Source organism: Ptychodera flava, chromosome 11 (genome assembly GCF_041260155.1).
Source record: "Ptychodera flava strain L36383 chromosome 11, AS_Pfla_20210202, whole genome shotgun sequence".
NCBI classification, from domain to species: domain Eukaryota; kingdom Metazoa; phylum Hemichordata; class Enteropneusta; family Ptychoderidae; genus Ptychodera; species Ptychodera flava.
This window is the reverse complement of record NC_091938.1, coordinates 28687644-28759732: the sequence shown is the minus strand read 5'-3', so window position 1 is coordinate 28759732 and position 72089 is coordinate 28687644. Positions and strand designations below refer to the sequence as shown.

Here is a 72089-nt window from a genome sequence, read left to right as displayed (position 1 = left end):
AATTCAAACAAACAAAACAAGCAAACAGTATAATATCAACAAACATAATTAAATCCAAAAATACAATATGCACAGAAAGGACCCTAAGAATAAAAATATTTGGACACAAACGTCTTAAAAGCAGTGCCAGGTAAAAAAAATCTACAGAAATGTTGTAACATAGTGTAATAGACCTTGGGATAAAAGCATATTTTCTAACATTCAACCTACAATGTGGAACTTGAAATAAAGACGGGGCCCTGAGGCTTCTTAGTGGTGCATAAAATTGCAATTGATATAAATGATAAGGACAAGACAATCTCCCTGAAACTATTCCGTTTAAAATAGTTCAGATCTAAAACCTTCCGCCGAAGCGAGAGAGAGGGGAGATTAAAATGCATACAGGACTGTTTGTAATCACTATTATAGCATCCAATAAACTTCAGACACATATATTTCAGAAAGCCTTTTTGAACTTTCTCAACATGGTCACACAAATATTGACAGTTTGGACTACAGACCACAGAGCAGTACTCTAATCTGCTTCTTACTAAAGATGTCAGAGCTCTCTGAAAAGAAAATGTATTGCAGGATCTCTTTATCTAACCGAGCACTTTGAAAGCTCGTATATACATTTCTTCAATATGCCTTTTAAATGATAGATCAGAAACTAATACACTGTATAACACTCAAGTCTCCGTTCTCAGACACTCTCTTTAACAGACAACCATCAATAGAATAATCGTACAAAATAACATTTCTCCACACTACTAAATGCTTTACACCACAGTTAGATATCTGTCGGATCAGTATCTGCAGCAGATTTCACCAAATTTGGTGCAGTTATTTCGGAGTTATAAGATTAATTACAAAATTTCATAAAATATGCAAATGAACTGTTTATTTACTTGACACTGCCAAATGCTTGTCAGGACACTCGGATATATCAGATCAATATTTGTTGCATGTATCATCAAATTTGGTGCAGGAATTTCAGATTTATGTCACTAAATAAAAAAGTTCATTAAATATGCAAAAGAGAAGATAATTGACATGACACTCAAAGTATCATCAAAATGTTCTGAGATTGTCATCTGTGAAAAGTTTCATGAAATTTTGTGCGGTATTTCTTGATATATGTCGATACTGTCATTACTGTCTCCAGAAAGAGGTTATTATATGAAAAAAATTATATTGCATAACTTCATTATTATGCAAGCCACACTAACAAAAATCTAATCAGTACTTGCAATTAGTATACGGTACCTGTCTATCAAATCTGACTTGAATCTGTTCAGGTGTTTTTGAGTTATCGTGTAAAAAGACAGACAGACACACACACAAATACACACACACTCACAAACACACACAAACAGTCACACAGACAGACATCACTATAACATTAGCTTACTTGCGTGAACACGTGAGCTAATGATATGTCACAACTTCATCAACATGCAAGCCACACTGACCAAAATCTAACCAGTTCTTTGAAGTAGCATATGTTACCTGTCTACCAAATGTGACTTGAATCTGTTCAGGCGTTTTTGAGTATCGTGTAACAGACAGACAGACAGACAGACAGACAGACAGACAGACAGACAGACACACACTCACACACAGTTTTCGCCCAGTTTAAGCGATATATTAATTGCTTCGCTTCGATAAAGTTTGTAAGTGCGATGTGCGATAGTGAGCCGACGAGCGTGCAAGTGAGTGTCTCACAAACTCTAAAGCGTGTGGAGGGGTCGCAGTCAGATAAATTGTGACAACTTAGCTCGATTATTGAACCAATCTTTTTTGAGATTGGGGATTTGGCCGAGCGGTTTTGTCTGTGGTTTCTCCTCTAGGTGACAGGGTACCGTACGTTGTGAGTTCGAAACCGATTGAAAGCACCATATATATAAACACGCACATGGACAGACAGACAGACATCGCTATGACATTAGCTCATCACGTGTGTGAACATATGAGCTAAAAATGAACACATTACAATAATAAAGTACGCCTTATTATTAACATAAATTTCAAGTAACTGGATGTTTAGTCACCGTCTATGATACACAAATGTATCAAACTGAAAAAAAACCAAAACAACAAAGTCCAATGCGCAACATCGCGATTGTTGCAAGAAGAGGCATTTCACTACGTACTTCAGTATGTATTCGATTTACAATGGAATGTTTTATGTTAGATAGACTTGACTGAAACTTGGTTTTTGATCTTGTAGTGCAAATGGCTAACTTCTTCTCAGGAAATGTTGTTCGTTGAAACAGAATCAGGCAACAAACGCGCTTCAGGTAACACAAATATTCCATGTTTGAAACTGTGTGTGACGTTATTTACTATTGATAGCTGAATATTCAATTAATCGATGCTGTTTAACACACAACAACCGAAAATGCGGATATCTCCAGTTCCCACTGCTTTCACTGCACTAAGTTTCAATGGCACAGCCGTATACGGCTGTTAAAAACGGATGTGTTTGAGGCAAAATATGCTTAATGTACAAGTTGAGGTATCTGATTAACACAATTTTCAAGCATAAAACGTCATTTTATCAAGCTAGTTGCCCGTTTTGAAGTGGCCGAATATCAATCAATAAGTTTACTTGATTTAACAATTCGAAGTACAGCGTTGGTTAACTGACAAAACGAAAGACCTGCATACCATACTAAAGCACTGTAAAGTGCAACAATTCTTGCTACCATAATAAGATACTGTATCCGCGAAACCGTTTAAAGGGATCTAATATAGTCAGTAAATTACTTGTCAAACAGTGCACATCAACAAATAAAAAAATCAACAAAATTCTGGAAATTAATATTAAGTCAAGTATCAATATTGTCTAAAGTAATTGACAAACATTTATTTGGCATTTTTCCATACAACTTTTACAGAGTGAGGAACCCTTTAACAAGGTTTTACAAAGGACAGATTTGCAACCAAACAAGTGAGACAAAAAAAATCAAGAAACCTACCATGATCTGATGTTGACGGAAAGACCGAGATCAACTTCAAGTAGTACAAAGTCCATAAGAAATATATCATATTGCCTGTTCGTCCAAGCAGTGCATCTGACCAGCCCCGGTAAAGTATTGAACTATGCAATAGTGGCGCAAGATGTTTTCATTTAAAATGTAATCAATTTAAGTACACATCCTAATACAAAGACATCTATGCAAAGGCGCTTCACCATGCAAAAATGGAGAATAGGAACGTATGTATAATGCATATGAAAGACGTAAACAGTTTCGATCACCCATATCCTAAAGAAGAGTTATTATGGTTGAATTCTATGGACGTATTTATTTTTCATCACATTAAATTACTTGACGAAAGTAATTCATATTTTGTACACGAAGCTTAGCTTTTGACTAAGCTTTGGCACTCAATTTGACGTTCCCTCGAGTGTTTGCTGAACTACTTAGTAAATAGTCGGAAGGTGGCACCAAAGCTGAATTTTCCCGCTCCTGTTGCTACTCAGTTTTGTTGCTGGGGCGATGTAGCTTTTGCCATGAAATGAATGTCAGGTAATATAGGTGTCATATGCACCTGGATTATTCAATATTTAGCCACACGATTTGATCGTTGACTAGACTCAACCTGCGAAAGGTTACTTTACAGTTTTCAATGAGGAATGTTGAGGCGTGCTTGTCTGTTTAAAAAGGTCACATACTCTGGATACATTCGAATAGGTGAATGCAATATAAAGCCCAAAAAACATTGTGCTGTTCCGAAAACATGGTTTTGAAAAATAGGGTAGGTAGCTATAGGTCGGCAGGAATTTTTTGCAGACTTTTTATTTTTAAATATGCATTTAGGGCGGTCAAACACTGGCCACAACATTTTCAGAAATATGTATACATATGTACAAATATGTAAATATGCCGAGCTGCGAATGCATGATTTTAGGGGTTTTCTTTCTTTTTTCTACTTCCGTGTTTACGTAGCTCTAACAAGTTTTGGGGCGGCAGGTAAAAAATAGGGTAGGTCGGATTATCGGAACAGCACAATTTTTGTTCGACCTAAGCGATCATGCCATGTCGGTATGAGTACGATTTAGCAGGGATCATCTTTCGGGTACTGTCTGTAAAACCTATGTGTTCTTTATATTATGCTATTTTGTCAATTATGTGTGTATAACAGTTGGCTATCTGAGCTATTTAATGTTTTCTGTATATTTATTTTCAATTGAATACTAACCGCACCAAATAATTGATTAATCACCAAATGTGGCTAAAGTGATCACACCTAGCAGATACCGTGAACCCTGACTAAAATCAACAAGTAGGGTTTCCGTGCTGAAACGTCGCCGGCTACATTTAATTCCAATGCTGGATCCTATTGATAGAGTAACAATTTTGAACCCGATTTCCTCATTTAGACACGAGATATTGGTTACGTGCATAAACATATTTGTGGTGGAAGATTTTGCATCTATCAAAACACTTCAACTTAGTTCGAGTCATAAGGCTACTCGTGAAGGAAAAATAATGAAGCTTCAGCAAGAGATATTCCTCTTTTCAAAATTACAAAACGAGCTTTATTAATTATTCATGGGCCGTCTCCAAATCCATACTGAAGTACTGAATAAAATGATGACAATACATGGCATTTGATAGACTGTCGTCATATTGAGCAAATGAATTAAGTCAATATCTAATTAAGTAAAGTGTTGGGTCTCATACTCTCAATATGTTTAGCCTGAACTATTATTGTAATTGTGTCCAAATTAATGACTAATTAAGTAAAAGTTTATATTTCATTCTTTAAAAATGTAAAACATGTACTATTATCGTAATTATCTCCCAATTAATGACTAACACACAAGTTGTGTTGCTATCATTACATTGTAAAATTACTTTCTTGATTAAAGTTATTATTCTGACCATGTGCGTATTACCAAAACTCTCCATTCAAAAACCAATACACTCAAAGTGAAAGATAAAAACCTGACGCTTTTTTAATATGACAGCAACGACTTGTTTCACCCATACTCATACGGATCAAAATTGTGGTACTTTTAATTCGATATTACCATTTTTTCTCTTGTTTCAGAGGACAAACAAAAAATAGAAATATTTATGGCATCTAAAATTGACATAAAACATTAAGTAATCCAGTCCCAGTGGACAGCAGCATGGTAAATTTGCTAAATAAATTCGACTTTGTATAGTCGATAATGATATTTTACTGTTGTAATCTCGTGTTAAGTCAGCTTATATGATAAACACTAAGGTAACAGAAATTCTATAATAATGTGTTTTGTGGAAAGAGTATTATTCAGTTTAAAAGCATAGGTTGTAAATTTCCACGTGGCCCTCATCCTATGGTTTCACAGCAGTATGTCACTTTGTTTATCCCTCACGTGGTTGACAAAGCCATCCTATTTTGTTATCTTATTAAATTGATGGAATCTAATATGTAAACCTTAAAGCTGCTCTATGATTACGGGGACAATATCACACGTGATGTTGCAGCAGTCATAACGTCACAAAGCACCGTTGCCAGGTTGCACAGCTTTATATAAATTGTTCAATAGGAGAAAGGATGCCACTTTTCTTCACATAAGTTTCTATGTTGCCGGGTGCCTTGTCAAATGGAGTATACAGTCACATCATACAAGCACTTTGATGCCATTAAGTCATGTTGTATTCCGTTGTTAATCTGTTAATAAATCTGATAACTATGTTATGTTTTTTTTTATTTTCAGCATTACACTTGGACACCTCGATCCATCAATGAAAATGTTCTTTTGTACTAAGCACACTGTTTACATATTTATGCAGAAATTGTTCCAGTAATTGATCCCTCATGTGACTGATTATTTCACGTGAGAGTGGTGGGAACAATGAGCCTGAAAGAGAACAGAAACATTTATTGAGAACTTCAAGCTATCATTTCACTGATAAAGACAAATCAGAGAAGTTTCATTTGCTTAAACGAGAGAAAAATTGCAATGGATTAAAATTATTGTCCTTACTTCATGTATCTGGAACACAAGTGCACGATTCGTTTGCTCAATAGACGACACCAAGCCACTGAGTCTTCACGAAATATGATTAACATTTAGCATTAACTGCATGAGGATAACATTCTCAAAACGTCCCCATTTTGTGCATAAACATGGTTTAACTTCTTATATTGTTCTCGGTTTCATTCACGCAAACGAATTATCTTACGAATTAACGGTAATTTGATATCATTACTGTATAGTGCGTACGTTGCAATATATTAGTTACTGTATACTTACAGCTTGAAGCATATGTTGAATTTTGCGGGATTTTTCTTCTCTCTCCTGTTGTCTTTGTCTTATCTCTTGAATACCTTCTCTCTGAACGTCCACTGACGCCAAGTCTGTGTCACCGCATATGCGAATTCGCATGGCAACCAAAACCTGGAATTACGTCGATAAAAATATTTGACATGGTTTTCACACTACATTTACATAAACAAATACTCAAAGCTACGATTCACTTCACAGATACTCCTGGTGAATCATTCGCAACTTTGTAAATATAGTCTTTTTATAAAACGATAGCTGCTGGTATATACACGCCACGTTTGTAACAATAACACAAGCCAATTTGAAAGTTGATTCTTGATAAAGGAAACTCGGCTTGCTCACATGCGGATGGAGTACATTGTATATTGATACACGATGCACTCGGCCACAGATTGAATTAAAATTATTCTATGGCGGATTATATTTTTCGAGACATGCAACACGCAAGTACCACCAGAACTTGCAAAATATACTACACGCCTTCTTAATTACCTCATGTTTGGTTGCAATAAAAGCGAGGAAAATGAGCGACCCCTGAAAAATAATTCAAAAACATTTTATATAACAAGTATATAAGAAGTTCACGCGAAATATGTCGTGGTGATTCGAAATGTATGACACAAAACACAATTAAGTTAACAGGACTGACTCATGAAACATTTTCAGTTGTATATACTTTTTGAAATATGAACATAAAACTTAAATAATTAAATTGTTCTCTCTACCTAATATGTACTCTATTAAGCTGGAGAAGAACATACAGGATTTTTTGAAAAGTTTGCAAGCAAAAGGAACATATTTTCATTGATATAATTAAGAATTAATTTGTCACTTACCTCGAAGATTATCGCCAATGCGAAAAAGTAGCTACCGTAGAGAGACCTTGGTGAGAGTTGCTGCATAGCCGATGACACGACCGAAGACAACTGTACCATATAGGAACATCAGGGAAAAGATATTCTCCCTGTAAGAGCAATGTGCTTATATGCTGAATAGGTAACCATACCCTACTAGCTTTTTACAACCTTCAAAATTGAACCAACGGACTTCCGTGTAATCCGGCAAATTTCTAATTTACAGTTCTGAGTAAAACCAGGAGAACATTCATGATCTTTTAAGAAACGGAGTGCCATACTTCGATACACTTTATCTATCATAGAAAGTCTACAGTGATCTAATCATTCCACTTTCAAAGAATCTTTTCCTAACAAGGTTGTATGCTAATAAGCTGTGTTTCACTCGAAGGTCTTCATATTAGATATAAGCTGTGCCGTAAGGGACGATCAGAATTTACTTCCGGGGGGGGGGGGGTTTGGAGGATTTTCATGGGGGGGGCCACCCATTTTTCCCAAGAAAATTTAGGGGGGGCAGACAAAAATACCACAATCTTTTAGGGGGGGCCAAGGAAAAAAAACATCAATTCAATATTTGCCCAGAATTCTGATCTCTACAAAAGAGCACCATAGACGCTACCTAGGTGACAGATAAACTCAACATGTTTAGTTAAACTCCTTTAGCTGCCAAATTCGGTAATATTCACAGTGGTTTGTTTTATGCATCTACTGCAGTATCTTGTTCTCCTCCCTGAAGCGTTATGAAATGTCCAGTATTTAGCATGTCAATACAAACCATACAGTGAACAGTCAGGGTTGTTTTGTTGAAAAGAGATCTCAAGTCCAGACTAGAATTCATTTATCAACAATAACAATGGTCATTTATGTTCACACTGGTATGTATAGTTAATTGCACGAGTAGGTGTGCTGTTACAGTTGTAATCACCACACTTATGGTCAGGAACTTGTAAACATCACTCGGCCTTCGGCCTCGTGATGTTTACAAGTTCCTGACCATAAGTGTGGTGATTACAACTGTAACAGCACACCTACGAGGTGCGATTAACGACTTATACCACGAAAAACAGGCCAATCTTCTCTAAAATTTGAAAATTACTGTCAATAAATCGTCTACTTTTGATTTGAATACCCACAATGGAATGGAGTGACCCATTGTACGTCGAAAGGTTCACAGAGGTCATCATGCACCTGGCATGCGAGTCCGGGGAGAATGACCTATCCCAGACAAGTAGGACAAGGGCTCTGGACAACTGCAAATCTGCATTTGAATAAGGGTTACAGAGTGGTATAATGCACCTGTGGAGAAGGAAACTGTTTTAGTCTGATTGGTTAAATAAAATGGCTTGCCTTACTCTATCTTGTTGGCTATTGGCTAGCGAGAAGGAATTCAATCTGTAGATGCATGTGATTGCCTCGTGGATGCATCAGGCTTTCAATACCATTTTCGTGTTTTCGACTGGTCAAGATGGACCTTGTCAACTTGTCTGATCTGATGACCCAAGAGACTCCCCAGAGTTCCATGGACGGCCATGTAAAAACAACCAAAGTGGATTTTACACGGGCAAACTGCCCTATAAGAGCAGCCGCTACTACGGAGCGCATAAAATCCACGATGTGTACTTCAACTTATAAAAAAGTACTTGGCGATGATAACACCGGACGGGATTGTACTTTCGATGACCCTTGCCAAGGGATAATCAAGTCTCCTGCCAGGAAATATACGTCTTTACACAAAGCACATGTACAAGATGGCTTGGCCAGACTGAGAGCACACTGGATATTCTGGCAAGGTAATTTATTCTTTTACTAAAATATTTATACACAAAACGAATTCTGTAAAGTTATAAAATTAAATTCATTGACCAAAACAATTTGTTGTGTGTGCGGCAGTATCACAGAATTTCTTTCACCTATTCCACAAACGTTACAAAAAGGCTGTACTTATTTCCATGATATTTGTCACATATGTCTTTTGTTTGATAATTTCAGGTGAATGCGGCAACATCTCTGTACCATCAGGGATTCGATGAGCAGCTTATCAAAGAACAAACAGGTCACAGATCAGATGACGGTGTACGCGCCTCAAATGTATGTCTACTGCACAACAAAAGCATGTGTCGAATATATTACCACCACCTCCATCTAGTGTTTAATCAGAGGTATCTGTAAGTAAACCAGTTTCTCAAGTTACGACAAAACAATGTAACAAAACAGACAAGATTGGTCCAACCCAAGAAGACGCCGAATCTAAAGATGGACATTCTTCATCAACAAATCATGTTGCTTACATTGAGCATGGTTCAAAGAAAGTTAAAATTGAATTATAAAATGTGATGCTATAACATATCAGTTGAACAAATTGTCTTCATTTTGTTATTGAATGTGTGTGAATGCTTTAGAAATCTCGACTTGACCTATTGTTCTCTTGCAAATTAGTAATCAGTCATACTTTTTTTCATATTTAAATAAGTAATCACTACACTTTTATTGATATGATAATGATTTTCTTTCATTAAAGTGTGGTGATTACTTATTTACATATGAATAAAAGTATGACTGATTACTTATTTTGCATAAGAACAATAGGTGTCAGTCGTGTTTTCAGGAATAAATGGATGGCAAGAACAATAGGTCACATGACCTGGAGTGGTATAAGTTGCTAAATACAGCATTGGGTGTTCTATGTAGTGATAGAATAACAAACAAATGCTGATACACAGAGATGAACATTGAACAAATGCTAAAAATTACAGCAAATGTCTTTTTAAGGTTGGGTTTACCTTGTAGCTTGTAAAGCAGTTGAAAGTTGCATGATAAAGAAGTGTTAATTTATGCAAATGTATGCAAATCACCTGATTTCTTGGCTTCTTTTGCCTCCCAATTTCAATATTTCCGACGAATTTAACTCCACTCCGGCTGGGTCAAATTTTCTGAAATTTCACATTATGTTTTTTAAATGCTATATAACACAACAACTATCAATTGGTTTTGTTTGGCAATAAAGCTCTTACTTTTAATATGAGGCATTTTGAATAGGAGGCATTTTAATTTTGCTGATCATGATTTTAATCAATTATTAGAGTGTCAGTCTTTAAACCCCTACAATTATGAAGATGGATAATGCCAAATAAAATAGTTGTTTTTTTCTACATGAATACTTTCCTTTCAAGTGAAATATTACATTTCAGAAAATACTGTCTAGTTTTCGACTTAAATTAATTTTTATCATTAATACAAAAATTGAGGTTTTTTACCCCAAATATACACCCATTTCATCCTTTGAGTAAACTACTGCTACTGCTACTCTTCTTTTCTGCTCCTTTTTTCTATGTTTCATTCTCATCAATTTTACCCTTTCTAAATTTTTTAAATGTTCTACATAACTTTTTACAGTGCTTACATCTACTATAAACTTTTTTGAAAATAAATTTATGGCCGTCTCATCTTCAAGGTGCTTTTCAGCGAATAGGTTTTAATGTTGAAAATAAAAATATTATGTATTACTGTCAAAAATATATGGTGAAAAATTTACAAAAGGGTTGATTTTCCAATAATCCTGTATGTGCATCCAGAAGATCATGTGGCACTGCACCAATGCTATGGTGTCGGATTGTTGAAATGTTGTGTACACAAGTAATTTGCTGTAGTCCAAGAAGTGATCTCAGTGTGTATGAGGCTAGGAGAAATGTGGATAGGCTTACACATTGTGTATTGATGCTAATACTTTTGTGTCCCATTCATTCTGATATGTATAATCAAAGATTTCACAGTGGCGGCTGGCAGAAAAGGCAAAAAAACAAATTAACATGTATTGTTTCGTGTCATCTGAAAACATGCGCATCATGACTATTTTAAAATTAAAGTTTGTTAAAAAAATTTGAAATATGAATGCTCTGTCAATTTTGAAAAATACTGCTGACAAAATGTGAATTTTGACTTACACAGGGTTATCTGCATTTTAATATGAACATTGGATTGTGAATGGAATGAGCAGAATAACATGTGAATTCATGTTTTGGATAAGGTGTTTTGTTCAAGAAATGTTCTAAATATTCCTCAGCGTTGTTGCTTTCAGTGGCAGCTACTTGGTTTTATGACAACCAAATTAGAAAAAAAGAGAAAATTAAAAACAAGTTGGCTTTCACCAATTTTAATTCCTAATGTTTAAAACTTTCACCGTGAGTCTGCAAATATTCAGCATCATCAAATGAAAATGTATGCTGAACGCGTGTGCATGTAATGTACATCTCACTTTCCAGAAATATCTGGATATCTGCAAATGAGATGTACCATTAAACGTCAAGATATATATCACTTTGCCAATTATCTGCTCCTCTGATTTTCTGTTCACCATTTCTAACTGACATCTTTGCTTGTCTTTGTGTGCATCATATGTATCAGTGAGACATAACGAAAAAAGTATTCATATTTAGTAATTAACTTTTCTTCAGAAATTTACAACCAGATATGTTTGTTGCTACCCTTTCCAAAAGTGTGCCACTTGCAGTCCATGCAAATCATTCTTTTTATAGTCACATAACCCTGAAATGATTGTTATATCATCAATTAAATGTCACTACAGTTCCTGCAACTTGTTATACTGGATATGTCTATAATGTATAAGCATGCATGTACATTGTGATATATTAGGGGGGGGGGCCATGGAAAAAAAACAGGAAAGACGAGGGGGGGGCATAGATTTTTCTATAATTTACTAGGGGGGGGGCCATGGAAAAAAATCACCGAGAAAATAGAAAATCCTCCACCCTCCCCTGGAAGTAAATTTGAATCGTCCCTAACGGTATTCAAATGTCGTGAAGAGTGTACATCACAAGCAGGATCAGATGACACATTATTTGATAAAGTATTTTAGGCTTTCTAGAGTATATGTAAATGGTATTAATCATTTAATCATGCTGATACACTTACATCAACTCTTTGCCGTCTTCTTCATATCTTAGTCCGAAGATAGAGAATATGTAATAAACACGGCACATTATAGCGAAGGTAACCTAAAAATGAAAATAAAACCCCTTCACGCAAAAGTTTACAGAATCGAACAAGAGGTAGGCTGTTGTAACGTATGGATATAACATTTTAGAGTATCATTAACGTGACATGTAATGTAATGGCTAACTTTGTTGTCAGAATACGGCTGTTTATATATGAATAAAACGCAATCACATTGGAGCAGAGTGATTAGCCAACAAAAAACTACCATTAGTGCATCAGGACGAACTTTTACAGAAAATAATAGTTTTAGTTTGAGCTTCTGCTAGTTAAAAATGAATTTCTTTATTTCTTGATTTGAAAAAAGGATGGAATATAGTTATTTGCAAGATACAAACTAAACGATTGAGAAACATGCCACGATATAATTTAATACTGGTGCCAAAGTGTTGCAATGCCTCCGGATGTAGTTGCAACATTAAATTGGCATTATTATGTATAAGATTATAAACACGTAGGAATGTTTTTTGTTTTCAATTAGCACAGAGACATTCATTGTAATAATAAAATGTTCTAATCTTAATACTTACTAGCACAATCACTAACTTGATTGTAATGGATATTAGCAGCACAGATGTTGACGCATTGAGCCAGCAACTGAAAAAAGTAGGACGAGATTATTGTCAAATCGGTGCACAATATCTGTAAGGTTAAGTTACTCTTACAATTGCCCGTCGAAATTGTGAAAGGATTTGGAATAGACAGTCGAACTAATTTTACTTTTGCCGATAATAAAACCAGTAACAACGTACAAATGCGGAGGATGTATAATGTAGCGCCATAATCTTGTATCCTTGGAGAAAATGGTGCTGTTTATTTGATTTCGGATGAGTATGTCATTGGAAAGCGGTCAACAATGGTGTTATCAAGCCTGTAACGTATGTTACAATGTGTCGGAGCTGGGCTACGTTTTGTCTGTATATGTAAAGAATCAGTTAAAGAATCATCATGATATTTGCACCCTCGAAGTTTTGTAATCACGTCTGATTCATCAAAGTTAGAAAATGAAGATATCATTATGATAATCTTAACTAAGCGACTTGAAACCCGACGGCATTACCCCTTGAAGGTTTATCAGGGGAAACGAATTTGAAAACTGATATTTCATTAATGATAAATTCACCTCACTATGTCTTCATTATCCGGTAGATGATTACCATATAAGGAGACAACCACAACCAAGGGTAGTATCCACCCACTGAGCAAAAACAATGTTCTAAAAAAATTATAAACACATCATATTGACACATTGTTATGATGTTCATAAAGGTATTTAATTTGTAACAGTATGTGTAAATCCTACTTTCCATTGGTTCAGTAGAGAAGATGTTTGCATCATACACTTGAAACAAAAATCGTTCACTATAAATACAAATTCAACACTGATTTCGGTCCACGTACCTGACAACAATCCGACGACAGACGAATGCCAAACGCAGTAGCTGTTCAATGCCCATGTTCATTATCCAACAACAGTTGCTCAGAATCGAATAATTCATAGCTACGGTCAAGACTTTGCAAGTATCCTGCGGAGGAAAGAACAACAAATAAAATATCGAACAGCCAAATTTGGCTAACCTAGGTAAAACAGTGAAGACAATTATCATTGTTGGTCAAATTTCCACACATTGGAAGAATCAGGTAAGTGAACATTGTTATATTGACTTATAACATACCTGTTGCAGGCTGGTCGTAGCTTCCATGGATGATGCAATGCAAATTATAAGTGTATATGATTCAAGGGACAGTATTGTTTGACCCAACACAAAGTAACTATCCGATGATAACCTGTGAATAAGCAATACAAAAAGCAAATCAACAGAAGTATTAACCTTTATCAATAAACCATTGTTCAGCTTGAAGCGCCCCGTGGACAGAGATACCGTACTCCAAATAACTTGCTTTAAAGTTGCTTGTATCAAATTATTTTGTAGCCCATATGGAAAAAATGACGTTTTCACGTTCTGATTGTTTTTGAAAATTGAACACTTTTGTCTTATTGAGTTTAAATGGGACATAGTGTCCATTTTGAACTTCAAATGTTTGCATGACGACCTCTTTTTATTCTTGATTCTAAGCACAATAACGGCAATGGTTTTATATTTCCAAGTAGTTTTAATCAGTGACATGATACGCTGATGTATTTGATGTAATACCGCAGCACTGGGAACCTATTATCAATAAGGCAAAAGTTGCTGACAATATTTGGAAGGCGAAAAGCGCTTGCTGAAAGGCACACAAAGGACTAAAAATAACTGGTAAAATCAACCAAATGTTAAGTGTAAAAAGGACAATAATATAGGAAGAAGCCAGCAACAGAATTTCTGAATTATATTGATTTATAATTCATGCTGTTGACTGCAGGATGTGTCGACTGAGCAAATTTTTTCAATGACATAGATATTTAGCGGCGCTCCGAAAGATCTGGATATTCTTTTTTCAGAATTGTTTTATGATGCCACGTAACCTGTATATCAGATGCCTAAAATGAGTTGATAAACACTTGCCTTGCGGAAGAAATCACTACTAGGGCTGTCGTAATCAGCAGCGTCGACACACCACTGAGAATTGCCGTCACGGTTTTGTTAGCAGACTCCAAGAATGTCTTCAAAAGAACAAGACAGAAAGCAAGGTTTACTTTCTCTTCAATCTTACAACTAGTGTATACGTACAAAAATAGTTATCTACATTTAGGAGAACAAAATAACAAACAAATATTATAATTGCAATTTATGGTTTCCCCGCTTTTAATTATTACAACCGAATGTTAATACATAATTAAATTATATCATGCTTCTATGCGTCATTCTAATTGGACGAGAGCTCATTCCACCTGGCCTCTAACCAGATAGAGGGTTAAAACGGAAACCAATAAAAGGGAGGCCATTAAGCTAAGATTGAATTTTTTGGATACTAAATAAATAATATGAATAAATGGTTAATTTACTAATGCGTATTTTGTAAATACAGGAGTAGACGTTTTCATCCATGTTTTAGAAATGCCTTACAATATTTTAGGCACTTTGCCATATATTTACTGTCACTTTTTGTCGTCTGCGTGTGTTGTCGTTGGACACTGGGTGCGTGTATTTTCAATGTAATCCAAACTTATAAAAATGCTTGGTCTTGGGTGATAAATTTCCGAAGTTTGATCTCTCAGACGTACATTTCCTGCACTCGGGGCTTCAAGTTAAGAGAATAACCCAATAAGACGACATAGACACACAAGGTGATGTAATAAAGTAACAATAGCCCCCGCCGCAGTCGAGTACACTCGAGAATTTGGTACAATAAACTTCATGTAGCACTCGCCTATCGGCTCGCGGATTTTGCGGTTCTGGAACAGAAAAAGTTGTACTTTGCGACATGATTTTCTTTTCTTGGTTTTCTTTAAAGTATGAATACTATACTTACCTTAATAAAACAGTTTTATCTACGTTTTCCCAGTAATAAGTCATTTATTTTAAATACATAGTTTACTCAAGGGGCAGAATGAAACTCACCATGGGTTGTTTCCCCAAACTCATTATAGCACAAATTGTTCCTGGTTCTTTACACCCGCATACCACGTATTCGCCAAATTCATCTATTCCTTGATGAAGTAAGTGACAAATCGAAGTATCCCAGATACTGCGTCGTAGTTGTTGTACAAGACATTGGAAGAAGAATAATTAAGCAAAACGTTATGTACATCATGTAAACAATCATTAAGCATATCTCGGTAAAAACGACTTGGCGTTTTCAGAATACATGCATGTTAAGCTTAAACTATCGATGTGTTTGTCAAGGAAGTCATTTTCATACCTACCCTGTGTGGGGGCCAATGTCCGCAGAGGAACAGCGTGGGTTATACGCTTCCTGTAAAAATCACCGCAATATATGGTTAGTGTGTTAACGCAGGCTCTTCGTTAGTGTTGATATCTCACGTGGATAATTGTAAGCAACCCTTCGTTGGTAAGCGCTTCTTTACAATTTGGTGTCGTTTGCTAAATCACAATATATCGGAATAAGACCTACTAGTTTCGCGTGCACAATAATTCAACCATTATTTCTCAGCACTCCTAAATTTGGTGCAAAAATTTCAGAAGGGTCTAACTTTAAAATTGTTCGCTGGTTTTTAGAGTATGTGAAACGGCTCTGACTAATCAAAAACTGACAAAATATCATTGTCGCTCAAATTATTAGACTTACCTAACCCTAGGTTACCTAACCCTCACGGATGTTTTTGCAGAGTGATAAAAGTTGAGATATTTTGTTGAAACAAAGCAGTCCTCACACGAAAGCAAAACATAAACCTTCGATTTTAAACATTCTTTATACGAAGGATACGTAAACCTGAGCGAGACAAAGACACATCATTAAAGTGCGACCAAATATCTTATTATGGAAAAAAAGACAACTTCTTTCAGGGAGCAGTAACGCAAGGATGATGATTTAAAGTTATAGAGCCATAACGTAATTACCTTTTCCTTATATAATCTAATCATGGCTAAGTCGTCAAGGTTGTTCAAAACGTTTCCTAACTTAGGATGGACTGACACTGCTAAAGCAACCGTGTTCACTGCCTTCACAATTTTCGATGTTGTGATGCTTTTCACCCAGGTCCTTTTCGCCTGACGTTGTCTGAAGTCTGCCGGTAACACGCTTCCCATATTCCGACAAACGAACATCACAGTGGCAACTGGTATGTCTGAAATATAGTGTATCCTTAATATTGGATTTCGGTAGGTTTTTTCTGTAATTGTCCTGAGGCATGAAAATCCAAAAATGTACTGTTTACAGTGTGGTATAACAGTATAATCAGCTTGCATATAATGTTTAAACTATCATTTCGGTGCGCTGAATGATTCGTATCTAAACTTTCGTTCATTCATCCAAAAACTGGCATTTTGATGAACCGAAATTGTCTATACGTGTCCTTATGATCAGTTTTTTATAAGTGTAACTGGTACCTGAGATGTTTGTGCGAAATTGCTCTATGAATTCACTGGACAATGTCACAGTATCGTGTATCGCATAGGTGTCATTGCTAATATGAGCGTATTTCTTTCGTCTCTTTACATGGTCAGATCCAGACCGAACGAAAGAGCCAACCAGATCTGTAAGTGAAAACCATCAATAACGTTGTTAAGTAGAAATCCACAACTATTTTTGCATACCTTTTTAAGGTAGACCATGCATTAGAAATCATTTATTCTGATGTCAAAAATTCAGAATAAGAAATTAATAGGAATATCTGTCAGGTTTCTAAAGCATATCATTACTTCAAGATCTTAAAAAATGTACAATGAAATAAACCATTGCATTTTTGGTTGTTATTATACACGCAAAAAGGGATCGGGAGAATTCAGCGACCTTTCAGAGACTGGATCCCATACTGTCATTAAAAGAACCAATTCGTAAGCATTGACGCGCTTGAGTAATTTTTGCTTATTCTTATAGTTGTCTGCAATTTTTCAGGTATGTAAATGCTATTTGAGAGGTAACGGACAGTAAAATAATCAACTTAAATACATACCAACATTTTTGCTTTGAAGAAAGATATCTCTGCCTGTTTGTAACATGTATAAATACACGGTGGCACCAAAGTGTTCCAGAGACGATAGAATAGTTACTGCACTGCCTTCGGGTCCATAATTCTATGCGATGAAAGGTAAGGTTGACATTGTAAAGTTAGCCGTAGCAACGACTCATTTAGAGCTGGGGATTAACAGAAACACAATAAACAATGGGGACAATAAAAAATCTCATTAGTGTTTCAAATAAAAATGGGTACGTACTTATGCCTGAATTAAAACAGTTTGATGTCTACCAAATAGTGCAATGAACATAAGCACGGTTTTTGATTCAAAGTATTATCCTAGCAGTGCTGTTGGAAAAAGGAAACATGCCGCTTTTATCATACTTCTTGCCGTAGATCACTTAACTCATCCTATTCACGACATCGTTTACATTGAACAAACTTGCTTCTTGTGTCTACCAACCGCAGATGGACAGATCAACAGTGCTTCAACAAATTCTTATTATATGCTTATTGTTCTTGACTTCAACAATGCCAATTTTGTCTTACCCCGTAAGTTTGCTTCCATTGAACTTGAACGTGGAGATTAAGGCTTTGGCTACAGGCGTTGAGAAAGTTCTAATAAGACAATTACAAGATGATATTTTCACAATTACCTAAATTGTAAATTATCTATTGTGTTATCTTGTCGACTATCGGATCAATACAAGACTTCTTGACACGTGAATACAAATTGATGTTACATATAGTCCACCGACAAGTCAATACTGGCACTCTTTGCGTATATGTAAATATCTTTACCAGAAAAACAAAAAACAAAAAAACAAGTCACTGACAATAACATAGTCCCCGCTTGTAATTCGGAATTTGCCAGTAGAGAGAACTAAACTGAAGTTTATATGATCAACATGAAAAACGAAATGAGTGTACGAAAGACCTATCTCCGACTTATGCTCATTAGATTGTACTACAAACATCAGTATGAATGGCGTTGGGTTATGTCATTTTACCAAATTGGACAGAATAAGGTATGCCATTAATTAACTTACTCTTGAAATGTCAAAATTCAACAAATGTACAAGGAACTTTTTCAGGCACGCCTTGTTAATGGCTCTTAAAATAAATATACAATCAGAATTCCAGATATGACAAAAACCTATGTTCACTTCGGAGGAGATGTGCTATAGCTATTTAAACTGCCAATATTTTGTACTGTCAACATCTGCACCAAGTTTCATTGGATTTAGCGCAACCATTCAGGATATAAATCGGTAATTAAAAACACTCTTGCCCTGTTTAGAGACCAAGTTTTACTACAGAAAACAATGAGGTTGGTCCATACCGTGATGGTGAAAATGTAATGCCAATCTAGACTAGTACCTAATTATGGAAATTCATTAAACAAGTCAATTAGTAATAAATCGACAAGATGTTGCTAAATGTCATTGCATTTGATTAAAACGTAAGATCAACATATTCACAAAATTTCATCAAATTACCTGCAGTATTTCTGGACTCATCACTTTAATTGCGAACGATTACTAAATAGTCAAATTAGCAACTAACGGATATGATACTGCTAAATGTCATCTATGCTATTAAAGAACTAAGAGGTCAGCACCTGTACCAAGTTTCATCAATTTTGATGCAGTATTTCTGGACATATCACACTAATTAGGAACGTTCATTGAATGCTCAAATTAGCAATACGTAACACAAAGGTGCTAAATATCGCGATGCAAGCCATCACAACACTGTATGATCAACATCTGTACTACAATTCATCAAATTTGATGCAGTATTTCTGGACATGACACACTAGGCATGAACGTTCATCAAATATGTAAATCAGCGGTTAAGTGAGTTGATACTGCTAAATGTCTTTGTACATTATTACATTACTGAGAGTTCAACATCCGTACCAGATCTCATTAAATTTGATGAAGTTTTTACGGACATAGTACAGTAAATAGGAAAGTTCAGTAAATACGCAAATTAGCAATAAATTGACAAAATGCGGCAAACTGTCTTTGTACACTTTAGCAGCACTATGTGGTAGAAATTTGTATCAACATTTATTGAATTTGCTGCTATTTTTTGCACTGTTTTGAAAAGCTTATCAAATATTCAAATTAGCAGTTCATTGTCATGATACTGTTAAATGGCTTAGAACACTGTTACAGTACTGAAAGTTCAACATCTGTACTACGCTTCATTAAATTTGATGCAATATTTCTGGATATACTACACTAATTAGGACAGTGTATCAAATGTGAAATGAGTAATTTTTGACATGAAACATCTAAATATCTTTTTCCACGGTTACAGCTCTTGTATATCAACATCTGTTCATCAGATTTGAGTTGGTATTTCTTGAAATGTCAAGAATGATTCGAGTGTCTTTGCACATATACATTGAGAAGACTCTAAGGTAATTTCGGATTGAGATTCAGACAATACAGGTCTGAATACCTTCAAAATTTTGGATTCAGATTCAGGGGATGTAGCCCCAAAAAGATAAAAAAAAACATGAATCCTTGGGGCCAAATTTGATTATTTTGTGAAAGCAAGTTGTGCATTAAGATACCATAGGGTATGCCAATTTTTTAAAAATTACTTCTTCTTGTTTGAGAAAGGGCTAGTGACGGACGCACGGGCGAAAGAACGGATGGACAGACATGACCTAATCTATAAGTCCTCGCTGGACGTCATCCACGGGGACTAAAAACATACAAAAAGGCAAACTAAGAAGGATGCGTCCGGTCTCTGTCCTAGGGTACGACGCAACTTTCCTCAGATTTATGAATGACGAATAACTCAAACGAAAATCAGAAGATTGGTTATTAAAATAGCTCCGGTAACGTCATTTGCCAATAAGCCCATTTGACTTTTGTAAGGGTAAACCGATAAAATCGACCATACCTTGATTAGTGGTAGAATATCCATCCTACTTTCGTTCCCATTTAAGAACTCATTATGGGCAATCGTTGACAAAATGTCTCTGGCCACTAAGAGGTCACCACCATATATCGTTTCCCCAATTTTAAAAGATTCAGCCAAGGTGTTTAGAAGGTCTGTTGTCTTGACAATATCTTCCAAAACGCTGTCCTGGAACGAAGCCCGCGAAACGTAATATAATAAATGAGCTGTTATCATAAATGTGTAAAATGAACAGCAAACGTCACGGCAGGCTTTATCCAACTCAGAAAGACATTTTTGGACCAGAGGCTCCGGTAATGCTTTTCCAATCCAATTTGTCTTAATATATTCAAATGATACACCTTTTTGCTGTACCCTTGTTAAACATTAACCAAAAAGAACACTTTAAGGTTCAACAAACAATTCATGACTTTATCTAAATAGCCGTTTGCTTAGCATGAGCGTTAACACCATGATTGTGGCATTGAATGCTTTGTAACTCACATTTAATGACCTGTGAAGTTCTGTCATGACGTCCCTTACACAGTATGTTGTGTCTGGCACTGCCCACTCACCATGCTCATCACACTGTCGTCTCATTATTCCTGAAAATGGGATATATTTGATTACTTAGGTCACAAATGACTTGTTATAAATAATGTCGTTGTTCAGCTGTAATATCAGTCTTGAACAATGACGTACATGGATAATATGGTTGGTTTACTGTGTAAACTGTGCAGTTGCATAGCTACCATTATTGCGCATGGTGTACGAAAACAACTGTTGGACGACAGTTGGATTTGGTCATCGCGTCATAACGGCTGCCTAAAAATGCCTTTATACTTGGAAGAAAATGTAATATGTTTACCATGCCCTTGTGGACACTGCAACCATTCAGTGTATTTGTTGACAGGCGTTTCCTTCCATTCGATATTCCAAATTTTGTCTTGATCCGAAACACAAACTTTGCCTGAAATGAATGAAACTTAGTTATTTTGGAACATGCCCGTTGAACATCTTCTATTCTTGTGGTTTTGAGATTACTTCTATATTTTCTCCCGTCGTCATCAGATTAAGGCCTATTACTTATTTATATACAATATATTGTAAAATACATGAAATCACAATATTGACCTTGAAAATCGATAATTATCCCAAAAACTATTAATACGAAACTGATGAAAGAATTTATTTCAATTTACCGGCATTTTCACGTTTGATGAAACTTTCTGCCATAGAAAGGCTAGACACGCAGAATGCGAATTCGATGTCCAGAACGAAGCCATTCTTACATTTACACTCAAAGCTGCCCACTGTGTTAATGCAAACTGCGTTGGGATCGCAGATGGGCTTTGGTGTTACTGTTTCACATTCGTTGATATCTGCAATATAAACAGAACTTACTAACTTTGAAGAATTATTTAAACTCCAATGTACGATATTGAGAATGCCCCAGAAGAATGTTGACATAACTCTCTTGTACTTCATGTAGGTTATTAATTTGTGGATGATTAGCGCTAGCAATGAAACAGACGAAGTTAAGTTAAGTCAAGCGTACACCTAATTACTGTTGTGAAGCTAATTGCCATGCCAACATCGTTACAGACTAATAACTATGCAGCTGATGCCTTATTTGTTGACATGCTGTAGCTCATTAGTAACATTTAGGTAACAATTGTCCTCGTACGCCTAGATGCCAATCGTGTACAATATTTTTCATGCTGGACCTGTAACCGATTATTTATATCAAGCTGCCTACTTTTTATATAAAATTCGAATACGACTGTAAAGGAAAACAACAACAAAATTAACGGGGCTAAAATGTATAACATGCCGTAAGTGCATTTCTGTATCACACGCTCTGAAACAGCAATACACAAAGGCCTCCCGTGAAACCTTAATTATCAGCTAATTTCGTGTTGTGCCTGTCGGAAAATTGTTATTTAGTAGTAAACTTCATTAGAGTAAAATGACATAAGTATTCCCAATAGGAAATGTTATCTTTTAGTTTGGCCACATTCATCTAAATCAAACGCGATGTTAAAACTTTAAATATCAAAGATTTACTTTAAAAGTCAATGTTCTCGGTGCCTGGCTATGCATTAGTAAAAATGATGTGTGTTCCTGCCCATGATCGTTCTGTCAACAAATAAAACCACCTTAAATATGCAATGTAGAAGTATGTCAGTCGTACGCCTGGTTTTCAATTACTTGACACCATATTCCTAAAACCAGCATACTCTCCAATTGAGTAGTAAAGGTTAATGACCAATGGTCATTCATTACTAGTCTAGGAAAACCATTGTATAATCACAAAAGAAATAATAATGTGTTCCCAAAAATATAGTGTCTTTACATTAAATTACAGCGTTCTGCACGAAGTGTGAAAATACTTTATATTCGAGTGTGTTTATTATCTAAGTTGCTGTCAGGAATATTCTAGTTTTTTGATAAACACGCGACTTTCAGGAATTCTCAAAAATATTTAGAATAACTACAACATTCGTTAAGACAGCTCATACCTTGGCACATTGGTGGAGATGGCAACCATTTTCCGTTGTAACAACTTGCATAGTCGTGATCCTTTTGATAACCAATTCCACAGATAAAGGAAATCTGCCCACCGTGCATTATCTCAACCCGCATCGCATGGCCATGGTATGCTGTACCCGGAAAAGAAAGTATCGCAGAGTCTCCGTTCGTTTCATACAAGCATGACTGTCTTGTAAATTGACTAGGAGCTGATTTGTGAAGATATGTAGTCGTAACAGGTTGTTCAGGATCTGATAGGGTCGACGCCCCTTCTGTTACCGCTGTCCTTATCCCACCAACAGAACTCACTGTGACGCCTTCCGCTGTCGTAACAGTCCTATTTGATGAAGTATCTGGTGTAAAATAGGAATTGCAACACGGCATATACTACAATTAAAAGTTCAAAAAAAAACAAACCATACAGCATGCACGATCACCCAACAGGAATTCGTTTTTGAATGTTCGTGTTTTATGGGGTCTAGCGAACTTAGTGTCACCTTTGACAATACAGGTGTATCGTATCTAGTAGGATAAATACTAAGAAAACATTTGCGCACATAAATACACGCATACCAAATGCACAAATGGAAGACGAATGCTATAATTACTTTTCTATTTCGAATGATCTGTAACTCAGGAACCAAATGCGTTTTTCAGTGAATTGCGCTTTTAATATGTATCCTTCACTAGATCGACTAGATCGTCGACCAATTTGGAATTCTGTTGTCTAATTAATTATTTGTTTTTCACTTTGAACTAGTGATATAATAATTTTAATGTACGACTTTCGACTACCTTAATCGTATTGAACTGTTTTGTTTTCTGAATAAAGAAACAGTTAGGGAAAATCTGACACATTTAGAGCGCCCTGTACATTTATAACTTTGGAATATCCGTCTAGCCCGCAGTGGTTTTGGTTTTGGATAGGGTTAGGAAAGGTGTTGGAGGCTGATAGTCCAAAAGATTGATGTCTTGGACACCCTTGCACAAAATGATAATGCTTAAATATGGTTTGTAAACTTATGACAGTAGGTTTTGTGTCATTGATCTCATAGTGTCGACCCTTGGCAGTCTCTCGCGCAACGGATAAATAACTCAAAAGAGCGTTGTTCGCTGTTAAAAGATATCAATATCTGTATACTCACTTAATTCTTTTACACATACAAACTCATGCTGTTCGCTGCAGCGTATATTATACCATTTTCTGTCACTCCTCCTTATTGCAACACATAAGCTCCACCATTCTACTTCTCCAAAATACTACAATGAAAATTGCGTTCGTACCTTAGTTTATCGACTTCGGAACACGATTACATAGTTAAAGTCGGAATATGAAATTGCAGCTCGTCAGTAAGATTAATAAACGCATTTGTACAGAACATCTTCTTAGACTATTACTTATCAGAAATTATCTGTCATGCAGGTATGCCTAAAATTAGGTTTGTAAATTGGGCTGTTTTCGCCCAGTCGATCAAAGTCCATTCATATATATCATTCTAGGCATAAATATGAATCTTTAACAAAAGTGAATCAGGAGGCTTCGTTAACTTGACTTTGCAAAATGATAAGTTGCGTTTTGAATGGCGTTGTCCTGTGTGCATGGAAGAAGAATCTCGCTCTACTGGCAGCATTGCCTGGCTAACAGAGTGAAGACAATCAGTCACCACTCCAGCCGTAACGAAACTTGGTGGCTGGAGCCCATTATAAAATATATTACACAGGAATGTCCGAGGTCCGAATGAGACTGATTATCAGGTAAACGAGTGTTATGCACTTTGTGGTATCAAAATCGATGTTGCCATGGTTCAAAACACGATTCCTTCATGATATATCTAAAGGTATTGTGATCAGAAGAATAGGAACTACCGATGTTGTGACGACGGAATGATCATCGTTGCCGTTACTTACATTCCCGACATACCATTTGCCAATTTTGTTCCCTTGTGTCATGGCCTGTTCCAGGCTATACAATGATGCATCACTACCTACCGCTACCAGGCGTGACATCAGTGTTACCTCGCACTGTTTTTTAGCAGATAGCCACATTTTGGCGTGTTCGCTGAAGAAATAACACACAGCCAGCGTATCCACTGACACCCATCCGTTAGGGCAATCTTTGGGTGAGTAAAAGTAAAATTGAAGTGTATTGGAAACAGTTTCAACCTATAAACATGCCTGATGTTAATGTAAAGCCGGAATGAACATATTCCTCCACTACAATATTTCAAAAAAAATCCTGATAGAAACGGAGATTCATTAATTGAGAAGTTGGGAAGTTGCTGGCACTGTAATTGCCTAATACTCCATACAGATATTACCAATGCATTTATTATTGATTTTGTAAGATGAAGGCGAGTTTTGGACTTACCAGGACTAGCGTCTTTCTCACAGATGAAACGATTTTTTTCATCACAAGCAGTAATCACGAACCTTTTCAGAGCATTCCATCTTTTATACATTATACAGTTTTTACTGAATGAGGCCAAGCTTCGTGCGTGTCTTCTTGTGGTAACGGATATACAGTTCCATCAACCCAACGCCATTGTGACTAATGAAAAGATCGTGTTACCAAATGAAATTAATTCCACTGCATTGTGCAGTGCATATAGCCTCACGCAACGGGTTGCACGTAGTGGATTACTGTATGATACGTGTAGAAATTCTATGTAGCTTCAAAGTGGTTCATCAGAATACATATTCACACTGTCTACCGAGACAGAATGAGATGCCCGTCTCCAAATAAAAACGACCTTCTAAAACTCATTTAACAAAACTAGAATCTTGAACTATTTACGTTCACGTCCTAGGAGGCTCTTGCGTTGTGTCTTATCGAACATACTGTCATCAGTTTTTGGCTTCATTAATCTGTCAATAATGTTCAAGAATTGCAATATGCCTGTGGTGTCATCCGCTGTAAAGTCAAACGTGGATGTCTAAAGCGTACTAATTCGATTGCCAAAACATGGAATTGCTGTGTGACGTCTGTCTGCACCGTGCAGTCATACTGTCTACAAGGTTGTGAAACATGTGAAGGCCCTATATAATTCCACGGATTATCTAATGATAGGCCTACTTATACTTATGTATTTCTTGAGTTATTGACCTGCATGTCAGACAACATGTTAATGCATAATATAATATTTATTTATCATTGTTTAATTGTTTCTTTCTTTGTAAGCCTTTTTCCAGTGAACTGCTCCTGTTTTTATGCATGTAAGCAAGCAGAATGTCCTTTAACGCAGCAGATATTACTTGAAGTGTAATTATATATGGACATAGCGTGATTTCTGAAGGTAATAATTATTTGATCTGATTACAATATAACTTTCAGGTTTGTTGGAATCTGTTGTGAATGAGAACATGTAGTACGACCTGCGCAAACGAAAGGTCTCTGGATCCAAGGAACTCTCACACGTCAAATCTTATTGTGAATTGTACTTATAAAAGCAGAAAAAACTTCTCTTAGTATACACTTGCCAAAAAAACTTCTCGTAGTAGGTACACTTGCAAGTGTCAGGAATCGAAATACGGAAGTTCAGAACTGAACATTCCCCAACTTTAAGATTCAAGTATTGCCATTTTCTGTGCTTACGCGTATAAAAAATTAATTTTGCCGAAATGTTGTTCACCTAATTTTAACTTTTGTCATTTATTTGTAACCCATGGACTTTCATTTTCGGTAATATATCCCCGCCTTAGTCCCATAATGCTTTAAAATGTCATTTATACTTGAGAATATACACTGGCAGGACAGTGAATAGCGGACTTTTTATTTGCATGTCGTTCACCTTCTTTCTGGTCGCATTGAATGAGCTACATAGTGTTACGCGAAGTAGCTAAATGTTTAACAGTGACCCGTAAATTGAATAAATATTCTTGATTTCAAGAATTTACTGGAACGCATTTCTTTCCTTATGAGATGTCAGTTCTGTGTCCTTTTTCAACTAACAACTTATTAACAATAGTGCATATATAAAAAGAATCCAGACATTGCTCCTATAAATATTTGGCACTTGTACAACCTCACGGAATATCGTTACTTACACTACTTGTGTCGTACTTCAATCCAATCAAAAATGGCCCTCCCTTGTGCATTTGGCGCAGGGTATCTTCAAATTGCATGTATTCATTGTAGTCGTCAAATGTCGCCAAAGTCGAGTCAAATGACTCGCAGTACGAGATAGCGACTGGCTGAGTTGCACGTTCTATGCTGAAGAAATAGCAAGTGTCGTTGGAATTCGACAAACGCCAACCTTCGGGGCAGCCGCTAACTATAGAAATCGGGCAAAAAAAACCATTGAAATATAATTACATAGTCTTATCCAATGTATTAGTAAATCTGAAAGATTATACATAAGTCTCCATGTACAATTTGCACTAGCCACATAAGCTGAATATAAAAATACGAATTCATTCTTCATAATAATGTATATTTGTGTCTTTATCTAGGATGCCTGAGAACATTTTGTCATGTCTGAATATTTCTAGGCTTACCAAACAAATATTTTTGCGGCCAATGGTACCATCTTTCCTGCTCTGTCTACCGCTTACTCGAAAGTGTAGCTTGATTTTGTTTCGAAAATGAAATTCAGAGGTGAAACAGTTATGTGTTCTGGCGACCTGACCTCACTGCGGACATTAGGGCCTCGCTAATCAGGGAAGTGCGATAGTGCAACGCTGCTGTGAGAAGGGTAGGACCACAGCGGTGTATACGCGCTAGCATACTCAATTAATTTGCAATTGCAAAAGCGTAGTTTTACAGCTACTTCATCAAGGCAGAATGATAGCCGATGTAGCGAATGACACACACACAGTTTTGTACCAGAAAGTGTTATTAAAGGGTTTCATTACCGATATTAAACCGAAAGACCAAAACGACAACTTCTGAGTGATATTCAGCGAAACCTACCATAGCTTTGTGAGTTCGTTACGTGAGCCACAATCAGCAAGCAATATGTAATCTGGATGAAATCCATCTCTCTTCTTCACTGGTCAAAGTGTAAGGCTTCTTCAGGCACTGCAGGTTGGTGATTCGTCGTGTTACATACTGCTCGAATCAATGAATGTGTGGCAAAATCTACGAAGGCCTGGTCTACATTAAGTAATTAACAAATTAACATAGTCCTAGGGAGTCAACTTGTTTCACAAAGTTATGGGTGGCCCCCTGAGAAAACCTCACTCTTTTCTATAATTAAGATTCAGCGGAGCAGGCCTAGGATATGCCGAATGTGATATTCATCTTGTCCTAAGAACTACTGATAGTTATGCACTTTTTTCATAAAAAACATGCTAAACACGGAATAGTTTTGTAGGACACTAGCTAACATTGAACTTTAAATCAGCAGCTTACCTCAAATACCAGTCTTTTGACGTGTGTGCAACACTCAAATGATAAAAGTGTTGAGGACATCGTATAAAATATATGATACCGTGTCATTACGTATTATTACTAATTCCTCGTTAAGAAATGAATGCAACGACAGATACTGGTGATAAGACATACTGTCGTTGTTACAAATGAAAAAAAAAATCGTAGTAAAGCCGTACGCGTATATTCAAAATGCAATTACCAAATAAGGAATTTATTAGTTTTAAAATACAACACGATTTGAACTAATTTGGGATAATTGGATTTTCATATTTTTACATTTCTCAAAGGTGTTAGGTGCCAGATAGTTGAATGTTGCAATAATACAAATTACTCATAAAAACAAGTGTGTAATGTAAAAAGAAATGCAGATGAGATTACATTTGAAGATTAAATCGGCATTACTTCACCATCCAATTATCCCAAATTAGTTCCATTCGTGTTATACATAATTCAGAGCCAGAGATAGCAATTTCGCTAAATAAGTATGATCGATTTCACACAAATGTTTAGCTTGTCAAACATTTCCCCTGAGGAAAGCAATTCACTGACACTTCTAGATTTCAAAATACTCTACCCCAACCTTATTACAACATAGTCCGTATCGTAAATCGAAAGACCATACAGTGTACATCCATAAGTGAAGCAGTCTAATCACCGAGCAAATGTAATTAATCACATCTCTGATGCAATAAATAATAGCCTTGTAACATTATCAAGTAATAAGGGCGTTTTCGATAAATCTAGCTGTCACTAAAACACAGCTGTGAAGTCGAGTGGTTACACCTACCAAATCAATCAACACGGAGGAAAAACAACAGGAAACGTAACATCACCTTGTTCATCCCTTTTCAGTGAAGACACTTGGTTGATCAACATCTCCAAAGAGGTCTAAACTTCACAAAATCTCAAATAAGAATAAAATTAAAGAGAGCCACAGTTGCACGGAGAATATGGCCTTTATTATCAAATCACAAAATAAACATGATAATCGCCAGAAACCAGTGACTGGATTTCCGCGATACGTCTTTTTGGTCGTTAAAAAGTGACTATCAAGCCAGAAATGTAATTTACAACGTGAAAATCTCAACGGGAGTCAATAAGGAGAAGGTTTAAGTCAGCCTCACTGATAATAACTTCAGACTGTGCTAATCACATGCAATCGTTTCGAAACAAGACGTATGAGAACATTACTGAACTATCAAAGTTCATTTATATCTCTAAAGGACAAGGACCAGGTCTTTGACGTATCAAATGAAATTATTGACAGAACATTGAGTACTCTAACACAAGCAAACGGTGTAATCTACAAATCAGAAAATTTACCCTGTATCCCAGAAATGTTACGCATAACCAATGCTGATAAATCTGTGCAGTCAAGGCAGTAAGCGCCTCGATAATGACAAACTCAAACTGTTGCTCACACTTTCCTTAAATTATCTTTCAACCGAACTCTTTAAAAATCGAAAATAAAAATCAGGGGGCACTGTGCAAATCTTAGTACAAGAGAAAGAAATTACCCAAGATTTACCGATATTTGAAATAATTCAAAATGGCCGCTATCCCTGTGTTAACTCTATGGAGAAAAAAAATGAAATTTTCGATTTTTGAAAAACTAAGCGGATGAAGTTTTCTTTCTCCAAGAGCTTGAAAATTAACCTCCACGAGTGGTACATCAGAAAAGAGTCCTAAAAGTTTGAGAGTCCGAATATCTGTCCCAGAGGCGCGATCTGCCTAAACGAAAGCTCTGAATCGGTTTCATGTGTCGCCACCCCAAAAATATTTTTATCACGTTTCAACACCGATTAAAACAGCTGAGAGTATAATGGTACGACCTAACAATATAACTTAGAGTGAAGAGTTAAGGCTAATACAGTTCTGTCAATCTGACAATGGCAGAGTGCAAGAAACTGCAGTAACTTATATGATTACTTGTACATGAAGTAATTTGCATTTAATTTATTGTTTTAAACAATTTGCTTTTAGCCAAGCAATAAGGAGAGCCATATTTCCTTAGGGGATTGATGTATGGCAAATAGCACTCAATATCTTCACTTGAACGATCATCATGATCAGTTTTTGTTCACTGCATTGGGAGCAAATTTCTGAACAAATATTAATTTGCTGAATGACGTCAATGCTCATTGTTGTCATTTCTTACAAATTGACAGCGTAATAAATAATAAATAATGTAATTGGACCTCAGATATACTTTTCTGTTCGACATCGGCATCTCAACGTGACGTCTTCTTTATCGAAAGGGATTGTGACGTTAGTAGTGCAGGTCCCAGTTTATATGTTTACAAATAATTATTTTATGCACAGGAAATTAATAGTTTCTTCACTGTATAATTTTAACATCAAGTTTTGACATTAACGACAACGCAGTTACCGGACTCAATTTTGTTACAAATGTCTGGTGTTGCTGCTTTTGCGACCATAACGAACTTTATGTTATAGGCAGAAAAATATGTGTGCTCACTAATGTCTCGCTCTGACCGACTCATTCCTTCAAAACTGAGAGTGAAGATACTTAAATTAGTCGACGATATCAAACTTTGAAGTAATTCATTTGCATTGCCAACTTTTGAGAAAGCAATTCTCCATACATTGTGAAATATTACTACTGACGCTGGTAAATGTGTAAATGCTTGCAACAGGGAGTATTAATCGTAATATGACTTCTTAATGGTGAGTTTGATATCAGCCTTGCCCCTAGTCATATTGTTGAAACCTAAATTCTAGGATTTAAACTGTTTATATGGAGGCAGATAATATTACAGTCATAAGATGCATGTAAATCACTTAAAATCATTTGAACAATACAAAATATGTTCACCTTTACGGGTCGTAGTTTCGTATAGGATACAGGATTGTTGTTTTGCGGAGAATTTGTCACTCATGTTAATAAAGGTTAAATAGTCTAGCTATATATCAAGTAGATTTCCAAATCGACACTCGAAAAGGGAATGGATACCATGACGTCAATAAGACATCAGTAGCTTATCTATAGATGGCTCTGACATTGATTTTGTTACTTCCAGATCATTTTAGTCAATTGTGAACCCTAAAGGGGCAGGCGCGCGGGACAAATGCATGAAGCGTTTGACCACGCAACATTGGAAGAGATCAGAAAATGCGTGCATTTTGAGTTTGTTTTGATAAAAAAACTTACAAAATCGTCATGGTAAATACACCAACGCTTCATTATAGCGCTTAGTTTTGAAATTTTATTTAGTTTCAGAAGTTAGACCTGAAAAGATAGTTTGTGCATTGAAAATCACTGTCAAACAAATAGCTGTGTAAACTCGTCATTTGGTAAAAGGCTTGATATAGCGGTCGTGTAGCACTAAATTCAAACTATTTGGAGAGTCAGAGAACTCTTTTGGTCCGCAAATTTCCATCTACGCTAGCCAATGAAGCTTACCTGTACATGGCACCTCCCTCAAAACAATGTGGCTAGGCATTTAGCTATGAGCCAGTCTTGCTTGTACCTCAATGAGGAGACCATAATTCGAAGACCTAATCAAGTGGTTGGGACAGGACGATGACAAATTTCTAGTAATCGGCCACTTCGAAAAATCCTGCATGATATACACAGTTCAGAAAACTCGAGTTATTGCCTCTGACGAAAGACAGGCGTTTCCATACTACATTAATAGGTATATGATGACCCTTTTATTGTGTGCACATGATATGCGGCGCTGGAAACTCTGACACCGAACAAAATGCTTTAAATATACAAATACAAGTTTGTACTTATATTGGTAAAATTCTGTCTTGACAATCACTTAAATAGTGATTCACTGTAGGTTGGCTAGGTTCGAAAAACATGGCATATATTGCAAGATATCTTGCTTTCCACGAACGTACATTTGAAACAACCCTCTTGCCATCAGGTTTCAATACTTCCGTGATCAAGATACTTTATTTCTATGATGAAGACGCTTCCGAATCAAATTTTTAATATGAATCTAAATCCTGAAATCAGGGAACGTCCTCTAAAATGGGTGGGAGGAAATCTAGGTTGATCCACTACTTGAATTTGAGATCATCTCCAAAAATGTTACCCGTGTTTTTATTTATAAACCTAGTCCTCCCCTACTCAAAATTTAAAAGTTTTAAATGCATATATGGCCTTATTAGAACCGCAGACTTTACTAAATACAGATATTGAGAAGGACAAATGTTCTTGATGACCAAGGTAACACTGCCTGCATAGTGAATCATGATGGGTCATAGTTGACCTTCGATGACCGTCATCCGTTAACCAATGATCTTGACTGACATTGAACTGATCATAACTGACAATAATTCCTTGAACATGTTTTAATAGTCATGGTCATGTTTAGTCTTCGTCAACATCAATTCTCAGTTTTCGCGAAACGAAAGGTGTTTATTCATTTTTATTTAAAATTTCAGCTTTAACTTTGACTTAATAATGACAATATCCCTTACGATGCGAATGTGCTATTTAAAGTATGATTAGACATTATAAAAATGCAGCTTTTTGCTGGATTAATTTAATTGAAAAATGCATCACCTGTGAAACATAAATAAAAGACAAAAAAACTATAATTCGAACACTCAGATTTAAAAAAAATGACAAGAAATTACTGAGATGAAGAGTGTAGGCGATCTTACTCCTGAATGCAGTGATGTGATACTAATTACATTGATATGGCGATGACTTATTAAGAGTAATGGTCATCTGACCATGAACTTAAAATGGCGCGTCCGTGACAAATGATGACATGATCATGATCTGCAATGATGATAATAAAACCGACCATGAAATTGAGTATTTTTTTACTGAACGATTAGGATTTGATCTTACTGCTCGTACTACTGCCACGGCTTTTGTTTCGCCATTTAAGTCCATGAAATGACCACAACCGAACACAATTTTACTTTGTAAATTTTTCTTTGTAAAAGTACAATTTGTTGCCTCCTATGACAAAACATTGTAATATTTTCATACTAAAACTATGATCGATCATGGCCATCGACCGTGGTTTGACTTTTGTCAAACCATGATATATCGATGTCATATTGATTCGACTTTGTCTTCTGTTATAGACTCTTGAAATTATACGATTCAAATTTTAAAATTATATTAATATAGGTGCCATGATTACATTCAACTTCATTGTGCGAAATATCTTATAACAGTTTTGCATCGGTATCATTATCACTGTTTGCAGCTTCTCTATAGTCTGAATGACTGATTTTCATCTACACAGACTCAACCCTACAAAAGAAAACGATAAGGTTTGATTTAGTATTATGAAATCAACATCAACTGTTTACCACTGTCTCTTTCCATGTTAACACTTCATCAGCAATGTATCTTTGTTTAATTAGCAAATGAAGAAATTAATTGAAAACAATATATATATTTATTGCTTGTGTCTCTTTCACTTTTTTACTCAGCATTCAAATTTAGAACATTATTTTGCATAATTCGCAAGGAGACAAAATAGTTCCTCGCCTCTTTGCTTTGCCTAGAATTCAATGACAACTTTTTGTCTGACTTTGGGAGTCGTGAAAAGTGAGATCATTTCACTAACTACTCGTTTTGTCGCTTTATTTTTGAAAAAGAACCCGTGCGGAGTTTGTTGGTTTGAGAAACTGTTGATCGCAATAGGTGGCGCCCTGCAGAATTGCCACCGAGGGCGCTACTCACGATGACCATACTCTGCAAACAGAATCCCGTAGCTAAAACGCTGCGTATACATAATTAAGCAATAATGTTCTGCGGAAACGCAAAATTTGTTTGCCGCACACTACTCGACAGACAACGGCTCGCAGAGAAGTTTCATCACTGAACGTACCGCCAGAGCAATCGGTATAGACTTTAAGAACTGCGACTCTGAACAGAAACTCATAGATTATCATACTGAGGCAATTAATCTCATGAAATCAAGCGGCTTTAATCTTCGCGAGTGGCTACTAACTGTAATTTTTCTTTACGGGATGATGAGGTAAATAATGGCCTGAACTTACATCACACTAGTAACTATCTCTATGAAACCGCGTTCCAACTGATTTGTGCTCAACAAATGTGGGATTTGAATTTCGGAAACTGTTTGTAATTCGTGGCATATCTTAACCCATTCGTTTCGGAGATCGCTCTGTAGCGGTTCGTCCCACTGAAGTTGTGCTTTCCACAATTTCTGTACGATCCTCTTGGTTTCATTACTCCCGTACAAATGTGCCCCTTTCCGGCCCATAATGGATGATAACAAAAGTTAAACCCTGCCAATTATGGACCTGGAGGGGAATCATAATTGCTATTATTTTATACTTTTGGCAATGTCAGTGAATGAGAAGATGTAGAAAACATCTAGTTCCACAATGCTCCATTATCGGATATAATGTCAGTAATAACCTTGGGGATGAAGTCACAAAATTCACTGGCATTGACAAAGCTATAATATATATAATGAACAATATACGGACAATGATACGTATACGTGGAGATTTTGTATAGATGCATTGATGGTTTGTTTGTGTATGACATCACTGACAGGCCGAAGTCGAGACGGCTACGGTGTTCACCAATATCTCTTAGTATTCACTGTCGTTGTTCATGGCGTTTACTGGAAATGGATGTTAACCGTTAGCCTTTTGCGAAATAGTGTGCGAACATGAAAAAGTCAGTATTGTACAATAAACATCTTTGACACTTATAGAACAAAAAATATGATATGTTTCTGGTGTATTTTAGCAGTTCACTACAGATATCCTAGGGTTTAAGTATTTATTTCTCTAAGTTATCGGGGTACATAAACCTTTACAGCAAAATGCCTAATTATCGTATACCTCATGGGCGCCTTGACTACATCATTGAACTCGTTGCACAATACTCTTCATAAGGTAAGGTAAAGTAAGAAAAGAATAGAAAATCAGACAGACTAGAGCATTAGGGAGAAGTTTGCCTTGTCTGAACACCAGACAATTATAAATTATAAATCATCGCAAGTATTTCGTGACATGCACAACTAGCTCAAGCACCACTTAGGCTGGGCGTGAGGGACAGGCACTGGCGTTAAGTAGTAGCGAGAGGGAAGCTGAAGTCGCAGTTGACTCGAAACTACAGAGTTGAGTTGTTCTGCTCAAACTTCCGTCTTTCTCGTACTACACATATCCCTCCTATCGATCGACGCGACCGTGACGAAGAATTTGAGAAAATTCAGGTAAAAGACACTTCAACAGAATCAAGAATTGTGATACGGTATTTCTTACGGATGATTTTCATTATTTAGAGTTGCCAAGAAATGATAACGTCTACTTGTCCGCATGCGTTCAAAATTTCATCTTATATACACGTGTTGGGTAGAGTGAAACGGTCTAACGTCATCGTATCGGTGATCGTGTAATATGCATTATATGGACGAACATTCGAACAAGGCTGGTCCATTTGCAAGATTCAGTTATCTGTGTGTGTGAATAATGTTCCCTCTCTGTAAAAAGACGAAATGAATGAATTTGTGACACAAACCTTCCGAGTATTTTTGTTGGAGAGAAGGTAACCATGATTCTTACGTGTGATATGTATGGTGTACAAATATGCTAAAGAGTCAGGAAATTCACAATATATTGTCCTTTGCAGTAGCCTAGAACACAATATATAAAACACTATGAAGTTGTGATTACTTGGTGCGATATATTGTAAGTAATATTAGAGCTTATTGAGTATCTTTCAATTATGACCTACTATACTCTGACTTACATTTTCTTGTTATAGGGCAACATGTGCACAGTAAATTTAGAGTGGCTATTAGCAATTTTCTTTAAGTATTTAGTCATACATAGTTTCATTCACAGTAAAGCTTGATGCTATCCGATCGCAATCGTTTTAGAACGTCTGCCTTTCGTCCAGTCAAGCAATGTATTTGATTTTTATTATAAGGTGTGTTGTAGAGGGTTTGTGTCACAGTGTGTGCCAGTGCCCAATAAACTCTACGGCGCGAGGAGGGGTCGCAGCAAAAACCTGAACAACGTAAGTTGGTTATTGAGCCTCTCTTTTTAGGTGATTTGACAGAGCGGTTTTGATCGTAGTGTCTTCGCTAGGTGACCGGGTGTCATATGGTGTGAGTTTAAATCCCCATCGAGAATTTACTGAACTTTCACCCCAAGTCTATGCAACGATGTTTCATGTGACAATGCCATAGTTTTGTTCTTGCTATACTGTACTTTCCGAAGTATGTTGTTTATTTTTTGCCATTGAATAGGTTTCAAATATTTTAAGTGGAAAATCGTGATTGAACCCATAACCCTATCAGATACAAGCGCAATATGCCATTTCTGAAGGAGTTGTTACTGAATGCAACTAGGTCAATGATGTTGAATTTATCACTAAACCGAACGATCGCAAGCAAAGAGAACTAATGTGACGTATACTTCAGCAAGCTTTTCATCTGATTTCAACTGATCAAATTGCTAAGCGGATATACAGTCTTAGTACTCAGCTTTTTAATTCTGTCATCAAATGTTTATCTAGAGTTTCTGATTCTTCTGAAGTCCCGTTTGGCGATGTATTCATTGCTTTGATTGAGTTTGTGAATGAATAACAGGGAATATTTGTGTGCGAGTGCTTCACGAACTCAAATGCACAGGGCTACTGAACCCCTCTTTTTAAGGATGGGAATGTAGCCGACCAATTTTGAATGTTGCGTGTTTGTTAGGTGCCGTAGGTTGTGAGCTCAAATCTGTTCGAGAAGTTCCTGAATTCCATTCAACCGAATCACGATAGAATGGCGACTTGTCAGGTGTGTAAACGAATATTCGATGTCTCAACAATGGCATCGTGTGTTTAGGACATCACTCTAAATTTACAACCAGGACGCAGAAGTCCGCTGTCAATAACATTGAATAGCGATCAGCATTCTTGCCTAATTAGATATCGCAATCATGAAAATAGCTACTAGGCCACATTCGAAATACTGTGGAAATTATAGAGCAATTGCGTGGCGAAAATCACGAGATATAGTCTCGATAATCGATTGAACGGATCAACTCAAAGAGACAGTTCTCAATCCCTGGTTTTAGGAATAGTTCTTTTGACATTGGGTATACATGGTGCCGTCCCTTTGTTCTCGGTTGAAATTTTTATCATGTCAGTCAATTTTCTTATGGATATAAAGCTGATCAATGACCCGTCCCTATAAAGTCGTTTTGATAACGATCATATACTGAGAAGGTGTATTCTTGAAGTTGAATAGATTACCTAGACGACATTGAATATTTATAAGGAAGAAAAGGCAGGATAATTATGGACATATATCTGTAGTACACTGTAAAGTTAAGTGTTCAAGGATAGAACACCAGTTAAACGCCTTTTTGTAACACTTTTTGAACGCGTCTAGACGTTCAGAAATTTAACACTACGTGTTCAACCAATGTTCGATTTTTGAACACACGTGTGCAGATTTTAACACTACGTGTTCATCAGACATTATTTTGAACACCATGGTGTTCCATATCTGAACACATGTAGCACATGAAATGTGTTCAAAAAATTGAACGCATTTACGCGTTCAAAGGGTTGTAACACTTTTTGAACGATAAGTGTGTTAAAGGTTAGAACACATGATATTCACTTGTTGAACACCTTTCATTTTGGACATTAAAGGGGTGTTCAAGCCTGGAAATAACAAAACATACCACTGATATTCAGTAAAATTATTTTATTTAAAAGTACACAAAAATTCCTTGAGTAAAATACAAGTATTTAGTGTAAATTGGGCAAATAAACATGGCCACTTTGTAAAGTTTGTCAGAGGAAAAGAAAATCCACATAAACACTGTAGATCGTCTCAACAATATGAACAAAGTAATGACAAAACAGGTTTTACTTAAATATTGTGGATTACGCTATATGTTCATACTTGTAAAAACGTACAAAAACATCTGTTCTGAAAAAGCTCAAAATTTGGCTTACTTGAATATATCACATTCTGATAATTTCTTATGTCTTAAAAATGTCTGAAATGTCTTTAATATCTCAAAAATACAAATTTGTGTATTTCATCATAACTTGCATATATATGATTAGGATAACCCCTGGAAACCTGTACTCAAGATGTTAAAGAAATCGTACAGGCCGTTTTGAAGAAAAAGCTTGGGATGTAAAAATTTGAGGACGATGCCATACATTCACCTATGATATAAGCTCTGCGTCCTTAACAGCAAAGCTAAAAACAGTAACAAATCGAGAACAAAAGACGTGTTGATCTACAATACAAAATAATCTAAGATTTGGTAGCAGGCTATGATCAACTAAATATTACTGGAGCATCAGCCTTCAAAGACGTGAAGTCTCCTTCAGCAGATGCAAGGGTGCAATGAACATTTGAAGCAGAAAACGACAGAAAATTCAGAGTGAAAATTTCAGAAAATTCAGAAATTCAGAGTGTACATTTTTCACTGTGAATTTTCTGTCGCTTTCTGCTTAAATTCTTCATTCCACCCTTGCATCTGATAAGGGAGACTACACGTATTTGAAAGCTCATTCTCCAGTAACATTTAGTTGATCATAGCGTTCTACCAAAGCTTAGATAAATTCAGAACAAAAATACAGAAACTTATCAAAATTCAGTTACTGACCCTCGAAAGTTTAAATCAACATTAGAGATGAACTGAGGTTCTCAAGCTTGTTTCCAGACAGCTACCTGTACACTCATCTTCTTCAATTTCTGTATCATCAGCTTCTGTAACAACTCTTCGATTTCACGTTAATCCAACTTTTCACATCCTGAAAATAATGCAACAATAGGTAATATGGCGACATGAGACTTCAAATGAAAGACAAGGTGGCCTTATTAGGTTAAGGAAAAGGGGTGACTTTGGTATACGGTGCCCCTTTTCGATAATGTTACAAAATATTGGCTTCTTCTTGTCATCAACTGATGAAAAGTAAAAGAAAAGCCAACTCTCATATGCTGAAACAATAGAGTGTACACTCTGCGATGTTTAACTAATGTTTTATAACTAATGTTTTAAATTTACATGCGATTGTGATTACTAAAAGACATGTATTAGCTGTGATTACGCAGCGGTTATGTGGCATATCGATCGCGCTCGGGTCAATGGTCATCGCTACAATTCTGCGGTGATGACCCTTGACCCGAGTGCGATCGATACGCCATGGCCTAAAACGTATTCACAGCTAGTGTATGGTCTACCAGCCACTGAAAGAAAAAAAAAGGATTCTTCACGTATTTTAGCTATTCCAAAGTACTATGCAAATAATTTCAAAGGATAATAATACAGATGCTTCAAAAGTTAACACCTTTTACTATTTTGGAGAGAAAACTTACCCTTTCTGGTCTTGTTTCAGCACGATCACGACTTCAGCGTGCGTTTACAAGAAAAATGTCGCAACTTCCGTTTTGATGCATGACGGGATACGAAAAGGCACCAAATTTGAACACCAAGTGTTTAGAAGTAGAACGCCTCTTGCACGCCGATGTTAAAATTAAAACGTTCATGGTGGTTATCTGATTTTCTTTTCAAAATTTCAAAATTTCAACCCGTAATAAACGTGTAAAATTATTTTGTATACTTCCTTGTTTAGAAAAAACATGCTTTCAGCAATTTTAGACCGGAAATATTTTTCACTTAGTGGGAAATTCGTTACATCAAAATCCGTGTACGTTTGCCGGACAGCGAGGCAGTAGTAAATTTAATATAGCCACAGTAAAGTGAAAAACACTAAAGATTGTTAATTGTTTTACAGTATTGTAAAATTTCTGTAATGCTGAGTTTTTGAACACTTGATGGAGATGGTTGTTAACACTCCGTGTTCAGGTTTAGAACATCATTGTCAATAATATGAACACTAGTGTTAACAATATGAACACTAGCCGTTCAAATTTGAACACCGAAATCTACATTTTGAACGCGTAAAGACGCGTCTGGCGTCCGCTATTTTTACAGTGTACGAATAGGCAAGTGATGAGTATGACCGTTTGGTAGTTTTTGAAAGAGTTGTGAAAGGATGCCATAATTTTTTTTACCGTGAAGACTGATAATTAATCTTGATTCGATAATTCAGTAATTTGTTTGTCATGCTCAACCCCTACGTGTTCAAATAGCACGAGTGCGTACAATGAATTCGTTTCAAAATATGAAAAATGATTTCGCCATCTAAACGTGTTTGAGTCCATAAAACTTGGCTCACTCTTTGATTATGTTAGTGACGCCGTTTCTGTTACTCATGCACTGTGCATTTTTTTCTTGTATGATTGTATAGGACCATCTTAATGATAATACTTTGTCAATGTTTTTTTTTATACCACAGTATCGTCCAAACTGTTTCGAAGAATGGAAGGACCTCGAGCTCATATCTTGGTGATCCTGCTAGAAATTTACCTCGTGAGCGTAGCTCGCACAGGTGCATGCCCTTCAACGTGTGCTTGTTTCGGAACAACAGCTGACTGTAGAAATCGTGGACTTACCGAAATCCCACCTGACATTCCTCCAAGCGTGACGATTTTAAGACTGTCAGGCAACAGGTTTGCGTATCTTGGTAATAATTCCTTTGGAGGGCTGACGAATATTCGTGTACTGCGTCTAGAACTAAGCAGTATAGAATCAATCGCTGAGGAAGCGTTTATTGGACTGTACCAGCTGCAAGAACTGAACCTTCACACAAACAAACTGGAGACGTTACCCGCTTCAGTCTTCGACGGATTACAAAGATTGAAATATTTGTATCTCCAAGTGAACAGACTGAGATATTTACCAGCTGACCTGTTCAATGGACTGAGTGAGCTTCAAACCCTAAACATAGGTAAAAATGAAATCTCGTCAATTCCTTCTGAACTCTTCAATGCAACGGGTAATCTTAAATATTTTTACTTTTACTTCAACCAAATAACTTCATTACCTGTGACGCTATTCCATGGCGTCTCTGAGCTGATTAGTCTGCACTTGTACGGCAATTTCCTGACAGAACTGCCAGAAGGGGTATTTGATGGACTCATTAAGCTCCGTTATTTGCTCTTGCATCAAAACTCTCTTACGTCATTACCTCAAAATATCTTCGACGGGTTATCTGAGCTACAAATCCTGCGTCTATATTCAAACAATTTAGCGTCTCTCAGTGTCGACATTTTCAACGACTTGCGCAACTTAGAAGAACTGGATTTATATGCAAACATACTCACGCACCTACCAGGTACAATATTTGACGGTCTAACCAACTTGCGCATGCTCCGAATGTATAATAATCCATGGGTTTGTGACTGTCGTTTGCATGGTATAAGAAGTTGGTTGGATGATAACAGTGAGAGCCTGGATTTAGGACTCAGCCGAACAAATTGCCTGTCGCCCGACCATTTAGCTGACAGAAGTTTATTAACCCTACCTATGGAAGATCTTGTGTGTGCTTCACCACCGGCAATTTACGTTCCACGTATTTCAATAAATGCCAGTAACGGTGACGACGTAATATTTGAATGCAATGCCACAGGAGTCCCCGCTCCATTTGTAAATTGGCTTCTCCCGTGTGGAGATATTATATCTGGAAATGTCAGCGAATTCAGGGAATGCTCGCAGAACGCAGCATTCCTGCCTGAAATAGGCAGATTACAACTTTCATCCGTGACATCTGACGATGAAGGCACATATTACTGTGCTGCGATTAACTCTGAGGGAATATCGATTGGAGTACGAACACTGGAGATTGTGTCAATCGCCTACGCTTCATCTTCTAGTCCAGATGTTTCATCAGACAAAGCGACATCAACCATTCGACCAACGGTTCTCGAGATTGAAAGAAGTCAAACATCCCAGTTGAATGTTTCATCGATAGTTGCCTTCATCATTGGCTTCATCTCCGCAAGCCTAGTATGTGTTATTTCTTGTGCGATCATCCGGCATTCTTGCGCATGCAAGGCTCCGAGACCTGCAGAAGACGCTGGTCAGCAGTGCAACGAAGGCTTTTCTACTGAACTCTGTGATGTTAGCCAACACGAACGTGAAAACAGAAGTCTTACGTCACAATCAGCAAATACTTTCCATGGTCAATACGAAGACATAGAAAACAGATACATCTGTCAGAAAGAGGCAAATACCGAGTCAGGTTACGTCAACAGGCATGTCATTCAAGAATTGGAAACCGGGTACACTTCGCTTTGTCCCGAAACTTCACCAAAAAACATCTATGAAAAAGTTGTGTGAATGGCATTACGTCATACTAGTCGCATGTATTTAGAGTGATCGTTTATGTTATGTTTGTGTCTTTCACACGTGTGAGAAGTGAATAAAGTACCATGAAAACATATTCTCATGGAGATTTTAAAGAAATATTTTCCTAACAAGTGTATGTATGTATGTATGTATGTATGTATGTATGTATGTATGTATGTATGTATGTATGTATGTATGTATGTATGTATGTATGTATGTATGTATGTATGTTTCACTATGTTCAATCGGCTGTCCATGGCATATCCTTACAAAAGCACTTCGAGACTTGACGCATTTAAGTATTCACCACAGAATGAGCTACGAACTTCGACATTGTCCTAATACCAGGAATTCTTTTTTGTTTTATTAGTTTTATTATTTGGTCGCATACGCTATGTACATGAACATTGCAAGATTTGACACTCGTTAATTCAGCTATAAACCACGATTGAACGTTACCAAAATATGACGATGGTAAGCGGTATATATAGCTTTAATTCATTATTAGTATGTAAGTAGGAGTTGCACGCCAAAGATTCAATCGCATACCTTGTAATTTGAATGACTTACACATTATAACTAGATGAGGTTTTGCGTTCAGTTATACAGCGGACAAAGAAATTCATTAATATCAACATATATCAATGTGAACTTTAAATCTTCTATATATGTATTTTATGTTTTCTATTTTAGTATAGTCTGCTGTGGTGTCTCCTCTTGTATACTTACTTTTTTCCACGTTCAACCACTTCCTTTGATTTTTAAGTTTGATAATTTAACTTCCAAATCGATTACAGCGCTACGTTTTGAAATATGATATGCTATAATGACACTTTCGTTCGATTTTGTTTAATTAAAAGGTTAGATGAGAGAAGATCATGTATTTAGCTAGTCCGCGTTGATTCTGTAAGTAGATCCGAACAAAGCAGTTCCACTATAGTAGTATTTGTTACATCCATATGCTGTGACCAAACGTCACAGTTACACAGATAAAAAACAAAATTTGTTGTGTATAACGTCTATCCAGTGCCATGATCACGTACCTGAAAATTTCGTAGAATCATAAAATCAAATCAACATTATTTTCGGACTGCTTGAGTGAGGTTGAGATCAGAAAACTTGTAGCGTTTTTACTTATTCGTGTATGTTTCAATATTGTCCATATTGTATTTCGTATTTTACAACTTTTTTTACTTTGGAATGTATAAACTTTTTTAGCATTTTGCATGTGGTTTTACTTAGGAAGGTTATTTTTAGATTTAGATTGTGCAATTTCAGTCATTTAAAACCCGCTTTCTCTAGGATCGCGATCGATTTTCAATAGTCTGTACTGAAGGATTGGTATGCAGTAACATATTTCTTTCTGGTACACAGGTGCCGAACGTTTTCAATAAATTTGTGCAGACAGCAAAAAAGCAAAATAATACACTGAAACTGACGCATGTTTATTTTGCGGAGTGTCCTTCTTATCGGGAAACCAGTGATCCTGGACCGCCGCTTTAATTTATTTCAAGAAGACTAACACTGATTGAAACGGACAACGTGATGAAGAGGTGAACAAGATCCAGCTTCAACATAGGCACTTAATTTACTTAACAAATTTCTGGAGTCACGCATTTACAGGCACTTTGAGATCATGTTTTTATGCCTCTACACTTTCAGACTGACTGCAGTCGACGCAGCCACTATAGACACTTTGCTTCACTGGTTCGTAAACTCTGTCATAGGGGCACCAGTACATTGTATCGATAAATCAAATGCCCTGTCATTAAAACAGCGACGTTGAAGTACCAAGAGGTAAATACGTCGTTAGCGCACAAATCATGTACACACGTGCATGGCAACCACAGGTCGACGTCATAAGGCTAAATCGAAGTTTCTATGCGTTGAACAATCACTTTATTGTGGCTCACCAAAAAGTAGAAGTTTACTTTTCTTGAGAATGAAAAGGGATCCATGAGATTTAAGACATCTGGGACATGCAGTCGTTCAGTACTAGCTGCGGCTAGTAGTTCGTCGTGACGACAGCTACCTCACGATAACAACCAAGAAGTGTATATTATTGAAGTCGTAAATAGGTCATTAAGTAGACTTGGACTAAGTCTGTGTATAACAAATACATTGCTGAATGCCATATATATGCCTAGAAATCGCGAGTTGTTTTTTTTTCTGACCGCGACGTGATTGAGTTGATGGATTCTTTCTTACTTTCGATTGTGTTCACTCCCATACATTCGCAAAAAGTGGCAATACAAAGCAAAATCAGATGCTGAGACAGTTCTTATCGTACTACGATAATGAATTCAAAGCGTGGAATGTATGGCGAATGCGTTAGAAGCCAAAATGACTTTATTTCACATAATCACGTCCCTACTTGAAGCAAGTCTAGTCATGAACCTGTATACTATAGAAGGAAGTTGGTGTAGTCTTATTCCTTCTAGGCTGCTAAATGGGACAAGTAGAAGTGATTCAAGTTTGTGAATTTGAAACAATAGAAATAAAATCCTTTGCAACCGTTTCTCTTGTATCTCATCTATTTTATAAAAACTCGTTTGAAATTTGGCAGGCTACGTCTAGGTTTGCCTAGCGATCGAACGCCTTACCTTTGAGCCTGCGCAGTGAGTACTGAGTTAGTTTCTACAGGACTCACCCAATGTTTCGCGTTCACCCCACTCATCGCGTTCAGCCCATTCACGCGTTTTATATAAACAGGACGCGAATCATCGCGTTCACCACACTTACATATAATTACAACTCCAAAACTACTGAACAAGGTCACAAAAATTGGTACTACGTCACACATGTGCACATAAAGAACTGCAAGCAAGGCCGCCACAACTTAATAGACATTAATGAACTTGCTAAGGACAGATTGAATTAGAAAGACATGCCAAATGTCTTCACAAAAGAAATGACCAAAAACAGGTAAGGGTGATAATATTGATAACATGTTTTCTTTAACCCAATACGCCCTTGACTACCTATGGCGCCGGATATATCCGGCGCCATATTGAATTACCATATACCTTGAGTGCCGGAAATATCCGGCACAGTAAAATACGCGTATTGCTTCGTTTTTGTCGCTAAAATCCCGTAATTTCGGCATCGGCACGCAGCGCGACTAAGATTGATGTATTCCGATCTGGCCTCAATGTAATTGCGTCCCCGTACGTCCGAGTATGGCCAAAATCCGGAAGCAAATGTCGTGACCCATGACCTCGACCCTGAAAGGTCAGGCTGATCACAGAAGCGTCGCGCTGATTGTTTACAGTTTCAGAAGTACGGACGATCGCGAAGATGTTTATGGGTTTTTTTTTAATGAAATGAAATGTTTATTTATTGAAAACAAATGATTTATATGTAAATATGTTCTATTAACAGCAATATTTGTGAATGAAACTAGGGGAAATCCAATTTTTTACTATAAGCCAGTGAAATTTTATAGCAGCCATATTATCAATATGACTGGTCACATGACTGGTCATGTGTTTGGTCATGTGATATGTTGTTCCCTAAAATGTATTTTTAAATATTGTGAATCTTTTTTGATAAATCATAACCATTTTAGATGCATGTTTCTGCAAGGGAATCATAAAGCAGGTGTTTACAAATATAAAATGTGTTGATTTTCAAGTACAGAATCATGTCAGATGCTAATTTTGTGGTCCATTTACTCTGCCTTTTGTGAGAAAAATCTTAAATTGGTACATCTATAAATAAAGTAAAGGGTAGTTATTATTACATATATGTAAAGACAATGCCATGAAAATTGCAACTGTATTCAAATTTGCGTCATTTTATGGATTCAAAACACGTCCTGATGCTTCAAATATTCATATTTTTTGCCAACTCTGGTCACATGATGTGTCATATAATCAGTCACGTGACCTGGAAAGACAAAACTTAAGTATGAAAAAGTGGGAAATTTCATGCTGATTCAGAAAATATATGGTTTATTGGTACTTACTTAATTTTTACTCTAAGCAGTGTTCATGCAATGACCACACCCAAGATTTTATCAATATTTACATAAGGGGCCTGGTATTTAGGAATACATTGGACTTGGTAGTAATTAAAAGTAATGATCGTCGTCACTGTGTCTCTCTCACTGTAAATGGTCCCACGTGCCAAACCACCCTATGTTTTCGCCGGAACTGCCAGCTCTTTATAGCGCTTATAATCTATACCTATTGCGGATTGTGAACGTCTTTCCGATTGGTCGGCTGTTCCACAGGCGCTTTGAGTATTGAGAGTACAGTAAGGTACGAAACGCAGTCGTCCTTCGGGCAGTGAATCCAACAAATTCGACGTGTATCAGTGCATGCAGTCGAACAAGCAACATCGCATGATAGCGTCCAAATTTGACACATGCTTAACCGTGATTTAGTTCCAATTTTGGCAACAAAAAACTATAGAAAACGCACCATTTCTGCTTTTAAGGATGTTTTTGAACCAAAATTGAGACTGAATCCTGGTCCGTGTTTTTTAAAGTGCTGGCAGCTGTAACCTTTGAAGATTATATTTCGCCTGCTTTAAATGTGTTTTATTGTAAAAGAATCAGCATGTTGTAATTCTATTTCCCGAAAAATGATCGAGATACACAGTATTCAGCACATAAATATAGGCTGAGTTGTTATTATTGACAAAATTTAATAAATTCAGCAATTCAAATGTAGACATTTATAACTGAGAAGAAAATTTAAGAAGTCAAAATTAAGGAAGACGACGACAAAGCATTTTACACTCATGGGCTCTGTGTTTACAAGCTTAAAGCGGATATTTGATATTCCTTTTAGAGAGAACAAGTAACTATAAGCTAAAATACAGTGAAAATTTCATAAAAATAGAGCTACTTGCCCTTTAGATTTCGGTAAAAACAAAAGAGGTATCTATGTATAATCATATACCCTTTGTTTAATCTTAAACGCCATCGATGGAGTTCGCGGTTCGTCTGAAGAAATAGTGTCCGATACCTTCAGCGCGAACCACATTCTATAATCCTAGCGCCTGTGGACTGCTCTGGCGGAATCGTTTGAGATGAACCGTTTTTACTGTATCGTCTACTGCAGTTAGTCAAATGAAGTGGGGCGACTGTGTGCTAATGAGAATAGCAAACAACGAACATGGGATGAAACGTCGTTCTTCGCCGATGATATATAGGTCCTTTCCCCGCGAGACTCAGTCACGGTGTCGACGAGGCATGAAAAGGCCATCAAGCGTCGCAGAGGGCGCAATCCTTGGTCATCGACCCTGAACATAGTTGTGAATATCAGGGATGAGCACTCGCATACCTCGCATAAATTTGTTACTTCTGATTATAACGGGCGACAATGTATCGTTCACTACGCCAGGACGAGTTGAAGTCGAAGATCGAAAAACTTCAAGCAATTATGCCTTTATCCAGTTTAAAGGTAGGAGGACACAGATACTATTTGTCAATGGCTTTTGGTGGAGCAAGCAGCAACATGTAGGTTGTACACCCACCGAGCAAAATTCAAAATTCAAACCTCATTCGATGTTCCTTGAAATAGCACACATAGCAGAGGTCAGGCAGCTGCCACAGATCGACGTTCGCGATGTTCCTTGAAATAGCACACACAGCAGAGAGCAATCTGACCAATATATTCCCCGGAGGGGTTTCTTCCACGCCTTGCTCGTACCTAGACGTACCGCCCTTTGGGAAGGGTTTTCATCCGACGTATAGTCAGATGACAGAGGCATTGATTTACTGTAGAACATAGATTTTCAGTGTTCGGCTGTGGTATTCTCTTTACATAAGTATGCTAAGTAACCATTGTCATGATCGGGTATGTTGATTGATAGACAATATAGCGGCTCTCTTCCCCTGTACTGTCTACAGTTAATCTTATAATGTATGTCACGAATACAAAAGGTAACCTAAGATCGTGCTTTTACGTAATGACTGATGACGTTTGCTTTTGTTCTTGAGCTCGAGGAAGCCTCATGACCGAGAAAAATTGCAAATACAGCTACCAATGACTATATAGTCTCTTTCGTCTATGCCAGCATAGACCGATAAGCGTGATTAGTCTTTCAAATATGTGATTTACAGTGGGCGGGTCTATGGTGCCAATGTCGTGATATCATCGAATTCGAGGTAACATTCCTCAGTTCATTGAGGAAAAATTGTGCACCGGGAAGAATTCCCCTTCCCTTGAGTGTGCGGCTCATCGAGCGCATGCGCATCTAGTACGACGTTAACGTATGTAACCTGACCCCTAGGCATCCTTGAACTCCTGTGATAGAGAGTTAATGATGCTTGTAATGCTGACGTTGATCACAAGCAAATAAGGCGAACTCAAATTCCCTTGATCTTGCTTCTTCCAATTTGTATAGTAAAGCCACCGCAGAAAAAATACTCTCTTCCAGTTAATGACGGTTTGGTGACAGATAACATGTATCCACGCCAACCAATAACACATCGGAGTATTGATTTATATCTGACTTTTACTCATAGGCCCAATATCTCTTGAAGAATATATTGGAAGGCAAATGGTTCGAATATGAATTCATTGTGGATTCCAGGCTAGAATATGAAGATGTTTCCCTGATATGCAAACCAAGACGTCACGTGAGTAGCTCACTCACTGGGGCATAGCTGAGTCTCAGAACTAAGACAAGATCTACACTGTAAGATGCAGAAAACATGTTACGGTATACCAAAGGGTTAACTTTTTTCGATCATTTTTATTGATCAAAGTAAAAGCAACACTCTGACCATTTTGCGATTTAATTCCGGCGGTTTGCAAGATTTGTCTGCAGTTTGAACGATTGTTTACAACGCTATTGTCAATTTAAGTCAACACTGGTTAAGATGTGGTTTGTGAGAATGTCCATATTAACGCTACGACAATTTCTTGTGATTTATCCTCTTGCCATGAAACATTAAACGAGTTTCACAGACATGTAATTTACAGCGCTTTGTTCTATGTCTGTCCAGTACAAACTATGGCTGAACGAAATTGTAATGATATCCGAAGACAAAGAACATTTGAGGTACTTATTGAACCAGCCTGGGATTATCGAACGACAAAGTGACCAGGGTCTTGTACTCAGAGGTAGGAACTGAAGGCAAACTTTGAATCCATTCAATTTTACGGTCAAAGTTTAAATTATCGTTTTGCTGATGAATATCGTTTTGCTGATGAAATTTGTTTTTGAAGAGTCTTCGGAAACACACAAATTCGTGTTCTTACATTTTGAAGGTTCAAGGCCCAATGATAGCTGTATCTTTTAGCATTGTTTTTGTTATTTTACTTCCAACCTAAAACAAGTTCGTGGGCATGTACTCATTGAGGGGTGTAGAATAATAATATTAATACTAATAGTAGAATAAATTCTCCACTGGGACTGCATGTGAAATTTTGAGCAAGATAAATTACAAACGTTTGCCCAAACTTAATGGCAAAAAAGCAAAACCACTGTAATTACATTGTGCATATGCATTAGAATCTTCACAGAAACAACAGAGTAGTCCGGTCCGGCTAAATTTAAATTTACTTGTCCAATGACTATATCCTTTAAATTTTTAGAAGTTAAAGAAAACCAGAGAAAATAGAAAGTCTTTTTCAGGTCAACAAATTTCAAGAGTTACAGCTTCAGGGGCTTCAATGAAATTTAACGCCTCTGGACGATTCATCACGTCAGTGAACAGAGCTTTTTAATTTTTAAATAAATTAAGCGGATACCATAGGCGCTACTACATTGTAATTGTGTCCTATAAAGGGAGCATAGGGCGATCGAGTAACTTGATATGTTATTAGAAGAATAATGTGATAAATAAATATTGTAAGTAGAACAAACGAAATTATATGAGGTATATAATGGTCGCTATCTTACGAATTGTCAATCACTTGCCGTCATTTGGCGTGTCCCAAAGATTCAAATTATGAAGTTAAAAGTCAATGCTAAAATAAAATGTGTTTCACAGTGATTTATTATATGACGGTTTACTTATGATATTACGTAATCAACTGTCTGTTTACCCTATTTTATCTTTCGGCAATGATATTACACCACATGAGTATTAATGTGTATGAAAATGACAAAAAATTTCTCTGAGAAATAAAGAAAGTGTAAAATATAAACACCGAATGTGGAAAATATTTCAGATTTTGTGCTTTGAAACATAAAATAGTGTAACTAAGTTAGTTTATTAATTATGTAGGGGGAAGTAGTTGAGACGTTTTTACAAACATATATGAATGAAATCGTTACGTATTTTGCTCAAAATTAGTATTAAATACTGGCGGGATCCAAGTTTGCCAACCCCAAAATACTTACAAAATCAGAAGAAAAGTGCTAAAAAAGCTTTAATATCTTCTTGTCAGTCCGATTTGGGACCTATTTTTCGTTTCTGTACACTTTTCTTGGCACTTATTTCGATGGAATTAATATGACAAAATATTTAAAAGTGATGTAGGTCGAACACCCTGCACCCACTTCAATGGAGAAACGTTTCATTATATATTTAGACTGTAGATAGAGTCCCCAGCAACTATGGCTGTGACTACATCGATAGAACTAGCTGAAAGACATTAAAAGAGTTATCAATCAATCAATCCAATGGTTTCTAGTCGAGGTTGAATTATTTTGGCGCCCGTATGTGTGCGAATGTCTACTTCAACCTTTGTTTTTACCCTCAAAATTTAAACTCTCGTTTTGAAACAGCCGATCTCGAGATGAAAGATATTGTGTTGGAAGTGAGCGGACTTGTTAGAGGCGGCGTGAACTCATTTGCTGAAGTTTTAGATGCAGAAACGATGGTACTTGATGCTGAAAACAGTGACATTTTTAACCAAAGGTAAGGAAACTCAACATGAAGGTTATCAGGAAATACCATATCTTTCTCGTGCATTGTATTTTTATAGTAATACATATTATCAATTTTTTCTAGTGCATTTTGAAAGAGCGTCTTCTTGCTATGCCAAGCGCAGCCGCTTGACTTTGCCCGGCCTGATACAAAGCGATAATAATGAAGTGAACGGTCTCTTCGCTTGTTAGTTTGTATTTCAGAACTATATTAGTTTGATTAGTATGTTCTCCAACGGGCTTTCTATTCCCTGGTATAATTCCTTCTCAGAAAATACCCCGCATTGACAAAGGTTTTTTACCGTCAGCATATACCGTAACCGGTCAAAATCAACGCGTTCTTGATTTTTGTTCACTCAGATAAAACACAGAAACCGTCACGTTGACATTAAAAGCTGAATCACATCTGACATACATAAATTACAATTATCCTTGTGGCTTATAAGAAACGTAAATGCTATCATAGTTTGCGATTTATTCAGCCTTTTCCGTCGTGGCCTATTTTTTTGAATATAAAGAAATCATGATTTCAAAGCACTTTTTCTATTTATCGTCTACACCAGGTGCAATAGTCTGGAACTACCAGAAGACATGACACATTCGTCGATACAACTCGACGATGTCGATGAAGTTGCAAGAACGTGGCAATACGGTGATCCCAATGGTTCTGCCGAGTACATGGACTTCATCAGAACAGAAGTCATGAATTTCCCGAGCATTTGCTTCAGGAAGAATGGTGAGCTTATAGCATGGACGCTACAACAGTTCAGTGGTGCAATTGGGAACACGTATGTAAAACCAAGCTACAGGGGCCGAGGCTTAGGCCGCCTGGTGACTGCAGAGCTGGCGAAGGAAATTCTTAAGCGTGGTTGCATTCCGTACGTAGACGTGGCAGGTGAAAATGAGGCATCGTTACGCATGCATGCCGCTATTGGTTTCCGTGCCGTGCAAACAGCACGAAAAGTGTACGCGTCCTCGTTCAAGCATTAATTTAATGTTCATGGCCTTCTTGTTTCCGAAACGTTTAGAATTTACGACCATTTCAACTACTATGAGTGCATTAAACTGACCTCTCCAAACAGCGCCACCAGTCAGTCAGAATTATGTCCCTCCACAAAGTTAAAAACCTCCGTACGTGGAGAAGCCACGAACTGGACGTCGCTGTTGATATCAAACATTAGACCTGAACATTAAATCGATCGATGAAATGCCCCTAAGCCAAAACATGTGGATGTCAAGGTACCCCTGTAGACCCAGTTTCACCGCACAAAGCATGCATGGCTACCATAGGTCACCAAGCTGAATCAAAGTTTCGAGCCTTTGAACAGTAAGCTTTTTGAGGCTCGCTGTAAAGCAGAAGTTATCTTCTGGCCAGAATAATGTTAAAGTGGCTCTGGGACTTTTAAGCTATTTGGGACATCCATTCTACGTATGGTAGTCGTTGTGAGTAGTTCCACATGGTGACGGCAAACCGAATACTTACCTTGACTGTATGCATAATCCGAGTTGTGGGCGACGCATGGCAGCCGTATTACGGGATATTCCTCCACCCAAGCTGTCGAGATAGCAGTATTTCCAATTAAGGTAATTTAAGACTACACTTCCGTATGATCAGGCTTACGATTTTATGTATTCGCTGGCATAACATTTCCATTTCAGTGGTATAAGGAAAAGGAAAACAAATGTGTTGAATTTTAGCACCTGGGTTTTCTGATATTTACTCCTGAGCTTGGCATTGTGTCTTGATTCGGGTATCATATTATGTCGACACAATGACTCATTTTGAATTTAATTAATTCAATACTATATATTATTGCCTGAATATATGGATTTATGTGGCCGAGAGCAGGTGACAATTCGCCCGACGCCAGGAGGGCAAAGGGTCTCCTGCTGTCAACCTTAGACATTTCGATATTTACTCCAACCTAGTAGCTTCATTACCCGTGACACACTTTCATGGTCTCGCTGAACTTGTCGGTAAATACTTACAGGACAACGCTCTGGCACATCTGCCCGAGGGTATATTTGTTGGATTTACCAAACTCCGTTATTAGCATATAAATCGGAATATTCTTACATCTTCACCTGTCAATATTTTCAAGGGACTCTCCGATTTGCGAACCTTATGAATTCATTCAAACGCTTTGGCCTCTTTACATAAGGACGTTTTTTGAAGACTTAGGGGAATTAGAAGAAGTGGAATTGTTTTCAAACATTTTCACATCGTTACCCGATAATATATTTGACAATCTGGTCAATTTGCGAGTCTTGTACATGTATAACAATGCGTGGTACTGTGACTGTCCTCTGCGCGGTGTAAGAAGTTAGCTCGATGCTCACAGTGTGCATTTGGATTTGGGAGTGAGACAAACTCTGTGCCGTTCACCTAACTATTTAGCAAGCAGAAGCTTGTTGAGCCCCTTTATAGACGATATGGTGTGTAATTCACCTCAAATCTTGTATTCCCCCGCAGTACATTAACGGCAAGTGTTGGTGACAACGTTTTGTTAGAATGCATCGCTACGGGATCCCCTCTCCCGTATACATTGGATTCTCCCATGTGGTTATGTTATTTTTACTTCAAACAATGATACAGACACATGCCAAGACAGTGCGGCATTCCTTCCAGAACACAACAGCCTCCTTCTGTCATCTGTAGCCACTGAAGATGAAGGTACGTATTACTGTGTAGCCACCAACAATGAGGGGACGTCTATAGGAATACGACAATTAGTTGCTATAGATCAGAGTTCATCTCCTCGTTCAATGATTACATCTTTGCAACCGACAGTTCCGCCGCCGAAAGGCAGCAAAATATCTCCGATAAATGTTTCATCGGCGATTGCCTACATCATCGACCTCTTTTCAGGTGCGCTGCTTGTCGTGGTTTCATTTGTAATAATCCGGTACAAGACCTCGAGAACCACGAAAGATGATGGTCACAGAAATGAGGAGCTTTCAACTGAAATCTCTGACGTCGGCAAAGGAGGAACTGAAAAGCATAATTCACAAACCACGCGAAGGAAATTCAACCAATGATGATTATGCTGAAATTGAAGACGAGCATGGTTATCCGACCGAGGCCAACATCCGTTTAGATTATGAAAACAAGCATGCAATTCAGGAGTTTGTTTCCGGCTATTCATCTCTAACGCAAGATGTATCACCAAGAAGCGAGTATGATATAGCAGACTGAACTGGACCTCTTTCGTTATGTGCAGTTTTTGATACCTATTTTGTAGACTTGGTTCAAGTCGGCGATTTGAAAACATGTGAATGGGATGAGCGCGACACTGTGGAGTTTCAGCCGACCGGCAGAACTCACTACTGCGCAGACTCAAATGTAAGGCGTTCGATCGCCAGGAAAACCTAACCTGCCAAATTTCACGTGGGTTTGTATGAAATAGAAGATACGCATGAGAAACTGTCGCAAATGATTTTTTTTTTATTTTACCGGCTTGAACCAGTTCTACCTATTTTAGACAGGTTTATTTTTTATGCCATTTCTTGCGTGCTTTAACTTTTGTGTTCTTAGTTGTTTGTTTTTTTAACATTTTTGAAGTAACGTCATGATTCTTTCTTACCATCGTTGTACTCCATGAGAATCTTTCACCTGCTCTCCTATCACTATAATAATATTTGCCCCTACTAGTTTGATTATTCATTGAACAATCTTAGCATCGACAGATTTCAAATTTTCATCTGTTTAGGATATAATGGCCTGACAAGGCAATGTTTTGTGTATCGTGACCACGGTACATTTACCGCAAGACCGGGGGATTATAGTTATGTGGATCTTGACAGAATTGTTGGTTGGATGGATTTAAAGGTAGATTTTTATGCACGTTGTTTATTCTCGTCCGATGTCTGTATCTTATCCGCCACATCCTCACTCCTGATTATCGCTCAGCGCATATATATATATATATATATATATATATATATATATATATATATATATATATATATATATATATATATATATATATATATATATATATATATATATATATATATATATATATATATATATATATATATATATTTGCATCAATGTAACCGACATATAACGAATATGTATATATATATATTATATATATATATATACAGTATATATATTTCTATATATATAAATTATGATATAATATAAATTTATATATCATGGCGAAATATATCATCAAATTAATATCAGTGTACGCACGTGCGCGTTAGAGTTATTGCTGTCTAGTGTTAAGTATAATCGACGTGCAAGGCATTTTACGCTCCGATAACATACCGATTCGACTGTACTTTCGATGGTTTTTTCTTTATTTTAAAATTGATACTTTTATGGTCGCAAGATGGCGTGGTATATAAGAGAAATATAGAGAATCAATGTTTGGTTTTCCCAAATATAGCCTTTGCTACAGTAGCTATTGCATCATAAATTGTATACTTTTCAGTTAAATTCACATCATAGATTAAGCTTTGTGCTTTTGTAAAGAATAGGGACTTTCGAAATGTCCTTTTCTACCATAGGGGTATTGAAATGATCAGTAAAGTTATAAAATCGTGTTTATTGTGTGCTTTTGTTTTCTATCTCTGACATACTAAACCAGTTATATTAGTAACAGTCATTAGTCAGTTCATTTTACAATCTGCCATACGCACCTCCTGTTGTTTCTATTATTCAAGTTTTAGCGAACTTCTTGACCTATAGATGATTCAGGAAGAGCTTGTAGAGTTAGCAAATCAGTTGTTTAGTTTGTTTTTTAATTGTTCATATATTAATTAGTGTAGCTTGTTGGTTAATTAGTTCATATAATTTGTACCGACAGCTCGTACAGTCTAAAGCCTGATTTCAAGAGCCGACCAATAAAATCAATTTGGAATATTAAAGGAAATGCGTGTGAAACAAACAGCTATAAAAAATGAGCGACTATGTACATCATTATTACATCTAGTGCAAGAAGCGATATACAAAGTTGTATGCAAATGAGAACAAGTGTCGCGAAGTGTAGCGAAGCTAAATTAACACTACAATTGAAAGCTTAATGTGTTAGAAGTGTTGGTTTGTATTGTATAAAGCATTCTGTAAAATTTGAACATTCAGTTTCGTTGACGTATTGTCGAAATAAAGCTGAGAATGGCGTACTTGATTGCTTGTCATGGAAGGATATACATGTGTAAAGCGGACCTATGTTTCGCTGACCGCACACGGTCGGCGCGGTGACCGGTACTGTGGATGCAGAATGAAACCCTTGGCCTCGGCGAAAGTTAACTCAACGCGGCGCCGTATAGGCTACATCGTACTCAAGCCAAGTCTCACCGTTGTAGGGTAACAGCTCTGATGATAACTTATTTGCTCGAGTTGTGAAGTCCATCCTCCCACGTAAGTACTTCTGTACTGCCAATTAAAATATGTTAGTAGCTGTGCGTGCGTGCCACGAGTCGGCTGTGTGTTCAACACACACCACCGTCCCTCGTGGGTGGAGGGACGGTGAACACACTGACTCACAGCCCTGCCACGCAGAGGTACGCTCGATCATATTATACTCGAATTGACTGAATTTGATATATTCATTGCACTGATTTCGGTGTATAGTCGATCATATGTGGTGTGACAGTTGTGTCAACATATGGCCATACGCTAGAACCGCCGAGGATCGAAAGAGTGAACGTTGCACGAAACCGCAGGTTATTCACGGCATGGGTATATTAGCTGTGCTGGCAGGACTGTGTTTTACCGGGGTTATACGGCCTCCCGCCTTATAACGCCGGTAAAACATTGCCCTGCTGCCACGCAGAGCTGGGGGTTTTACCCCTTTCGTCAGCTGAGGTAACCTGATGATTCACTGTATAAGTATCGCCGTGCGTACAGGTCTCAGGCTCGGCGGAGGCCGTAACGCCGGGATACAGACCTGTACGCAGGGCTACGTAGTGTACTTGCTTAGTCACACACGTTCTTTTTCGTGTTCGTGTCTTAGATTTTTTTCATATGTGGAACACGTACACGTACATACGTACGGGAGCTGAATTGCATTACATACGCTGGCGATTCAGTGTACTGTACAGAGATGTTTGATTAAAACGATATGGCATCAGCGGCCAGGAGGTATCATACGGATAGAGGTCACACTGTGAGATCATGGAGGTAGAAGAGAGATTACCTCCATGGTGAGATCAAGCTTGTTCTCACGGGATCGGAAGCAGCTGTCGAGCCCGTATGCTTTATGTTCGGACAGTGCATGCACTGACGAAATTTTTGTCAAGTACAATGGTTTACATGCTGTACAGTATCATGGATCGTAAGCATGAGTGTGTGTTCACAGTTTCCTTACCTACACTCATGGAGCTAGGAACAAATACCATTTCTGGCTCCATGCTAAACTGGTGTATAAAAACTCCGGTGTGTGCATAGTTAATATTTAACTTTGCAAATTATTGCATATTTAACTTTCATGGAGTCACAGATTTGATAATCATTTTCATTCTGAAGGTCTGAAAGTCCGCTCTACAATTATTGTTTACATGTAGCGTTCAGGGAAATCAATCGAACGGGACCTTGTAAACTTCCGGTTCAGGGGAAAGGCTGGCAGGTAAATGAACAGAGGCCACATATAATCCATGTAGTGCATTTGGTGAAATTCCAAAATTTAATTTCTTGTACATAAATGCCCTTATCACAGATATTTTAACAATATTAATTAATGATTAATGTAATTAATGTTATAGAAATAATGGGTGATGCTCTGACCATTATTATTCATTTATGGCCAAGGGCGAGAGGAAAGTCAAGAATTTACAAGGCTTAGCGAGCAAGCTTATTTTGGCTTTCAGTCCATAGACCTTAAGGTCTATGTTCAGTCTTGCCAAAGCCTATAGATAAACGTTAATGGTCGGGGCAGAGCCTGTTATTTCCATGATATTACCAACAAACCCTAGAAAATCATCAAGATTTACAAAAATTTCCCATGTGAAAGACAACGGAGCCCCAGAACTTGTGCAATATTGCCTGAATACATGGGTTTATGTGCCAGAGAACAGGTGACAATTTGCCAGACACCAGGATGGCAAATCGTTTCCTGCTGCGAGGGCACATAAACCCATGTATTCAGGCAACAATATTTTTATTACATGCCTCTGGTTATAAATGCTGTATGACATTTAGTTATATGCTGGACATTTTCAAACAGTTTTACCATTATTGACCAGCATCAAACGGATTTTAACGAAGGTCAAAATAGAAGTGTGCACATGTATATTTTACATCTATCATTCAGGGTCTACTTAGATGTCGAAAACATTGTAGGGCTTCACTGGCCTTGGTAACCATGGAAACCAGTCAGTACATCGTTCACCGACCCCCTAACTCCCCGGATGTTCCTTTTCAAATCAATTCATTGATTTGCACTCACATCAAGGCATGTAATAAGCAATGCACAGTCATGGCCACCCTAAAAATTTGTCAAATCTGGAGATTTTTAAAAAAATGTATAACTTGGGCCACAAGTGCTTCATTTTGTTTTTGTGATTGATTATGATCTTTGTACAATTGACAATTTACATTTTTGATGAAAAGTCACAATGTTAGCAGCATTATTTATATTCATGGACATCAAAACAAACCATTACATACTGTGTATTTGTGGTCAGTCACATGGTTCTGCTCCACCAATTAAATGAGATGTCTATAGCATGGTAATACATAATGAATGAGTGTATGATTTTACTGATCTTTTGACCCATATATCATAGCTTCTATGATTAGGAAGTTGAGTATCCATTGTACAGACGGTGAGAAATAGGACTATCTGCAAGATTCTAATTCATTGTATTCGTTGACATTTGCCTACAGCTGTTAGTATACCTCGCGTAACCTGGTCGTAAAGCCTCAGAGGTACATGTATGTGAAACTTAGAAGGAACAAGAATCAAAAGATTGATAACTGCTCTTTGACAAAATCCTTCATCAGGTAAGATTTGATTTTCAATTTCCTGCACATGTCTCGTTCGTTATCAGTTAAGCTTTTCACATGCTCGGTTTTATTTGGCGGAATTGTAATACTTTCTTCAACATCAACTCCCTCAATGCTCTCTACGTAACTTTAATACATGTAAGTATTTCAGAATATGCGTCTGTAGTGTGATCTCCTTGGCAAAAAATTCAACAGGACAAAATAGAGCAAGTGCAAATGAAATTCATGAAGTTCTTCTGTTTCAAACATAGCATCCTTACAGCTGAAATAATAATGGATAATTCTGCAAGCGTTTTAACCTTTAGCCTCTTTATCATTGGAGATTATTTATATTTTTATACAAATATGTGAATAATATGTATGATTGTCCCAATCATGTTTCATATTAATTTTGATGTTTCTCAGTAAACTACATGTACAAGAACTCGCAGTATAAAACTCGATGTTTTTAGGTACTTGGCTCTTCAAAGATGTATGGCTACTTTAAATGAATCGTGCATTTCCAACCCTGCCATTGACAACACTTTATCTTGTCAAAGTTTCAGATGCTTGGTCAGAATGCCATGCTTAAATTTGTACATTTTTAATGGTTTCATATAGTTTGTTGTTTGTTGTACACGTCTTGACCTACATTATGTACCTGTTTCCTTTAAAAAGGTCCACAATCACCAGTGATTACAATGGGTTTAGGGCAAAGTTATACCAGTGATGGAAGGTTTAATTAAAATTACAGAAGTCATAAACAATCAAGTTGTCTTATCTTGCATATAAAAAGCCATGTTTTAGAATGAACTGATGTAAACTAATGTCAGCAATTTGCAGGAGATAATATTTACATTGCATGATTCAAGTTAATGTTTCTTTTCACCCAATCAGATTCAAGATCCCTTGCTGAGGCAGTGCATACTGGGCAATGACAACCAGGTGAAAAGCAACATAGTGACAATACCATCCTCCATTGCAAAGCATATACACAGTGTGTGGCTATGCAGAGAGCCAACACTGAACAGAGATGATGGTGTTGTCATCAATGCAGAGCAAAAACCTGTGGAATTGAGGGAATCTTTCATCAATATATTTATTTTCCTAAGACAATGGGTCCTTGCTGTGGCACAGGTTTGTACTTACACTGTTTAGTGTTTCCACTGGGTAAATTTTCCCTTAAACCATTCTGGCTAATTGAGACCAAAATTGATTAGCCAGAACTATAGCCATCAAAATTACATGTAATTGCATTTATGATTTTTATCCAACTGACAGTTGTATATATATACTCAGGTGGGTCCTATCAGTTGCTACAGTGGCAAGATGACATTAAACTGGTCCAATAATCATTTCTATTCAAGGTAATACATTACCAGGTCCATTGGACATTTGTGATTTAAAAATTTAAGTAGGACTCATCCTGACCGACTGATAATTAGTGGCAATGAAATAAACAACTATTTTTTATGGAACAAACTGCTTTCTTAATGACATTCACAACAAATTTTATTTCCTGTGTGCCACACACTTATGTGACTTAATTTTGCACTTTTGTAAATGTATCAAGATGTATTACAAGTATTGCATCATTGACAGGGTAACTTCAAGATGTTTCCTTTGAAAGATCCATAGCTTCTGCCTCAATCATCAAGTGCTTTCAGTTCTCCAATCACAGAGTCTGATTATTAAACCAACTGTTCACTTAAAGAAGGTGTACTCCAAGCAGTAAATGCTTAATAGTTTCAAAATCAAACTGGGTGTATACATGTATTTTAAAATGTCCTGTCTGGCCACTTTATATGTCTTACAGAAAAAAAAAGCTGACTCTTCTCTTATTAAAACACTAGTCATGGAAATTCAACAAACTATTCCTGGTACACTTTCTTTTTTGTAACTACTACTACCCTGCAACTCTGCGGACAACCTGTGCAATTATCTTTTTGCTTATTGTACTCGAACACGACTTAGCATGTCGCAGTGTGCTGCTTGTTGTTCAGCGTAGTAAACATTCAACAGGACAACATCCTGGGCATATCTTCATGCAAATATTATGACCAATGCCTATCCACAATACAGTGTTACTCAGTACGTGTACACATCATGGCAGGAGGTGACCCCAGCCTATATCCACAAATACATGTACACAGTATGGAAGATAACCCGGGCCTATCCTCAATCCAAATGCATTCACATGGTATGGAAGATGGCACAGACATATATCCACAATACACATAATATATGCAATGGAGGATGGCCTAAGCCAATACACATACATGCACACAGTATGTACATGTATGATGAATCAGCTGGCCTATATAGAATACAAAATGGGAGATGACTAAGGCCTATCATTAATACAAACAGTCTGTACCTGTATCGTATTCAGGATAGGCCCAGGTCATTTTCAAAAATGTGTACCTGTATTGTATTCAGGATAGGCCTGGGTCATCTTCCATAGCAGGTACCTGTATGTGTATTCTGGATATATTAGTCCAGAGTCACCTGCGATGCTGAGTAATTGTTTTTTGTGGATAGGCCTGGGTCATTGTATTTGCATAGGTTATAACATTTGCATGAAGTTTGGCTCAGGACGTCATCCAATTGACAGTTTACCACACTGTGCTCATTAATAGCTGCCTCTGAGTTTGCTGCAGTAGTGTCCTACGGTGACGTTTTTGAAACACTGGTTTCATTTTATTCACCACCCTTGCTGTCATTGGCTGCTGTTGTCTGCTTAGTTTTTGAAAATATACTGCAATCAGTATTTCCTGACTATGTTAAAGCATTGTTTACAAAGCACTTGTCATAAAATAACAAGGTCATTGCATGCAGCCATCTGAAAGCATGGCATATAACTTCATAAGTTACTGATTATAATAGTTTTCTGAGACTGCACACTAAAGCAAGGAAGAATGACCAGCCAGGGATGTTAAAAATCTCTCTGCCTTTTAAAGGTGGAGCCTCCTTTAAAAGGACGCAAAGCTATAGCAGCGTTCATTGTGTTAGTGGACACCAAACAGTCAACACAAGGTTACACGCTCCAGAAAATGCCACTTTTTAGTTTTCCCCGGCCACAAGAAGGCAGACAGACTGCCAAGCGGTCAGCGTGAAGTTGCTGCCGATCGGACTCTGTGGTTATTAGTCCCCACGGACACCGTCCGGGGGGACTTATAGGTTTGGTCATGTCCGTGCGTGCGTCCGTGCGTGCGTCCGTCCGTTCACGCAGATATCTCAGAGACGCCTGGAGCGATTTCGTTCAAACTTGGTACAAGGATAGTACCCTACCTCATACAGATGCACGTCGATTTGTTTCACAATGCGATCAAATTTGGCGGTGTTAGAGGACTTTTTAGTTTTCACCTCCATAGACTCCCATGTATAAGGCAGTCAGTCCATAGACTCCCATGTATAAGGCCGTCCATAGACTCCCATGTATAAGGCGGTCCATAGACTCCCATGTATAAGGCAGTCCATAGACTCCAATGTATAAGGAAGTCCATAGACTCCCATGTATAAGGCAGTCCATAGACTCCCATGTATAAGGCAGTCCATAGACTCCCATGTATAAGGCAGTCCATAGACTCCCATGTATAAGGAAGTCCATAGACTCCCATGTATAAGGCCGTCCATGGACTCCCATGTATAAGGCAGTCCATAGACTCCCATGTATAAGGCAGTCCATAGACTCCCATGTATAAGGAAGTCCATAGACTCCCATGTATAAGGCAGTCCATAGACTCCCATGTATAAGGCAGTCCATAGACTCCCATGTATAAGGCGGTCTATAGACTCCCATGTATAAGGCAGTCCATAGACTCCCATGTATAAGGAAGTCCATAGACTCCCATGTATAAGGCAGTCCATAGACTCCCATGTATAAGGCAGTCCATAGACTCCCATGTATAAGGCCAAGAAAAATAAAAATTTACTTTCTCATACTGCAAAAAGGATGCAGTGACACAGTTTTTAGTCCCCACAGATAAAGTCCAGGGGGCTCATAGATTGGGTCATGTCAGTCCGTGAGTCCATCCATGTGAGTCCATCCGTTCACGCAGATATCTCAGACACTTTGACAAATGTCACGTGACCTTGGTGACCTTTGACCTCAAATATACATATTTGTCCATAACTCAGTAATCACTAATGCTACACCCTTCATATTTGGTATGATGGGACAGCTTATGACGCCACATATTGTTCCTCATTAATTATGTGCATATCTAATTTTGAGCGAGCCAATAGAGCCAGAGGTCTGATTTTTGGTTTGTAGGGATAACTTAGCAATACAATTTTTTTGACAAAATGTCATGTGACCTCAATGACCCTTGACCTCAAATATACATATTTGTGCATAACTCAGTAACCACAAGTGCTACACTCTTCATATTTGGTATGAAGGGACACCTTATGACGCCACATATTGTACCTCATTAATTATGCGCATATCTAATTTTGAGCGAGCCGATAGAGCTAGAGGTCTGATTTTTGGTATATATGGATAACTTAGCAATACAATTTTTTTGACAAAATGTCACGTGACCTTGGTGACCTTTGACCTCAAATATACATATTTGTCCATAACTCAGTAACCACAAGTGCTAGACCCTTCATATTTGGTATGATGGGACAGCTTATGACGCCACATATTGTTCCTCATTAATTATGCGCATATCTAACTTTGAGCGAGCCAATAGAGCTAGAGGTATGATTTTTGGTATGTAGGGATAACTTAGCAATACAATTTTTTTGACAAAATGTCATGTGACCTCGGTGACCTTTGACCTCAAATATACATATTTGTCCATAACTCAGGAACCATTAATGCTACACCCTTCATATTTGGTATGATGGGACACCTTATGACGCCACATATTGTACCTCATTAATTATGTGCATATCTTATTTTGAGCAAGCCAATAGAGGTAAATGTACGATTTTTAGTATATAGGGATAGACTATAGGATAGAAATTTTTTGACAAAATGTCATGTGACCTCTATAACCTTTTACCTACAATACACGATAATGTCAATAAATAAGTAACCACAAGTGCTATGTCCTTTATATTGAGTAGGATGGAAGAACTTATGACAACACATGCTTAACCTCGTTAATTATGCCCATATATAATTGTGGCCAAGCCAATAGAGCTGGAGGTCTGAATTTTGGCATATATGGATTAATTAGCAATACAATGTTTTGTTTTTTTTTCTAAATGTCACGTGACCTTGATGACCTTTGACCTTCAATATGCATATATATGCATATCTCAGTAACCACAAGTTCTTTACGCTTTGATTTTGATAGGATAATAGACCTTAAGATGTCACATCTTGTACCTCATTTATTATGCACATATGTATTTCTTGGCTGGCCAATACAACTAGAGGTCTGATCTTTTTTCCTGATTTAGAACCATAACTTATACATGCCTCTTGTTTCAAATTGGGAACAATGACATAGACCTATGTGTCCATAGACCTGAACATATACACTCCAGTGATACTTCTTAATGACCTCATTTCCCTGCCCCATCAAGACTAATACTCCTATTACAAGTGGGGACTATGTCATTGACAATGACTTGTATTAAAAGTCTAATGCGACTAGAAGACAATTTTTTAGGAAATTCGAGTGTTTGTTGTGACTGTTGGCGATTTAAACTGACCGTCAATCAAACGCTTGTATAAACTCTGTTTGCAGGATTAGCAAAAGGTGATAAAAGGTTGAGATCAGTTTGTGTAATTAATGTTATAGAAATCAAACATCGTACTGGCCAAGTGTTTGACTGGGAGAAGAACTCCACTAATGCGAGAACCTGGGATTGAAAAGTGCGGCTTTAACTGCACTCTCGATCACCCCCTGAAAAATAGCACAGACCAGTTTGGCGAAGGATAGTTGAAAAATATTTCCAATCTGCAGACATTTCATTTGCCATTTCACGCTCTTGCGAATGGCAGCGGAAACACTGCTGTTGTCATACACATTTGTAGTCCTTTTTTTAAAATACCCTCTTGAGTAGATCAAATGTATTACACCTCTACCATACTATTTAATCAGTAACTTTGTTGTGATAATCATTGCGTACACATTTTGGTAAAGTTATTTTCTCTTATTTAGCTGAATTTGCTAAAAATTTTCTTGCCACTTGGCACTCTATGAATTGCCTAGTGAAATGCAGATGATATGATAAATGCACATGACTAGACATTCAATACATGTAGCTTCATTCGTAGGATCCATAAAACTGTTATGATGAAGTATATTCCAATGAGAGAATACATCTGGTATGCACACGTGATTTAGAATGTTTACATGTGTCTAATGCTTATCATCATTAGGGTTAAGGACATACAGAGTGTTTGCAATTCATTGTAGTACATCCCATCACCAAATGTATTTTAATCATTCCGGTTATCATTGTTATTTAAAGAGTTATAAGTAATCACGAGTCTATGTGTTTACAATTCAGGATCGGCAGTGCATGCTGCGCAATATCAAGGATGAGAAATACCATTGACCTTGACAAAGAGCATTAAAGACAAAGTGGAGGGCTTGGGATTGGACTTGGATCATGACATTATTACGAAAGATGAATGGAAATGATCAAACAACAGGTAAATTTCCATTTTAGTCCTTGCACCACAGTATATATACACAAGTGGCTGTTGCAAAGATGTGCTGGAACTGGTATCTTGTAACTTGCACAAAGTGTTTTATGTTAGTTGTCTTTATAGCTATACACATGTCTAGCATGTTTACAATTACAAGAATACTATTTAGAATCACAGGTTCACAAAATATTAGTGTTACATTTCTGTATTTTAATTGACATTGCCAGCTGCAACTATGTAGGTACATCAGTTTTACACTAATTCATCCTGAATTATACACAACATGCATGTGACAGCAATCCTCATTCTTAAACTGTGCAGGACATTGGTTGTTGCCAATCTACATTGTATTACATATTACATGAGCAAGAAGGAAAAAGTATGGTTTAGATGTCTAGGTTAGAGAAACATGCATATAGCGGAGAGAAAAATAAATTTACTGGTCCTTTACACAAGAATTCTTGGATATGTGACACACAAATAAACTAACTTTTTGTGAAGAGAAATTATTATCTTCCATGATTTGTCCATGATTATCTTCCATGAGTTTATTATTATTACTATGTTAGGGAACAGGTGTGTATATCCATGCAGAAGAGGAAGCAGGATAAATCCAAAACCGACTATAAGGCAGCATTTTACCATTCAAAGAAAGGAACCAACCACCAGGGACAGTTGTCTCAAGATGAAGACAGTGGGATTGCACCTCCATTTGGTAGAGGATTTCCTATTAGTCAGTATGGTGGAGAGACGTGCACCCTTACACTGCTCAGCACACAGATTTGTGTATGTTAGGATCAGAGGCTCCTAAACCATAGCACCTACCACAGATAAAGAGTGGCCAACTTAACAGACAAAACCCTCAATACTAAGCATCATCAGATACAGCTAGTACAGAACTGTTGAAGGTATATAATTATATACCTCAAAACCCTCAATACTAAGCATCATCAGATACAGCTAGTACAGAACTTGAAGTATATAATTGAAGGTATATAATTATATACCTGGATATATAATTATATAATTATATATCCAGCTCATAGAGAGGAAAAATTCAACTTTCAGAGCACTGAGAAAAGACAATTATTATTTCATGCCTCCCCTCAGTATCATGGTGATCTCTGTAGTATAGTAACGGACCTGTAGCTAGTTGTCACTTGTGATGATTGTTTATAAACATTCCATTATAACTTCTTTTTCTGCTCCAGAGGGTGTACATGTCAATCAGGACCCAGATTTACATATACTTGTCAATAACATTGCAATGTGCACATGTATGATACACTTTGTTTCCCAATGAGCTTCCAGAAGAAGAACAAAAAACTGGAGTTGATATCAAAAGAAATTCATCAAAAAATTACAGCAACTGGAGCCCAAATTTCATGGGGAGCTGTCATTATTTACGGAGTACAGGTCGGAGAGGAGATGTTGGAGGAATTTCGTCGGAAACTCTAAATTTTGAGTACCCCCCAAACCATGATGAATTTGAGTAACCCCCCCTCCCTTACATGGAAATTTTGACTGACCCCCACACTCAATTTTGAAAAGTTAAATTTCAATACATGTATTTCTACAATTTACATAAATACAGCAAGAGGAAAGACCATTCAAATCCTTGTGTACCCTGCGAGATAATCATTGGTTATGTCATGACGGTTGAACAAGGTGAAACCAACAAAATGAAATTCAAAGTCACAACAAAACATAGATGTCAAAGGTTACACTATAACCAGTATACAACCACATACAGTTTTGTTGTATGTATGGGTATCATAACAGGGTCCTCACTAGGATATCCGACAGGGTAGACTTTGAAAGTACAGATTGAAGAACATGCAGGGCTGATGGGGAAAGTGTCCGCTTGGCTTGCTCCCCTCCCTTGCATGGAAAAGTTTGAGAAATTGTAGTGTGCATTGGTGCAGTTTGGTGTAATCTAAGAGGTATTTTCAATGTGTAATTTTACTGAGTAAAAATTTGTAGAAATTGATGTGTGAAGTAGGCAATCTGAGAGGTGTTTCAATACATTTGCACCAAAAATTGAATAACCCCCCTTCTTTCTCTCAACATTTTGAATAACCCCCCTTATAGCTTTCAATATTTTGGGTGACCCCTTCACATTCATCTGACCCCCAGGCTGTAACTAATGATGGCTCCCTAGGAGATATATCTTCAAGCTTGTGCGATATGGATTTCAGGCAATGTCAACTTGTGGACAAAAGGATACAGAGAATGTTGCAGATTATTGCAAATGGGACTAACTTATGAATACAGCACACCAAGTCACATTCCATTATCAAGAAAAAAAGCTCAAAACTACATCTGAAGTTGGCTTTGAGATAAAAACTATTGCTTGCAATCATCGACCATCATTACTCGCAACGCGCTATGCCAGAGCAAAGTGTACATATTCAGAACATCAGTTTGATCGTTCATGAGATTCAATGTTAAGTACCAAGTATTGTTGTTGGGGACCGCTTGGCAAATAAACTTAATATATTTCAATATTACTAAGATTACACAAAGAAACCACAGCAGTTGCCTGTCCCATTTTCTCGAAGGTGTATGTTGCAATAAGTGAAAATATTTCAACAAAATTCACCTTTAGCAGTCAGACAAGCTTATGAAAAATAGAGATTTATATATGTAATCATCACTTGTTTATTTGTATTCTAATGGATATAACTTTAAAAGAACAGACAGGGAATCAAACTGTTTTCTATTTTGCTCTGCAGTTAGTGTGAATGAGCCTATCTTGTGTACCCTGGTAGGTGTGTGTTGCTGTTGGTCATCCGTCAACTTTTAGCATTTTTGGGGGTGAATTTGCTTTTAAGCTTCACTATCAGCAAAGCAGAGCTAATCTAATGAGTGGATATGTATTGTTGTTTGTCAGCCTTTTAGCTCTGCTGTCAGCAATGCGGAGCTTATCAAATGGGCTGATTTTACGTCATTGCCCATCTCTCCCTCCGTCCATCATCCGTCCGTCCGTCATCCATCACAATTGCGCTCTTCTCTGAAATCACATAAATTGTCTGGTTGCTTTGAAATTTGATACTCGTGCAGAATTTGCATATTTCTATATTTTAGGTATTTTTTTGCTGTTTTTGGTCACAAAATCTATTTCTCTGAAGTTGCTTATCTGATTGCTTTGAAATTTTATATGCATTTCACTTGGGGTGACCTCAGTTAGGTTAATTGTTCAATTTTAGTGAAATATGCAAATTTGTATTTTGAGGCAATTCTTGTCATTTTTTTAGTCCCCATGGACACCGTCCGGGGGACTTATAGGTTTGGCCATGTCCGTGCATCCGTCTGTCCATGCATGCGTGCGTCCATTCACGCAGATATCTCAGAGATGCCTGGAGCGATTTCACTCACACTTGGTACAAGGATTACTTCATAATCATACATATGCAAATTGATTTGTTTTGTGATATGATCCAATATGGCTGCCATGCGGCCATTTTGTTACGATTTTTTTATGTGCAGAGCCATAACTCAGGCACATCTCAACCGATTTTATTCAAAGTTGGTACAAGGACATTGACCTATATCATACATATGCACGTCAATTTGTTTCACGAAATGATCCAATATGCCGGCATGACAGCCATTTTGTTATTGGACACCGTGGTGCAAAGCACCAAAGGTGTCCTATGTCGCCACAATGTCTGTGTGTGTGTCCGCCTGTCCGTCCGTCTGTCCGTCCGTCCGTCCGTCCGTCCGTCCGTAGACAGATTTTGTTCCACTCATAACTTAAGAACCCTTAGGTCCAATGTCATGCAATTTGGTATTTGGTATTATCATGATGAGACTTAGATCTGATTAGATTTTGGTGGGTGTGGCTTATTAATTAATTGCTCATTTGCATATTTTATGACTTTTTTCGTTCACGCAGATATCTCAGAGACGCCTGAAGCGATTTCGTTCAAACTTGGTAAAAGGATAGTACTCTACCTCATACAGATGCACGTTGATTTGTTTCACAATGCGATCAAATTTGGCCGTGTTAGAGGACTTTTTAGTTTTCACCTCCATAGACTCCCATGTATAAGGCAGTCCATAGACTCCCATGTTTAAGGCAGTCCATAGACTCCCATGTATAAGGCAGTCCATAGACTCCCATGTATAAGGAAGTCCATAGACTCCCATGTATAAGGCAGTCCATAGACTCCCATGTATAAGGCAGTCCATAGACTCCCATGTATAAGGCAGTCCATAGACTCCCATGTATAAGGCCAAGAAAAATAAAAATTTAGTTTCTCATCGTATTCATATTGCAAAAAGGATGCAGTGACACAGTTTTTAGTCCCCACAGATAAAGTCCAGGGGGCTCATAGATTGGGTCATGTCAGTCCGTTAGTCCATCCATGTGAGTCCATCCGTTCATGCAGATATCTCAGACGCTTTGACAAAATGTCACGTGACCTTTGACCTCAAATATACATATTTGTCCATAACTTGGTAACCACAAGTGCTACACCCTTCATATTTGGTATGATGGGACACCTTATGACGCCACATATTGTTCCTCATTAATTATGCACATATCTAATTTTGAGCGAGCTAATAGAGCTAGAGGTCTGATTTTTGGTATGTAGGGATAACTTAGCAATACATTTTTTTGACAAAATGTCACGTGACCTCAATGACCTTTGACCTCAAATATACATATTTGTCCATAACTCAGGAACCACAAGTGCTACACCCTTCATATTTGGTATGATGGGACACCTTATGACGCCACATATTGTACCTCATTAATTATGTGCATATCTAATTTTGAGCAAGCCAATAGAGGTAAATGTATGATTTTTAGTATATAGGGACAGACTATAGGATAGAAATTTTTTGACAAAATGTCATGTGTCCTCGATAACCTTTTACCTAAAATACACGATTATGTCAATAAATAAGTAACCACAAGTGCTATGTCCTTTATATTTAGTAGGATGGGAGACCTTATGACAACACATGCTTTACCTCATTAATTATGCCCATATATAATTGTGGGCAAGCCAATAGAGCTAGAGGTCAGAATTTTGGCATATATGGATTAATTAGCAATACAATGGGTTTTTTTCGCAAAATGTCACGTGACCTTGATGACCTTTGACCTTGAATATGCATATATATGCATAACTCAGTAACCACAAGTTCTTTACGCTTCAATTTTGATAGGATAGTAGACCTTAAGATGTCACATCTTGTACCTCATTTATTATGCACATATGTATTTCTTGGCAGGCCAATACAGCTGGAGGTCTGATCTTTTTTCCCGATTTAGAACCATAACTTAGACATGCCTCTTGTTTCAAAATGGGAACAATGACATAGACCTATGTGTCCATAGATCTGAACATATACACTCCAGTGATACTTCTTAATGACCTCATTTCCCTGCCCCATCAAGACTAATACTCCTATTACAAGTGGGGACTATGTCATTGTCAATGACTTGTTACTTCTAGAATATACAGAATATTATCTCACATAGTGAGTGTCTGAATATTATTCTGAATTGTATTCTAAAGCACATTCTGAAAGGACTCTTCTGGAATATACAGAATATTATCTCACATAGTGAGTGTCTGAATGTTATTCTGAATTGTATTCCTAAGCACATTCTGAAAGTAACTCTTCTGAAAATTTCACATTCTTTGCCACTGCACCATCTCCCTAATACATACTGATGACCCACGGTGTCCACTCAAGTCTCACTTTGATTATAATTATTTCATGTACGGAGCCAAAAATCGGGCACTTTCAACATCAATTTTATTCAAAGTTGGTACAAGGACATTGACCTATATCACACACATGCACATCAATTTGTTTTACAATATGATCCAATATTGCCGCATGGCGACCATTTTGTTACAATTTTTTCATGTCCTTAGCCATGACTCAAACATGTATTATTTGGGGCCGTTTTTGCCATTTTTTGTGAAAAACTTTGTTTCTCAAAAACTGCTCATCTGATAGCTTTAATATTTGGCAGACATGTTCTTACGGATGATCTTATTGTGAC

The 72089-nt window shown here is 37.2% G+C and overlaps 4 protein-coding genes and 1 long non-coding RNA gene across 7 annotated transcripts; 3 read left to right on the top strand and 2 right to left on the bottom strand.

The window, feature by feature from the left end:
- Window positions 1-4496: 4496 nt before the first annotated feature.
- On the bottom strand, window positions 4497-12731 carry LOC139143101 (uncharacterized). Its single transcript, XM_070713257.1, has 6 exons — window positions 12663-12731; window positions 12052-12134; window positions 7105-7232; window positions 6761-6802; window positions 6236-6379; window positions 4497-5839 (listed from the first exon to the last, which is right to left on the bottom strand). The coding sequence occupies exons 3-6, from the start codon at window positions 7201-7203 to the stop codon at window positions 5807-5809; spliced, it is 318 nt and encodes a 105-aa protein (XP_070569358.1). The 5' UTR covers window positions 7204-7232; window positions 12052-12134; window positions 12663-12731; the 3' UTR covers window positions 4497-5806.
- Window positions 12732-13787: 1056 nt separating this feature from the next.
- LOC139144468 (uncharacterized) lies at window positions 13788-21536 on the bottom strand. The gene is made up of 11 exons (XM_070715167.1): window positions 21441-21536; window positions 21077-21177; window positions 20576-20761; window positions 18203-18271; window positions 17651-17771; window positions 17085-17231; window positions 16596-16822; window positions 15941-15990; window positions 15636-15762; window positions 14640-14737; window positions 13788-13920 (listed from the first exon to the last, which is right to left on the bottom strand). The coding sequence occupies exons 2-11, from the start codon at window positions 21170-21172 to the stop codon at window positions 13788-13790; spliced, it is 1254 nt and encodes a 417-aa protein (XP_070571268.1). The 5' UTR covers window positions 21173-21177; window positions 21441-21536.
- Window positions 21537-40802: 19266 nt separating this feature from the next.
- Window positions 40803-42662, top strand: LOC139144467 (chondroadherin-like). Its single transcript, XM_070715165.1, has one exon. The coding sequence runs from the start codon at window positions 40803-40805 to the stop codon at window positions 42660-42662; it is 1860 nt and encodes a 619-aa protein (XP_070571266.1).
- Window positions 42663-47912: 5250 nt separating this feature from the next.
- On the top strand, window positions 47913-55532 carry LOC139144008 (uncharacterized). Of its 3 annotated transcripts, none has more exons than XR_011554711.1 (6): window positions 47913-48082; window positions 49150-49263; window positions 49633-49750; window positions 51363-51495; window positions 52067-53087; window positions 54100-55532. XR_011554711.1 is itself a non-coding variant. In XM_070714648.1 (5 exons), the coding sequence occupies exons 1-5, from the start codon at window positions 48002-48004 to the stop codon at window positions 52491-52493; spliced, it is 873 nt and encodes a 290-aa protein (XP_070570749.1). In that variant the 5' UTR covers window positions 47913-48001; the 3' UTR covers window positions 52494-55532. The 3 variants fall into 3 exon arrangements, 1 of the variants encoding a protein (XP_070570749.1); XR_011554710.1 differs by having other exon boundaries at window positions 53977-55532; XM_070714648.1 differs by having other exon boundaries at window positions 52067-55532.
- A 912-nt stretch (window positions 55533-56444) lies between these two features.
- On the top strand, window positions 56445-66980 carry LOC139144015 (uncharacterized). Its single transcript, XR_011554712.1, has 5 exons — window positions 56445-56874; window positions 59341-59457; window positions 60337-60576; window positions 65917-66061; window positions 66628-66980. It is a non-coding gene; the product is annotated as an uncharacterized lncRNA (long non-coding RNA).
- Window positions 66981-72089: the final 5109 nt, after the last annotated feature.

Coding starts and splice junctions, on each gene's coding strand:
- LOC139143101 (XM_070713257.1), bottom strand. CDS start 7,203: ATGGTACAGTTGTCTTCGGTCGTGTCATCGGCTATGCAGCAACTCTCA. Junction 6,380..6,760: donor TTATTGCAACCAAACATGAG/GTAATTAAGAAG, acceptor ACGTAATTCCAG/GTTTTGGTTGCCATGCGAAT. Junction 5,840..6,235: donor TTCAACATATGCTTCAAGCT/GTAAGTATACAG, acceptor GTTCTCTTTCAG/GCTCATTGTTCCCACCACTC.
- LOC139144008 (XM_070714648.1), top strand. CDS start 48,002: ATGTATCGTTCACTACGCCAGGACGAGTTGAAGTCGAAGATCGAAAAA. Junction 49,751..51,362: donor CCAGGGTCTTGTACTCAGAG/GTAGGAACTGAA, acceptor GTTTTGAAACAG/CCGATCTCGAGATGAAAGAT. Junction 51,496..52,066: donor AGTGACATTTTTAACCAAAG/GTAAGGAAACTC, acceptor CGTCTACACCAG/GTGCAATAGTCTGGAACTAC.
- LOC139144467 (XM_070715165.1), top strand. CDS start 40,803: ATGGAAGGACCTCGAGCTCATATCTTGGTGATCCTGCTAGAAATTTAC.
- LOC139144468 (XM_070715167.1), bottom strand. CDS start 21,172: ATGAGACGACAGTGTGATGAGCATGGTGAGTGGGCAGTGCCAGACACA. Junction 17,232..17,650: donor TCTTCAAAGCAAAAATGTTG/GTATGTATTTAA, acceptor TTTCACTTACAG/ATCTGGTTGGCTCTTTCGTT. Junction 13,921..14,639: donor GTAGTGATTTCTTCCGCAAG/GCAAGTGTTTAT, acceptor GCTTATTCACAG/GTTATCATCGGATAGTTACT.